The sequence below is a fragment of the Erpetoichthys calabaricus genome, chromosome 16, assembly GCF_900747795.2.
Source record: "Erpetoichthys calabaricus chromosome 16, fErpCal1.3, whole genome shotgun sequence".
NCBI lineage: Eukaryota > Metazoa > Chordata > Cladistia > Polypteriformes > Polypteridae > Erpetoichthys > Erpetoichthys calabaricus.
The window spans coordinates 51,419,385-51,491,473 of record NC_041409.2 but is presented as its reverse complement, the minus strand read 5'-3'; the positions used below and the strand labels follow the sequence as shown (position 1 = coordinate 51,491,473).

General features: G+C 40.9%; 2 protein-coding genes across 2 annotated transcripts; one reads left to right on the top strand and one right to left on the bottom strand.

Annotated features, from left to right (window-relative positions):
* The first annotated feature begins 23,047 nt into the window (after positions 1–23,047).
* Positions 23,048–51,764, top strand: arg2 (arginase 2). Its single transcript, XM_028821230.2, has 8 exons — positions 23,048–23,287; positions 27,405–27,477; positions 40,052–40,226; positions 41,765–41,924; positions 42,907–43,001; positions 43,305–43,409; positions 46,201–46,337; positions 51,088–51,764. The coding sequence occupies exons 1-8, from the start codon at positions 23,171–23,173 to the stop codon at positions 51,291–51,293; spliced, it is 1,068 nt and encodes a 355-aa protein (XP_028677063.1). The 5' UTR covers positions 23,048–23,170; the 3' UTR covers positions 51,294–51,764.
* vti1b (vesicle transport through interaction with t-SNAREs 1B) lies at positions 51,748–69,808 on the bottom strand. The gene is made up of 6 exons (XM_028821231.2): positions 69,413–69,808; positions 65,265–65,323; positions 58,846–59,031; positions 54,780–54,953; positions 53,890–53,951; positions 51,748–52,249 (listed from the first exon to the last, which is right to left on the bottom strand). Exons 1-6 carry the CDS (start codon positions 69,507–69,509, stop codon positions 52,150–52,152), a joined length of 678 nt encoding a protein of 225 aa, XP_028677064.1. The 5' UTR covers positions 69,510–69,808; the 3' UTR covers positions 51,748–52,149.
* Between the last annotated feature and the right edge of the window lie 2,281 nt (positions 69,809–72,089).

Here is a 72,089-nt window from a genome sequence, read left to right as displayed (position 1 = left end):
GGTAATCAGAAGGTTGTCGGTTCAATCCTGTAAAAGCCAAAAGTGACTCTGCTTCGTTGGGTCGCTAAGCAAGGCCCTTAACCTGCAATTGCCCTGGGTATGACGTTAATCTGCATCCAGCCCTGCATGTAGGCCCTCCAACCTGTAGGGAAAAACCTGGGGGTTGGTGGCAGAATTGGCACTCCGGCCACCATAAAAAACAAGTGTGGCGCTGAGGTGTCACCCGTCACATGACTGCACTCAGCTCCTAATATGGGATCCTGAGTTGGTTTGTCATGTGGTCTCCTGTATCTGCGTGTGCTCCTAACCTCTGTCATGACAGGGTTTGGCCAGTAGATGGCAGCACTTCTTAGACAGTCTCACTTTTTCCTTTTAACAGGCTGAAAAATAAAAACTTCAGAACCCTCTGCTAAGCAAGTCATATCCAAAAAGGATGCTGCCAATAAAAATGTTAATTTGTTTTCTAAGCTGACTCCCCAACCTCATGCCGCACACTAATTTGATTATTTCTTGGTTACAGAAAACACTATACTGTATCTTCTTAACCAGGTAAATTTTCATTTTTTGAGGTTGTTTGCTAAATAATTGCATATCCTGGTATGAAGCAACCCACCCTGGAGGTGTCTAGGGCTGGATTAACCAAATGGACAATTGGAAATCTACCCAAGGGCACCAGTACCAAAAAGCAAAACACAAAATGCCAAACATGCACATCACATGGATAGCTGTATCTACTCTTCTGCATTCGCCGGTGGGAAAAAAAAGTAAATGTTAGGCCCACACAAGGGTGCTGGCTTGCTAGGTGCTTGCTTTCTCTGCAACATCTGGTGAAGCCAATTAAGAAATGAAATCGGCAGGCGACAACTTAATGCTTGGATACTCAAACTCCCAAAATAATACCTGGGGTCTCATTTCTAAAACGTGCGTGAAAATACAGTATGCATACACCAAAAAAAAAAAAAAAACTGGTGTACACACATTTCTACAAAATTTACCGTTTATGAATCACAATCACCTTATAAATGTGCATTACGTGAATGCACCTCAAACCCCCACCAGCTGCCACCCTGAAACAATCATATATGGTGTCAATAAGTGGATGCTTGAGGGCGCTGTTGCCCAATGAAACTCAACAGAGAGATGCAAACACAGGATTAAAAGCACCCAGAAGTATTTAAATTTTCTTCTTTAAAGTGCCCCAAAGCACCTCCACCACCATAAACAAGTAATGACTATAATAATTACACAATATTAACCCGTTAACCGCCAACTCCCTAAATATTCCCCATGCCAGGCGAAATCTGAACAATTTTCGTTTTTTTACTTTTTTACATTTTTTTTACATTTATTCAAGCAGTATTGACCACTAACTGTTGTGCAAGTTCTAGAAATGGGCAAACACATAATAAAACACAAAATGTACCTTTTCTCAGGCTTCCACAACAATAAACTTTCATCAACTGTAACTGACGGTCCTGGCATGTAGGGCAACTGAAATGCTTCAAATAAATGGTCAATCAAAGGACGTAGCTTGAACAAGCGGTCGCGGTTTGGATCTTTCTTATCTGGCTCGTTTCTGTTGTCATTCAAATGAAAGAATTTCAGCAGCAAAGAGAATCGGTTACGTGTCATGATAGCTGCAAAAATATGTGTTGCATACATAGGATCTGTAGACCAGTACATCTCAATATCTGGTTTTCTGATTATTCCCATCAACATCAAAATCCCAATGAATTTTTTCATTTCGTTTTCATCAGTGTCTACACAAGCACGAACACGGGAATGTGGAGGTAAATTGGGATTTTTCTCAATAAACTGTGCTGCATACAGATTTGTCTGATGAGCAAAATGTCTGATCAAATCAGGTGACTCAAACAGCTCATAAAACTGCTCAGCAGTGTAATTGTTTACATCAACAGTAAAGCCACACGTTGCCTCAAACGGATGCAGAAAAGGTAGTTCACCTCGGGCAGCAGTCCAGTTGAGATGCTGGGGATACACCCACTCATCGCCGTCATCCGATCCGCCGTCATTCACAGTATCATGCAGTGCACGTTGCTGATCATCATTGTCGCTAAAATCTTCTTCAGAACTGCTACAATCATGATCAGAATTATTGTCCAAAATCGCCTGCAAAACCTCACTTGAAGTCAGTTTACGTTTTGCCATATTCACAGCTTTCACTTTCGAATCACATCACGTGATCGGCCAATACAAGCGCAGAGTTGTCGAAATACAACGTAGTAATAATACCCACGCCAAACTGTCAGGTGTACTACGCGCCAGGCATTCACATAACCACAGGCAAATGTGCCGGATAATTCCGGCAGTAAAGCGTGAGCATTAAAGCTACAATGCCGGATATATCCGGCAGAGGGCGGTTAAGGGGTTAAACACAATAATTCTCCTCCTCTCCTCCCAGCAGCTCCGTCACACTCCCTCCCAACTCTGGCATGCTTGCTGGGTCTCTACCAGTCCTTTATATAGTCCTTGACCCGGAAGTGCTTATCCTCTTCTGTTCATGTGACTTGTCAGCACTTCCGGGTCAGATGGAGGATCACATTTTTTTTCAGCCTGGAAGTACTTCTGTCCTTCCACCCCCATGACTTGGGAGTACTTCAGGGCTATATTGGAAACCGAAATCCCTTTGTCTTTTGACAGCTTCTCCTCGTGACACCCATGGCACCCAGCAGGGCTGTGTATCCGAACTCCATGTCCCATCATGCCCTGCAGGAATCTGGGGTACCACTGCACTCCATGGAAGCTGCCATCTAGCGTTTTGGGGGAAGCAGTGTCAGCAAGTCGCTGCCTTCCCTCATCCTTTTATTCCAGGGGCATCCCAGCTGGGTTGAGCTGCCGGCCGTCCATCACAATGGACTATGCTAAATAGCCTCATACATATGCAATCAAGATCTTCACTGGCTGGTATAGCTGCCTCCCACCTGACACATCAGGACCCCACCATCTGCATTTGAGGAGTTCTATTCTATGGTTCACAGCTGAGCACACAATAGCGTGGGTTGCATTATAATGTCACTCTGTGTTCTGGAGGTCAGGGGGAGAGGCGTAAGGTGCTGACTACTATTACCTGACCCATGTAGTGACGTGACTGCTGCTACAATGAATAGCATTGGACATATGACACACTGAGGGTTCAGCCAGTGACTTAACCAGCAAGCCAGCCACCACGTACAGCACCATCATGTCTGCCAAAACTACTTTGCCTCAAAATAAATGAATAACGGGTTGACGCAGGCCTCAGAGACATGCGACGTTTGTCAGTCTCATCTTAGCATCACAGATGACTTGCGCAATACTGGAATGCTGCTGCCTATGATTAACAAAAGCCGCTTCATTTTTGTTAGTTGCCCTTATTGCAATATTAGTGCAGAAAAGTTATCTGATTGCATTAAAAGAACCGAACACGGCTGCAAATTGCATTTTTATTTGAGCAAAAACCCTGTTATGTTTATACACCCATACCATACAAAAACATAATGTAGCACCTTCCTGGTCGGTTAATGGCTTCCAGCACAACGGACATGTTGGAGTGAAGCTCGGCTGAGATATTCTTGACCTAACGGCCAGTTCCCTCAGAAGTAACAACAGGTAGCCGATATAAAATGACAAAAAACAAAAAGTTCTTAGTGCAGATACGCAGCATTGGCCCTCTTAAAAGTGAACTACAATACAGTCTGTATGTCACATTTGTCACTTTTGAAGTTTGATATATTTGTCACATCAATGCACATTATAAAAATGGCACAGTGATGCAAATTATGATGCAAATTATGATGCATGTGAGTCGTAACTTATCTGGTTTGCCTGCATTTCTCTACTTGATCAAGTTTGTCGTCTTTTCCCAGTTTCTCCAGAATGTTGCATATGGATGGGTCAGAGTTGCTGTAATTATATGCACATTTCCCCCCGTCAAGTTTTCTCTTAAAAAATCCCAACATTTGCATGGAAATAGGCCCAAAAGGTATGCATATAACTTGTATTAATTTGATACGTGGTTGTTAGTGATATGCAATCCTAAATCATTTGCATTGGTAACTTCTCCACGCGTTTATGTTGAGCAGATGTTTAAGAACGTGTAATATGTAAAGGCTTGTAGTCTTCTCGTAGCTTGTGTCTGTCAAACCATTTTAGCAGAACATTTTAGTGTGCCTCATGAGTGCTTCATGTTTGACCTTCTGCTCTGTTTTTCTCTGGATTACTGTATTAAGACTGGGGGGCTTTGGGAGTTGCCTCTTGCTGGCATTGTATGCCATTTCTGCTGTCCAGAGCTTCACAGTGTAACAAAACCTTTTTATTTTCCTTTATATGTTATGAAGATCCTGTGTTCGACCCCATCTAGTTGGGAATTTTTTTGGAACTCTTTAGTGTTTCAGTTATTGACGCTCATGATTTGGTTGCCTGATCTTTTGTCAGCTTTACTTGTGACCCCCACCTCACTGTCTTACTGTGATTCTTGTCTCACGTAAATCGTCTTCTTTTCCTTTCTCTCAATAACTAGGGGGCTCTGCCCCCTGCTCGCTTCGCTCGCCAACCCCTGGTGTTGGGAATGACAAAGAGCGTGATGTATGAATGAGATATAGAATAGTGTGACGGTGTAGATGATGCAAATAGAAAGCAAACAATAAAGTGTGTGGCACAGTGTAAAGGTTTATTGGAAAATTTCTTTGTACACGCAGTTTAAGTGTAAAAGGTAATTCCAGGTCAGAACCTGTAAGGTCAATGAAGATGGTTATTGTTGTGATCAGAGTCAACTTTGTCAGAGCTTAGAAAGAGTTGTGTCTCTCCAGGAAGTAATGGAATGACTTGGGTATTAATGTTTTCCATATTAATATTTTTTGGACATAATATAGTGCGTTGTGTTAAAAGGGGCATTTGGTCTAATGAGATTGCTGTTCGAAATGTCTCTGTAACTAAGTTGTCGCAGATAAAGGCTTGAGGAATTGTAATAATATGTGCCTGAAGTCCAGCTGTATTGGTGAGTGTACCATCTCTCAGTTGTAATAAGTTATGATAATAATTGTTATGATCTGGTTCTGGACATCGTATCTTTTTTACTAACTGTATCTTTTGAAAGCAATGCCAATTGTCTGCGTATTTTAAGGTGCACTGAACAATAGCTGAGTGCATGGCATCTGGAAGAATAGCTAATCACTGTCTAAAATCTCCTCCTCATAAAAGTACCTTTCCTTCAAATTGAATATTATTATTCATAAACGTTTGTAGAAGTTTATGAATGGTGTTGAGTAAGTGACTTCATGCCATTGAACATTCATCAATAAACAACATTTTTTCAAGACGGATGTCACGTGCAGTGCCACCGTTAATGTTCATAGTGGATACCGATTTGTAGGATCTAATGTAGTTGATAAAGATTTCACTTTCAGGTACATCGTCAGTTATAAGCCTCTGTAGATATTCAGTATATGAATGTAAAGAAGGCAGTCTAATTTGACCCTTTTGACAACAACGTGTAAATGTATAACTTGTATTTCCAGTTGTTTCTTCAGGGAAGTGAACTGAATGACAATGATTGCAAATGACATTCATTAATCCGAATGAATTTTACTGGTGTATGTTTTTCTTGTGCCGTTTGAGAGGCGCGTTGTTGCATGTGTAGTATTTGGGACGTGTTGTTTTGGAGCTGTAATCGATTTGCCTGTGCTGTGTGAGAAGCCCGTTGTAGCCTTCGCTGGCATTAACGTATGTCTGAGACGGGAGGTGTTTCGTTTTGAATCCGTGCCTGTTGCGATGCAGCACTTTGATTGATAGTTTGCGTCATGTGGATCTAGGATGTAGATTTGTGCATATTTGCGTTGTTGATTTGTTTCAGGGTGCACTGTTCCAATGCGATGCAGTATTTGTGCACATATGCGAAAGTAGTATGGGCCATTGCCTTTTGGTGGCCTGATATTTACTCCGGTATATGCAAAAGCAAATGAACCATTGTAGGATCTAATGCAGTTCATAAAGTTTTTACTTTTAGGTACATCGTTAGTTAGAAGCTTTAGTTGAGCTTTGCGTTTTTGGAGTCGAGACATTTTTTCTTTTAGAAATATGGATAAGTAATAAGGAGAATTGCACTCACTGTTAATATGGAGCCTTTTCTGCGGTTGAACGGTTAATAGTGCCTTATTGTAATGAGATCCACCTATGCTGCATAGCCGTCTATTTTGTTGTTTCTTTCGTTTTCGTGTGTTTGTTCCTGTTATCCTTTCCTTTTCGTTTTGTACCCGTGACCGTGTATTCATGACTTGTTTCTTTCTCAGCATGCGAAATATGGATAAGTAATAAGAAGGATCGCAGTCACTGTTAATATGTTTCTTTTTCTGCAGTTGAACGGTTAATAGTACTTTATTGTAAGGAGATCCACCAATGCTGACACCTATGCTGTCTAGTGTGAAGGTGTTGACGTTCACTTTAGAATATGTGGCTTTGGGTGTCACTTCTTATGGATGTGTGTGTGTGTGGGGGGGGGGGGGTTGAGGATTGTTGTCGCGCGAGCGTCTTCTTTCTTTTTGTGTTCCTGTGTCTTGTTGAATCCCCCTCTTTGTGTGTGTCCCGTCCCTTGCTTGTAGGGTCTGTGGGGTGGTTTTGTGTTCTTTTTTTTGTGTTCCATGGGCTTGTTGAATCCCCCTCTTGGTGTGTGTCCCGTCCGGTGCCTGTAGGGGGGGGGGTGCCTTGCTGTTGTGCGCGAGCCTCTTTTTTTTTTTTTTTTTTGGGTCTAGTTTCGTGTGCAATGTGTTTCGTGCTTTGCTTGCGTTTGAATACTTTTTTATGTGCCGTTTCCTTTTTTCGGTGCTCTTTGCGCCTCATTTGTCAATTTTTCCTGTGCTCACTCCTTTTTTCTGTGGTCTTGTCCGCCTCTCGCGGCCCCTCATCCGCCTCTCTCGCCCTCTTCTATCCGCCTTTCTCGGCTCCTCAGCCGACCCTCGCGGACTCTTTTTGCGCCTGCGCAGTACGTCTTTTTGCAGCTACGGCCCATTGCCGGATGTGCCTGCGTCCATCATCCGGTTTAGCATTCTCGGTTAGTAATATGGATCCTTGCCCTCAGTGTCTGTTATAACACTGACTGTGCTGAAGATGGTGGCACACTGTCAACAACGTTCAAGCTTTTGGATTTGCGATGTAAGACGTCAAGAGCACTTAGTGTTTCGTAATAATTAGAACTTTGCATGCGTTTGCCTGTGGACTTTTGGCACATAGTTTGGGCTTTCGCAATTTTGTGTTGACTTCCTCCATTTTAACCACTGCTCATTTACTTGTCTGTTTTTACTCTTTATCTCCCTTCTGCTTCATTGCCCTTGTGACCTGCTTTTTCTAATGTATAGTATTGGCATCATTTCAAATAAAGTAATGATTTTCTTTAGAGCTACCTAGGGAACAGCAACTAAACAAGTCAGAGCAAACACCTTTTGGCTGTGTTTGTTTGACCCGGTTTGGGTAGTGCCTCCGGTTTACGTCACCTTCTCTCAATATTTTGTCTCATTTGTTGATCATGATTTAGCGAGTTCCTCATTTTGTAGTTATTCCTCACTTCACGCTTCTTTGTGTCCACCTTCAGGCAAGCTTCTTGAGAGCAAAAGAATGTGAAAGCAGCACGCACTCTTCCTCATTAGTACGCCTATTTCTTTTTCTCTTGTCAATGATGGCATTTTTTCCCACCCTGGAGGAATTCCATTTGTTGTTTCCATAATGCCTGCTAGAAGATTATATACTAAAATGACTTTAGTACATTAACTACATGTACAATTTGGGAACAGCCTCAAGCACATAACATTGTAAAGTTGTTATGATTAAGCTGAGGCTCCTCTGTCTTTTTTTTTGTCCATTCGGTTTGATTATTTCTGTTATTAATGTTATTTATTATTATTGTTTGTCTGTGTATTTTATGTTAGTTATTTTTATTTTATGGCTCTATACGTATGTAATTATGAGGCAGGGCCACCATTAAATCACTGCTAAAATACAAAAGGCAGGCCAGAAAAGCGAGCTCCGAGTGTTATGATCAAGCCCCTGGCTCTTGTGTGCGTTTTTTGTCATCTTTGTTCATATTTCATTTTTGTTCCTTGTTTTTTTTTATCTTTTCTGATAATATTGTTCTGTGCATTTATTATTTGTATAATTATGTATTATCTTTTATTTTATTCTCTTTAGTTGCTATGTAGTACCTATGTTTGCCTGATGCTCAGAGGATTTTGCGACTTCCTAGTATTTATCTCCCCTTCTTTTGTCTCCAATTTTCACACACCTCCTCCAAAGCCTGTACCTTGGCACTTGCCACTGCCTTCTTGTTTGCCCACCAATGCATGTCTCTGTCTCTTTTCATCTCTGATTGGTGCCATTTCTTTTTTTGCCTCCTTCTCATTCTTTATCACATCATGACCCCTTGTCTGTTCCACCACCACATTTCTTTCTTCCCAAGTGGTCTCTTGCCTGGGTCATCCTTCCTAACTCCTCTTCACCTACTTTTCTATTCTTTTCCCACCATTCCTCCACACTCTAAAATGACTGCACTTCATTTCAGACTTAAATCTGTTCCTTTCACTTTTAATCTCCACCACTTTATCCTTGGCGCTGCCTCCTCTGGTTTTATTTTCCTGCTGAACTCCCAGTCCATCACCACCTGTTTATGCTGCACTGTCACACATTCCCCGTTTATGACCTTACAATTCTTTATCTCTTTGAGCTGAGATCTTCTATACATTAGAAAGTTTGTTTGGCTCTCCCTTCCTCCATTACGGTAACTCACAAGTTGATATACTTTTGTTTCCAAAAATGTATTAAACATTGTGATGAACAGCCGGCAGTTTAGTCCGGCCGGGAAGTCCCTGAAAGAAAAGAGTGGAGGAAAGCAGCCTTTTCAGGGCACTGCATCCCCAGGGACGCTAGGTGGCAGCTCCCCTGGACGGCAATGGTTCCCTGGATTCCCTCAAAGCATCCTGGGACGTGGAGTCCGTTTCCTCAGCCCTGTTGGGTGCCATGGGTGCCGCAAGGGGGAGCTCATAAAGAACCTGGGGACTATTACTCTTAACGACAACCTGGAAGTACTTTGGAGTCATGAGGATGGAAGCCCGCAGTACTTCCGGGCTACTTGAAAAGATGATGTGGCATTTGACCCGGAGAAGGAACACTTCTGGGTCATGGACTATTTAAAGGACTTTGGGAATCCCAGCAAAGAGAGCCGGAGTTGGGTGGTAGAGTGACGGAGTTGCTGGGAGGAGTGGAGGATTGTGATTATTGATTATTGTATTGATTATTATTGAGTATTGTGAATTGTGGAGTGTGCGGTGCTTTGTGCACTTTATTGAAGAAGATAATATTAAAAATCTTCTTGGTGCTTTTACAAGTGTGTCTTGGACGTCTATCTGGTGGGTTTAGCAGGGCAACAGCGCCTCTAGCGTCCACAACATCAAAAAACAAATTAAATGCCTTGGCAAAATCTACCATCTTCTTTCCTTCCCCATTTCTCTCCCCTACTATCCACCCTCCAAGTCCCCTCTCCAACAACACTCTGCTCTTTCCAACATGCCCATTTACATCACCACCAACAATCACCTTTTCTTCCTCTCGCACTACTCTAAGCTTTTCGTCCATTTGTGTCCCACAAAAAAAGTCCTCCTCTTCTTCCTCACTTGAGGAGCACATGCACAGACAACATTAACTACGGGCTCCCCGAGGCCCAGCTTGACACACATCACCATATCGCTCCTCCTGTTCACACTATCTTTTTGTTCTTTGGGTACAACAAACCCTACACCATTTCTCCCTGCTTATTTGCTCCACTCTACAAGAACTTAAAGCCTTCTCCCAGTTCTCCTGCCTTATTCCCCTTATTCAAATTTCCTGCACACTCCTCCTTTCTTCCTGTCCATCAAATCTGTCATCTCTCATTACTTTCCCAGTCACTGTCCCACTGTCCTTTTACCTTCAACCTCCCCTTTCCTTTGCTTCTTCTGGATTCAATGCATTAGCTGGGCCCACCGTTGGCTCAGACCTTGGTCATTTTCTTACTGGGGTCAGGTGAGGCCACTGCACGTCACCCACGGGGGACACCCTAGCACTTTCCAGAGCTGATTAGATTGTTTCCATCATTAACATTCTGACTAATGTTTTACAGCCGGATGCTCCTTCTGACTCTAGCTCTCTCTTTTTATCTGGGCTTGGGAACGAGGCCAAGATGGGCTGGTTTTGCCCCTTTGATGGATGGCTTGATTAGAAAACAAGCGAGAATCCGATCCAAAAAAATCATAATGAACCAGCAACCGAAATGAAAATGTTAAATCAAAATTCAGAGGTCAAAAACATTGAGAAGTGTAATAAAGATTTTCCCTTAACTATAATAAGTGCACACACTGTTCTTTAAATCTCTCTATTATAATAAAAAAATCCTGCAACAAGACTTTTTGTAAGACGAGATGAGACATTTTGGAAGATTTTTTCATGTCTTGCGAGACAAGACTTTGGCCATGAGATTTCACGCCCTCCTCTCAACCATATTCAGCCATGCACACTGTCCTATCACTTCTCATTTGGGTAAATACTTTTGACAGACACAGTTCTTACTCTTTCAGCTCTTATAAATTTTTACATTTTCCTTACTTTAAATTGAAGAAGATGTATTATGTCCAAATCCCATCGAAGAATTTCATCACGAAGGGTTATCAACAGAAGAAATGAGTACACAGGCAATCCTAGCACAGAGAAACGATGAAGTCAAACGAATTAACGCCATAAATGTTGATCGGTTACACGGGAATATTGGTTATATGTGTATCAATAGACTATGATGAAACAGTTGGTGGTGATTGTGCGGGAGATGAAAACATCAACTTACAATATCCTGAAGAATAACTACAACCGGTCTTAGAAAGAAGGATGTATCCAAGAAAGGTAATGTAGTACATCTCCCGCGGATAACATTAGACAACAAAGGAGACCTTGATATGCCATTCGTATTAAAACGTTAACAGTTTCCCATTAGAATATCTTTTGCAAAGACAATTAACAAATCTCAGAACCAAACATTCGAAAAAGTCGTTTTATTTAATAAAGAGAAAGAAACGAAATTCAATCACGGGCTGTTATACGTTGCATTGTCACAATGAAAGTCCAAACACAGAATCAAAATTAAATGAGATATTGACGAAAATTTAATTCAAAAAATTGTTTTTACTGAAGTTTTACAGTAAAAGTGTAAATTTAAAAAGTATTTGCATGTTAATTTCAAATCCAAATCGTATAATGCAACGAATAACTCTAATGCAACATGAAACAATTTACTTTCAAATTATTACGTTTGACTCTTTTTTAATATGGCTAATTACTCGCTGTAATGTAAAATAGTTCTATTATTCATATGCAACAATTCCCATTAAAATAAAAATCTGTTTAAATTGTACATCCGCATCCCCATATGCGAGCGACAGAACCGCAAAGAGGCTAGCACATAGCGCAGGCATGAGGTTGGCGAGCGAGCTGAGGAATTAATTTGAGGGCCACAGCTTCACTCATCCTTTCATATACACTCATGTGTTCAACTACTGAGTGTCGTTACTAAAAACATCATAGCCACAAGAAACAACTCAAAATGACAGCAACTGTGAAAATATCACCAGACAGCATGGCAGAGTCGTGACATCAAATAAGCAACAATACATACAATAAACACTATAATAACTAAGCATGTGTGAAAATTACTGTGGCATGATATTCTTTAAAGTCAGACTATTTGCGACAGTATCCACTTTGTATTTGTTTATTTCGATGCTGTAACCTTAACTAAGGACACCACAAAATGGATCAATGCAGTTACAAATTCCATACAGATTCTTTTTTTTGTTCAATTATGGATTTACTAAATGCATAGTCACTAGCCTGACTCATGCACGTTCTCTGTTAACCATGTGATATCCACGCATAACGCCGTCACTTTTCCAGCTTTCAGCCATCTTGGAATCATATTTTAACACCTGTGAATAAACCAAAAAGAACAAGATGAAGTGTTGGGGTTCCACAGGATATCTCTGTTTAATGTTTTAGTTGTATTTGGTTTTAAGGATGAAAGCAGGGCAGTAAATACACTGCTGTCAGCACCACGAAAAACACTTTCAGATTATCGTTTCTCTACAATCCACATGTGATGATGGTGAGGTCAGGAATGATGAGGTTTTGGAGTAGTCGGCAGCTTTTTGTAGTGAAGCGGAAGCATCAGGTGAGGTCAGCCCATGACTCCAGGCAGAAGTGACATCAGTGGTCCTCCAGATTGTCCTCCTCCTGTCTAGGGATAACACAATTCGGGTTAGTGGGTACCCATAAATTTCAAACCACCTGTCCCAGTTACACAGGACCATACATCATGTATTTGACATACTCTACAATGAAAATTACTCTTAAACTAGAATGCAGTAAAAATATTAAGAGAGACAACTGGAAGATCTGTGCAGAACAAAGTATCTGACTTTCAGATTGGGAATTTGCTCTGTGGCAGTCACTGTTAGCATCCATGGTTTACGGCCTCCCTTTACTTAGCAGGTGTGGAGCAATATTCTGTGGTCCGTCCCACACATGGAATTGCTCTTTGACTAAGTTGCTGTACAATTCTTCTTCGATCCGGGTGGCCGGAATGTTCCTTTACTTAGCTGTCTTAATTATTCTCTTGCCGTCTGTCCCGTAACGTGGATTCACCTTTTCACTTTTCTGCCTCACTCTACGCTGTCTGAGCAACGCGGCCGCAGAGAGCTTAAAGAACTCGGCACATCTACATAAAAACAACAAGGGTGAGCTTTCTGGAAGGCTTTTACTGGACGTACCTCATTGTAAACTGAAATATATACAAAGGAAACATACAGGTATTTACAGGTGTAGAACATAGCAGACAGTATACATTGAACAATAAAGCTTTAAAAGACACTTAAAAGACAAGTGATTTCCACGGTCAGATGAAGACAAAGAGAAGCACATAGACAGAGGTCCAAATTGCTGTATACCACAACTAACCAGACCCAGGGGTTTATATACCTTAAAGATGAGTTTTGGACGTGACTGAAACAAGAGATTAAGGGGGGCCTACGTGAGACACATGGGGTGTATTGTATTTAAATGTTTATTATGGGACCTACATGCTTTATGTGAGTTTCATAGACTTTTATAGCACCACTGTGAGTGTGGGGACGTGATTGACTGGTGTGTTAATAAATGACAAGACAAAGGGGGAGCACAGTTTGACAAATAACAGTAACAGCTAACAGCATGTGGGGCAGAACACTCCCCGTCTGATATAATAACATTATATCACAATACAGCACTTATAAACAAACATTATGTTAACTTATCCATTTTCTAGTAGAAAGACTTCTGTGACAGGCCAGTTTCGGGTGATGCCTTGAGAGGCAGTCTTAGCTTCAATTTTTTGTTCAGTACCATCACTGCTAGAGAATACTGAGGTGACTAATTCCATAGGCCTTAATTGCGTGGTAGCGAACTCTCCTTCAATAACTCAATGTTCCCTATTTGTAAATTTCTGGATCGGTAAGCCCATTTGCACCAGCTCAGCTAAGTGGAAAGGTATTCCCATCCCCAGCATGTCCAGAATTCATTTGCCAAGGCATGCACTTCTCTCAGCTGGCTTTTAACAAAATCATTCTCTGTGAAGCCACCTGGAGGTGCAGACAGTCTGTTCTGTGGCAACATTGAGTCAAAAAATACCCTTATTTGACCAGGCTTCTGTGGATGATATGTTCTGAAAAGTGGCAGGTACCAACAATCTTCCCCTTCTTTCAGTGGATGGGCTGGTTCTGCATGTACATTCTGAAACATGTTCTCCATAAAGCTGGAAAACTGCTCTTTCATCTTGGATCTTCTGTATAAAAAGTGCTGTAGAGAGACAAGGTGAGAAAGAGTCTGTTTATGATTCTTGGGGGGGATCTGAAAGGTAGCAGAGCAACCCAGCTAGTTGATTCATCTCTGCCAAGTTCCTTTTCCATAATTTTTAAAAAGACTTGGTCTTCAAATGAGAGGGCACACTTATTGTCTTCTTTAGTTTTCTCAAACACATCATTATGTGAGGACTTGATCCAAGAGGCGCATGGTGTTGGGTTTCAGCCATAAGTCACCCCCTCTCTCAAAGCTGTAGCAAAGCATGAAAAGTGAACGTCGCCCATTTTCCAGCACACTTGCCTTGAAAGTACAAACTATTGGTTTGTGTTCATTACCAAGACAAACTTCGCCTACAAGAACCCAACCTAGGCCAAGTCTTTGAGCAAAGGGTGCATTGTGAGGGCCATGAATTTGCTGCCTGACTTTGTGCATTCTGATGATGTATCTTCCAATTCAGGGATATGGGCTGCCACAGACTTTAAGTGAGGGTGGTGAAGAGCTGCCTCTGGTGTTGGTGTTTCTGAGTGATTGTTCAAAATCTTGTTGCATTCAGTAAGTGCAGGCAGGGCTATACTTACTCCTCCATTCACAAATTCTATTTGGAAACCAACTGCTTTCCTGCCAGTTGTCTCCATAACTCCTGCACAGGTTTGTAGAGAGTATGTGAATGGGCTGCTCTTTAGAGGAGGGGTCCTGATGTGAAGATCAGGCAGTCCTGCTTGGCAGGGGAGTCTTGGGTAAATGGTGTGTGCTGACTGTGATGACACTCTTTAGAAACCTTCACTTTCTCCTGTCTGCACCGTTGTAGAAAATGGATGGTCACCTAAGATGTGCCGAGCATGATGTCCTGTTGTGCTGCAGGTGATTTTTCCATTTCTGTGTGTGTAGGCGAGTTAGGCTGAGAGGTGACAAAAAAGTAACAAAAATGGGGGCGTGAATGTTGCCATATGTGGCATAATTTTGCTATTTGCAGGAAAATTTTATACTTGTAGTGGTGTATCGGCAGCAAAAAATATAGGAATACATTTTATTAGGATTTCAAAAAAACATTAAGGGGGCACGATTAAAACTGTTATGAAAACTTGGGTCGCAAATACTTAAAGGTTGAGAAACGCTGAATTATATCATCCATGGAAGTATCAACACCTTCAATGTGCTCATATGTCATATGTATAGTTTAATGGTATACCTCTGGTGCAGAAGCAAACTCAAAAGGAAGCCTCAAAAACCGGTATCTGGTAAAATTACACAGATTTGCACTGGTATCATCCAATGTTAGCAGCCAAAATCCTGAAGATGCATCCAGTTTACTAACATACCTGGCATTTGCAAATTGAGACATTATTTATTCACATGTAGGGAGTTTTAAATGCTCTCTCTTAATTGCTCTATTCAGATCTCTTGGATCCAGACAAATTCTTAAATTTCCATTTTTCTTGTCTACGATTACTAAAGAATTAACCCATTCAGTTGGAGTATCTACTTTCTCAATTACTCCTATGTGTTCCATTCTGTCAAGCTCAGCTTTTAAAGGTTCTCTCAAAGAAAATGGAACTTTTCTGCATGGATAGATGACGGGAGGTGTATTTCTGTCAATTTTTATAGTGTGCTCCTGGGAGACATCCTAGTCCTTTAAACAAATCACTGTATTCTTTTATCAGCTGATCATAATCAGGGTTTTCACTTTCAAAGACTTAAACTCTCTTTTCTAGATTTAGATTCTCATAAGCAGTTAAACCCAATATTGCTTGTACATCCTTTGCCACTATAATAAAAGTTAACATGTGCACTGTGCCCTTATATGTCACCTTTGCAACACATTTTCCTTTTACAGGAATATCAAAGTCTGCATAATCTATTACTTTCACATGTTCATTATGCAATTTTGGTCTTGGCCTCAAAACATCAAATACAATTTCTGAAATAACATTTACTTGTGCTCCAGTGTCCAGCTTAAACAAAACTGTTACACCATTCATCTGCAAAGGAATAGCCGATCTTTTCATAATATTTAACATTATACAAAGTTATTGTCTGTTTTTCACCTGCATTATTATCTTTCTTTAATTTAATATTATTTATTGTATCAGTATGCTGCTGCTGGAGAATATGAATTTCCCATTGGGATTAATAAAGTATCTATCTATCTATCTATCTATCTATCTATCTATCTATCTATCTATCTATCTATCTATCTATCTATCTATCTATCTTTTCCCTTTTGTCCTTTCTCAGACAAGACATTTAAAAAGAATTCTTCTATATCACTTTCTGTAACATTATTCCCTTTACTTTGCTGTTCTTGTTTTCTACAGCATCGTGCAAACTGGTTATTCTTGCCACAGTTATTGCAGGTCTTACCATAGGCTGGGCACTTCTTTGGTGTATGCAGCGTTCCACATCGATTACACTATGAGCGATACTTTCTGTCTGCCTGGTTTCTGGAACTTTCTGTTCGTGTCGCTTTCATCTCTACGGATGCCTTTGGTTTATCACGCTTTTGTAGAACATCTACAGTGCAGTTTTCACTTATCAGTTCTCTGGCTTGTGAGTCACAAGTTGTGACTTCACTGTTTCAGCAGCCCTGCGTAGCACTAAAGCTTTGTCTAAATCTAGGTCTTGTTTTCTAAGCAGCATCTCTCTCAGCGCGTTATCAGGTATTCCACATACAATTCTATCTTTGATCAAGGGGTCTGTAAGCTCACCAAATTCGCACATTTTGCTGCGGTTTCTTAACTCAGTCACAATTGATCAATTGTTTCCCCGGCTTTCTGTGTGCACGTAAAAATCGATGTCTTTCGTAGGTAACATTTCTTTTAGGTATACAGTATGCCTCAAACTTGTCCATATTGGTTTCAGTTTTAATTCATCCCCATCTTCAAAGACAAAATTATTATAAATTTCAAGCGCTTCATCCCCGACAACATGTAAAAATAACGAGGCTTTCACTTTTCCGCTTTACGATCTGCGCCAATAGCAGATAAGTAGAGTTCAAAGCGCTGTATGAATCTCCTCAAGTTTTCAGCTACATTACCGGTCAACTGAAGCTTTGGAGGTGGCTGCAGTCCTTCCATTTCTTTATTTTATTCATTCTTTTTTAAGTGTCTTTTTTTTCAGTTCCTTGACTCAAACTGTGTTTTCCAAACCCACACTTCTCACACCATGTATTGTTTTTATTGTGGGTTCCAATACCTCAGCTACACCTTGTTTGGAAAAGAGTAACTCTTTACTTAAACAGTCCTAGACATGTACAACAACTTCTGCAAAAACACCACTTCCTGTATGTAAATTAAGACATTACTATTAGCGGTCGAGTTCACGGTTCAACATCAACTATCACTGCGGCAGTCAGGCGGAACAAAAAATAAAAATAAAAGGACCGCTGCAGTGCACTTGAGCGCCACGGTACTGTCTGCTTCATCTTGAGCCTTTTCACTGCGGTTTTATGTCTGATCAGCAAGACTAAATATGTCACACACATTCATTAAAGATAACAGCCAGACTGTGGAAAGTCAGGGTGTATAATAAACGTGTCTGAAAACATACAGAGAGATAGCAACAGGCACGCGCCAAACGCCTGCATCAACCCGGCGTGTGAGGGAGACCGCAGTCTGAGGCTCGGCCGCACCTCGCGTTTCTTCCCTGTATTTGAACAGAAAAGGCGCCGATTCAGCGATTTTGACTATAAAAATGATCGATACAGGAGGGAGTTGGGTGAAATGACATCTTTTATTGGCTAACTAAATTGATTACAAATTCAAGCTTTCGAGAACAAATTTATGGAAAAGATTAGTGGACAGATTTATGTTATTATTATTAGACGTCCCTGTCTTTACTTATCAGGTGTGGAGCAATATTCTGCAGTCCGTCCCTCGCCGTGGAATTACTCTTCTACTAAGTTGCCGTAGGATCATTCTTCGATCCGCGTGGCCAGATCGTACCTTTACTTAGCTGTCTTAACGATTCTCTTGCCGTCTGTAGCGCGACGTGGAATTGCCTTTTTACTTTTCTGCAACACGGCCGCAGAGAGCTTAAACAACTCGGCACATCCACATAGAAACGACGGGGGGCGAGCCTTCTTGAAGGCTTTTACTGGACGTACCTCGTTGTAAACTGAAATATATACAAAAGAAACATACAGGTATTTACAGGTGTAGAACTAAAGACAATAAATGATGATTTACAAAGCAATACAGTGCAGACAGTATACAATAAAGCTTTAAAAGGCACCTAAAATAAAATTAATTAATTAAAAATAATATTATTTATTGTATCAATATGCTGCTGCTGAAGAATGTGAATTTCCCATTGGGATTAATAAAGTATCTATCTATCTATCTATCTATCTATCTATCTATCTATCTATCTATCTATCTATCTATCTATCTATCTATCTATCTATCTATCTATCTATCTAAAAGGCGAGTGATTTCCACAGTCGGATGAAGACAAAGAGAACCGCGTAAATGAGGCTCAAATTGCTGCATACCACAACTAACCAGACCCAGGGGTTTACACACCTTAAAGATACGTTAGGGACGTGAGCAAAATGAGACACATGGGGTGTACTGTATTTACATGTTTATTGTGAGACGTACACGCTTTACATGAGTATCATAGACATTTATAACACCACTGTGAGTGTGGGACGTGACTGACTGGTGTGTTAATAAATGACAAGACAAAGGGGGAGCACAGTTTGACAAATAACAGCATGTGGGGCAGAACACATGGTATCCTTTTAGAGATCCCTGACTCCATCTCACATGCTATGTCCCAATGTCTACTGTCTAGATCTTCAAAAAGATCAGCAATTACCTCCACGGGTGGCAGTATTACTTTGTATGGACACAAGAATGAAACTGGTTACAGAAGGTTTGTTGCAAAGCCTCACAACCCCTTCTGTATCAGACATCCACATCAGAGTACAGCCATTTGAACCATCACAGAGGGTGTGGAAAGGGCCTCTAGAGAGTGTGGATCAGGAGGAGAAAGCCTTAGATGGGAAATTCTACTTCTACTACATCTCCAGCTGGATTGCCTGGATGAAGACCTGAAACACCCAATGACTGCAGGTTAGCATTACTGATTCTGTGTGCAAGTGCATCCAAAGATGTTTAGTACATGGAATAGGTTTACATAAATTTTGCAATGTTTTGGATTTTGCTTTTCTTTTAAACTCAACCTGGCATTTCATATTAATAACCTAAATGTTTTGTTCATTTTTTTTTCTGATTCAGAGTTGTATCATTTCCCAAAATATATTAAGTATTGTACTTGCTGTACATTTTATAGAATTTGTCGTTGTGAATTTCTAAAACCTGTTCCCTCATAGAGGTAAGTGTTTTGAGAATCCCTGCCTTTAAGAGTACATGAATACCCTGACATTTCCTACAATGTTTTGTGAACAAAGAAGAGTTAGACATGTTAAAGTGTTTAATAAGTGTACTGCCAGACCTGAAAAATGAGGCAAATGTTAGAAAAAGGACAACTCTGAATGATCAATAGCCAGAAAACTAATCATGCAAGCACACACAAGAAGGTACTGTTTGTTTATTTGCCATCTTGGACAAGCAGGGAGAGCACAATGCTGATTTTTATATTGTCATGACGGTGATGTCAAGTGTTGCATTTTCTTAGTCGTTTCTACTTGATGACGCAATAGCAGTGTAAACACTCAGATCACAATTATGGTGGCACCCAAAAATAGACTTGATGCTGCTGAACAATGTCAGAAACTTAACTGATATGAAAAAGATGGAAAGTAAAACACACCGTAAAGCCAAGGAAACAATTAAACAAAGTGTAGTGAGAACCTAAATTAATGGCTGTAAAGCACGTGACTGCATTTTTTTTCAGTTTATGTTGTTGTTTTGTTCCATTTGACCTGAGTATGCACAAAATGACATTATCATTGAGCGCCAGTGGTGCAGTCTGGCACTCTGAGAAAGGAATAATATACTGTATTGGTGATGCTGTGCCAGAAAGTATGAAATGTATAAACAGAAGCCAAAGTCCGAAACCTGGGAAATCAAAAAGGAAATCTAGCGACAAAACTGATGAATCAAAACTCAAACTTGAAAAAAATCAGAATTGGGTCTGAATATGCTTAAGCTTAAAAAAACAAAAAAAAAACAAGACATATAAAAGAACTTGGTACATCTTTAAGGAACCTGTAAAACCAGATGAGGAAATGACCTTTATACCATATGGCCTCTAAAATCACTTGATCTGTGACTTCTGACTTTGCTGCTACTAACTGCATAGCAACCATCACACAAAGTGTCATGCAAAGAAAACAAAATGGTGACAAGGGAGAATGCAGATAAAGAAATTATAATATCTTAATTAAAATCACTAAAATATAATTTCATTTTTGAGGGCCATTTTATCATCCAAGATTATAGTTTTCAAAGTCATGGCAAAAATTACTTAACAACATGACAGGTGATTGTCCTTTTGCTGTTCCCTGATGTGGTCAGAGTGACTCCCACAAAGCACTCATCATGCCCTCATGTGTGACAGTTTGAAGGAGAAAATGTGGTTTATTTCAGCACTTAATCAAAACTCACAGGTTTCTGTGTTTCACAAACATAATTTAGTTGTTGTATGCTCGAAAGTGATTAAAGTTAGGGATGAGTCAAGTTTAGGTGATTACACTTCTAGTTCTCGACACCTTCAAGTGTGTCAGCATATAGGCAGGGGGTCTTAACAGGGCACAAGGAGAAATTTGTACAAGCATACAACATGATTTAAAAAATATAGAATAAATGAAGTGAACACAAAATTTGATACTGTACATTACCATAATCAATTCACATACTGTACCTGCAATTCCAAAGGATAAGAATATGGAACAGAGTGAGTCCCCTTCGACAGCCACTTGTGTGTGTGTGTGTTTATATATATATATATATATATATATATATATATATATATATATATATATAGATAGATAGATAGATAGATAGATAGATAGATAGATAGATAGATAGATAGATAGATAGATAGATAGATAGATAGCTAATAAAGTTATAAATGTAAATCTTCAAAGTCTTGAGTATCTAAACCAAGAGTCTGATGACAACACACCAAAATGTTTGAATTCCTAAGACTTGTTGTCAGAAGAAGAGAATTAGTTCTGAAAAGGGACTTAACATCTTTGGTGTCATTAATCCAAGTGAAAAAGGAAAAATGTTGGCACATGTTCAGAAAAACTGTTAAACATGTTACTTTGTCGAGAGGATGAGCACACTGCCTATTTTCCTTTTATGTGGCTGGTGTTTTAAGGAGCCTAAAGAAATGTAGACAGAGTCTAAACATGTTTCACTGGTAAAGTGTTCTCTTTGGTAGAACAGCCACTGAAATGTTTTGAAATCAGCACAAAAACTAGAGCTTAGTTAAGATGGAGAGATGCTTAGTTCTTAAAGGTTCTCTAATAGCACTTTATCCCTCATTAAACCATTGCTTGATGGAGAACCTTTTCATTTTGCGAATGGTTCTTTGCATATGAATTTAGTTCTTTGGTCTTTGAAAAGGTTCCTAATATGTATAATGTACTGTATAGCAGACAACCTTGTTGAGTAAAAGCAGATCTAGAAAATCTGAACTGACCCTGTGTTATTGTATAGAGCGACAGTCCTTTAAATATAAGGAACCTACTTGAACTTCACCAGTCTGTTTTCATTTATTTATGGTCATTTATGGAGCCTTGGAACTAAAAAATTAATGGTTCTTTCTGGAAACATCATGTGGATGGATCCTTTAGGAACCAATAATGGTTTTCTTGTAGCAGCGCTTTAAAAAAATCACACTGGCAACTTTATTTATAAGAGTGTAACGTGATATTCTTTCTTGTATGTCTAATTAACATGCTAGGTGTCACAACCAAGAAGGATTTTATTTTGTCAAACGTGGACCTTACTGTGAGACAGATGGACCTCAGATGTTGATGCAAGAAAGTCATGTCAGGCACCCTTATTAAGAATGTCACTGTATTGTGTGCAGTTGAAAATAAATTTGAACCTGAACATTAAATGATGAAAAAATGGTTACTTCTACAGGCCATGTGTCACAGTGCTGTAACATCAAACTCTAGACTGCTAGACACACTTTTAGGATTCACTTTAATTTATTCTTTTGAAAAAGTCACTACCGATCACAGTTATATTTTGTCAAGTGTGGACCTTACTGAGAGACAGATGGACCTCCAATATTGATGCATTAAAGTAAGGTCCCTCCCAACCTGTATGTCCATTTAATCATACTCAGGATTCATTACTGTATAGTTCAAATAAAATACAAAATGACATACAAAAGGCACAATGCTCAACACAAAAACACCATGCACCTCATCTGTGAGTATATATATAATATATTTACTTTGATATGTGTAATAATTTTTTTATTGAGCTTTTTATCAATTCTCAAATATAAGAAGGAGTCTCTAACAACTAACAGCATGCAAACTGCTATCGACAAACACAAGAGTGTTGATATTCATTTTTTTACTGCAGTTATATGACGTGTCATTTAGGTACTGTATCGTGTGTTTCGTTTTATACTTTTACTCTACATTTTAACTATTGTTGTTTTACTCCCTTTTTGTTAATAAAAGTCATTTTTAGTTACTGTGATAACACGTGCATAGAGTGTTACGTTAAAAGTTGAATTCGCGGTTGCGCTATTATACCTCTGATGGTGCAAGTTTAACGGGACCAATGTCCTCCCCTTCCCTCCGCTGCCTGTCTCCTTAAGGGGAGTACTTGATGGCGCACTCACACCAGCACAAACTGCATTCCAGTGTTGAACTCTAAATACTAATTCTGCATATGTTGACATTCAGATGGTGTAAAGAAATTAATGCGATGTAGCTATTGCCGCTTATTCGTAGTTCGCTTGTGTGAAATTCTCCCTTTTGAATGCAAATATCGGACCTGCGCGTCTGTAACATTCCACTACAGATCAGGAAATCCGCAGCGAGGGAACTGATGTGTCGCTTGAGACCAACTTTACCGCTAAATCCATTGCAGCCCCGCCTCCCTTTGCCACGGTCGGGCCCGGCCCTCGAGGCCAAACATTCTCATTGGTTCGAGCGAGGGTGTCGTCTGGCGGGCTTGTCCACGCGTCATGCTGACGTCAACGGCGCACGAGTCATTCAACGCGCTTCTATAAAGATGCAGGATGCCTTAAGCCGTTGAAGCGGAGTGCCGGGTTCATTACGGTGCTGTGTGCGGAAGAAGGGGAACACAAAATTAAATCCATAAAAATTGATATGGCTTTGAGGGGGTCTCTTCTCCGTTTCCTGAAAAGGCAGATGGACTCGGTCCAGCAGTGCAGAAAGCTGGGACAGTCGGTTGCCGTCGTTGGAGCTCCTTTCTCTAGGGGACAGGTGAGCATCCAAGCCTTACAGGTGTAACGGTCTCCTCTCTAACGTTTTAGCGAAAAAAGGCAATAAACGAAAGAGAAACAAGCGAGCCAACTCATTGACAGCAATACTGCTCTCTTATTAATATTATCGATAAAGTCGCTGTTACTTAAAGTGACAGCCACAAATCGTCGCCTTCTGATCTTCTGCGTTGTTTACACTAAATGCGATATTTCACGTTTAAGGAATCTTTGATAATTTTGAAGTTCAGTAAATAATTAAGGGGGAATTATACATGATGCAATATTGCGCGCGCCACGAGACCAAAGCGGTTCCCGGCGGATAGCGCCTGCCTACCTGCCTGTCTGTAGGGGCGAATGAGACCCGGGATGCTGAAATCGAATCTGAGCCGCAACGGTCCAAAAGCCAGAGATGGGTGGGACACCTGGGCAGCTACATGAATATGAAAAGCTCTAGTGGCCTGGGGACTGTAGTCTAGTAGTCTGTTAGATACGCGGGCACCACTGGCTGAACGTAGTAAAATCTAGAATGTACCAGACAGTACAAGATGGTCCGTGAAACCACAGCCTTAAACTGCAAAACGCCACCCGATGTAGTTATTAATTGTAATATCCATGATGATTTCGATTTAAACCATCAGTGTATCCTACGCCGCTCTTTTCTCAAGCTATTGTGTGACTTTCTTTTTTGCTATTGTTTGCATTCAAGGAGGGAATACTGAGTGAATTAGTAACCAAAATGCCACACGCCTACCAAAGGTGCCAGGAGCTGTCAAACACATTAAGTCCTTATTAAAACGTCTAAGTCAATTATTTTTATGTTACGTAATAAAAGTTTGGTTGCGAAAGTGCCCTGCAATTCTCTGCCGTCTCGTCGGGAGATCTTCGCTTGATTGACGCAGATAAGCCTGTGACACAGGACTGTAACGAAAAAGTTTAGGGCAATGGACAAGTCCTGCTTTTGACTTATTTATAACATTTAGGTAGCGAAAAGTAAAATAAGAAAATGAACATAAGATAAAGCAGTGGTTCTCAAGTTCAGTCGTGGGAGGCCCCTAATTGCAGCAGGTTTTTGTTCCACCCAGTTTCACAGTGACTCATGAATTGATCTCATTTTTTATTTAACGTTCTCATTTCCCGTCTTTTATTTTCCATTCAAAAATTATAGTATTGTGAAATGTAGATTTATAAGAAATATTGTATGTGCGTAAATATACAGTATGTGTATATATATGTGTGTGTGTAAATATATGTGTATATATATGTATATGTATGTGTATATATGTAAATATTTTTTGCCATATCTTTCAGTGCTTTCACATTTCCTTTTTTGTTTACTAGTTCTTTAGAGTTTGCTGTCAAAATTACACTTTATTACTAACGATTATTGACTGACACCAGTACAAACAACACCGAAGTGTGCTATCACCCACTTGTGTTATTATTAGCAAATAATACCTGGAATAATGAGAACATTAAAACAAATAATTCTTACATATCTAACATATATATATATATATATATATATATATATATATATATATATATATATATATATATATATATATATATATCCGTTACAATAACGGGCGCTAGAACAGTAGTGCATAAACATTGGTAGTAACAGTTTATATTAAATGGCAAGGGACTTTGACCTCATTCTTTTTGTTGGTCGTTTTTTTCTTTCTTTCAGCCTTTCTTTTGTTGATGTTTACTTGCTGAGTTGAGCTGGAAGGTGACTCGTGGGCTGCCGCCGTGTATTGTGTGTCTTTAATTTTCTGTGACAGTAATACTGTCTTGTACGTCTCTGTTCAATAAGAGCGTGCACAAAAGGGCGACCTCAATTGAGCGTGGCGAATAAAGGCATTCGTAGATAATTTAGTTCAAATGGCTCTGGAATATGTGAAGAGCAACAAAGGTGTAGATCTTTATTTACGCGCACCTTTATTCGCTGCGCCCAATTGAGGTTGCCCTTTTGAGGCTCGCCTTTTTGTGCGGGCCCTTATTGAACGATGCCTGTGCGCGCCTTTATTGAAGGATTCCGTCTTGTACGTCCGCTGGCTTGTACGTCGGTAATACAGGTGTGCACGTCGTTAATATGCCTTTAATCTCCTCTGACAGTAATACTGGTTTGTATGTGGCTGTAATATGTGTCACTGTATTGTGTACCTTTAATTTCCTCTCGCAGTAATACTGGTTTGTATTTCCGTAAAACGCCTCTAACTTTCTCTTACAGTAATATCGCGCGTCGCACCTTGCCCCGCGCATGCGCACTTCACCAGAAGACACCCACACACGGACACCTGGACGCACATAGGGATTTTATATATATATATATATATATATATATATATATATATATATATATGTATATATATATATATATCCATCCATCCATTTTCCAACCCGCTGAATCCGAACACAGGGTCACGGGGGTCTGCTGGAGCCAATCCCAGCCAACACAGGGCACAAGGCAGGGAACCAATCCTGGGTAGGGTGCCAACCCACCGCAGGACACACACAAACACACCCACACACCAAGCACACACTAGGGCCAATTTTAGAATCGCCAATCCACCTAACCTGCATGTCTTTGGACTGTGGGAGGAAACCGGAGCGCCCGGAGGAAACCCACGCAGACACGGGGAGAACATGCAAACTCCACGCAGGGAGGACCCGGGAATCGAACCCAGGTGTCCCAACTGCGAGGCAGCAGCGCTACCCACCGCGCCACCGTGCCGCCCTATATATATATATATATATATTATTTTATTGTATTTTTTTTGCGTAATTCTTTAAATACTGGTCAATTCAAACAAACAAACAAACTGGGGTTGGAGTCTAATTAAAGAAGGAGGGTGAGATAAAAATTTGAAGCCACAGTGGGCCCACAGGAACAAGCTTGAGAACCACTAACATAAAGGAAACCAAAAGAAGGGGAGTAGAAATGTGTATAGTAAATAGAGTCTTACATTTTTGTACAGTGCAGAATCACCAACATTCTAGCAAACACTTGGAATGGTAATTTAAAGTACTGCCGGTCCTCTATTTGCATCTATAGCAAGGGTTACAAGATTCTGTACAGAGGAAAGTGAAATTATTGCTTGCGTTTGCTAATTAACACACAATATGTACTTTGGGACTGTATTACATAATTTGCTGTGTTTAGTGCATTTATAATCCCTATTTGTCCATTCTTTCACCCTCTCCTAGTGGTATCAAGCACACATATAATAATTAAAAGCAATTAGTAAGGTACATTTGTCTTTGACAGGCTCAGGGCATAAAACACATTTTCATTTATCAGTAAAGTGAAAATAAAAACCAAACCAACACACACACACATATATAATCCTTATGAGCAGACAAATAAAACAAATGTTTTGTAGTCTTTCTGCTTGTACAATATTGTAATGGCAGTTGTGTTGATTATTCTAAGATAAATTACAGTAACTTAAATAGAGCTAAACCTAAATGGTAGTGCAAGAGAGAATAAAAGTGAAGATGAAAGAAAACTCTCTGGACATCCATGGTTTATTGGCTAGAGCCTGACATTGGCCAGAGGTCCTATGTTAAAACCAAAATCCTAATAGTCTATTTTCAGTTATATGTACATAACTTGAGAATGTCCTTAGGAAGCTCACATTACTACAAGTATCAAGTCTACCTGTCCAAGTGTGTAATCGCAGCCAGCAGATTATTTTAATGCAGCATAGTGAATTGAAATGATACTGGAAATCAGATGAGGCAGCATGTTTCCATAATTAAAACACATCTACTACTCCCAAGTTCCAGACAAACCTGTTATGACTTTGTACTTCAAAAACGGAAAGGCAAGTGTCGATAGGAGGAAGGTAGAGCATCAAGAGCCTGCATTGTTTTCCTGTATTATGATTATAACCTAAAATGTACATTAAATTCTGTTCAAACATGCTGTGCTGTGTATAGCATATTGATGTGAATGCACCTCTCTTCCTCTTGTATTAGATACACTTTGTGGTTCTTCTGATGCCAGTGCAGAGTCACTGGAAGCACACAGGAAGAGACCCTGTATAAGCTGTTGGTCCATCACAAGGCACAATAGCATTTTTTGAGGTATTTTGTGATTTGCTTTTTTTTAGAAAAGAAGAGGAGTTGAGCATGGACCTCGTGTGATCAGAGCGGCGGGACTGGAAGAACGGCTTTCCAACATGGGTAAGGTACCTACCCCGTGTGTCACATGTGATAGAACTCCTGTGTGTATGCCTCCCCTGGGATGTCAAATATGCATGTTTAATTCGGCAGGTGAAATGAAAGGAAATCTAATGCCAAGGCATATATTTATTCTAAAGACTTGCTATTTCTATTGTGTTTACCTCTGTCAGTGAACTCGTATTGGAATTGAGCTTGACAAATTGTGTGTTAGTTAGTTTAGTTAATTTTTTACTTATAAATTGTATTTCACTGAGGTAGGTGAAAGAGATTTTGACAGCTAATAAGTCTGGCACACACGTCGAGCCACTCCCTGTTATAGCATAGGTCCATTTTATAATGTGATGTGCAGCATGTGATGGTGCCAGTTCGCAGCTATTACACTGTGCTTTCTGCAAAGTTTGCACCGTTACTTATACCCGTTTGAGGTTTCTCAGAGAAAAATGCAGGTTATTCCCACAGCCATAAGTCATGCCATTAGATTGGCTGATAACACAGAATCGTATCCATTTTACAGTGGCTTGCAGTTTATTGCAGTCCACTCAAAGGAGATTTCCTGATTTGAACCACAATAATAAAATAACTTCTATCAAAAGGCAAGACTGAATTATGAGTGCATGGGGGAAAAGCTCAACCAGGTGCTACATAGGAATAACAGGTGATTAAAACTCCAAATATGAATGTTCATGAGAATGCAGGCTAGCACCATACTGTTAAAAGCTAGACCTATTAAATCTGTGACCATGGGAGCAGCCTCTTTTTAAACTGACTGAATATTAGTGCCATAGTGAATATTAATGCAGTGGGAGTCTGGTTATTTAGTGTGAGATGCTACAGAAAAGCTGCTGATGGGGAAAATGAACCTGAAACACATAAGTAGATTAGAAGGGTCTTGACTCTCACCAACACAAGACATGGATGTTTGATGACATGAAAGGTGGAAGTATAGCGTGGAGGAACAAATAGCATAGTGTCTTTAACAACAAGCTAATGTGTGTTTTGTTTAGCATGCATTGGTTGGTCTGCACCTGATCAAAATGAAAGCTATGCATACAACTAAGTAAAATAAAATTTGATTTCAGTTGCTTCACTCTCCATTTTTTCTTTCATGTAGCGTACATTTCCTGCCTGTCACCATGACTTGGACATGAATTTTGTACGACTCGTGTTGCCTCAGCCAAGTGGGCATACAATCAGACATGTCTGGCTTACATAGCAGACTGCTGAGTCAATTATTCATGCTATTCTAAACGCCAGCCTGAGCTTTTCATTATTTTTCCGGCTGGTGCAGAACTGAGAAGGGTAACCAAGAGCTGATGTAATAACCAGTAATTTTGCTTCTCAGTTTAAATGGGTTGATGGTACTTTAAGTTGTCTTTACAGTCTCATTTTCATGCTCTTTAAAGTTTTCTTTAAAACTTTTGGCTGCTTGATCCTTTTTTAGTTTCATTGTCAGTTGGCACCTGGTTAAAGTTAAAACAGTAATTTTTGCAGTTAAAAATTAAAACAAGCCATGAAGGGTTGGGAATCCTAACCTGTAAGCTAACTAAAATGGAGCACTAAAATGTTGAATAAGCAGCAATAGTTGGCTTCTAATTTAGGAAATTGGGTTGGAATCAAAACTTGTAGCTATCCAAGACAGAACTTTGGCAACCCCACAATAAAGCCAACATGGATGTGTTCAGGATGTGAAGGGTAAAGGAATTTTCAAATTAAAGTTGACACAGGCACATGGACAAATGTGCAAACCATTCAGACAGTAGTTATTAAGGAATCAAACCCAGGACTGCCCAGGTCTGGGGCAGCAGCACAAAGTACTGTACACCCAGCTTATTAAATATTTAGTAAATTAACAAACTATAAAAAATTCAATTTGGAATATTGACTGGCTAAATAATTTTAAATAGCCGAGTTACAGTACACACAATGAAAAGTGGTATATGGCCTATTTATGTATTGCTTCTTCCAGTGTCTTGTGAGAATACAGAAATGGCTTTAGTCTTCATGAGATCTGTGCTGTCAAAACATGCTTGTAATTTCAGTGAAAGGTACTATATAGAATTAATGTTGGTATTTGTGTAAAGTGTGCTGTGATGACACAGTGGTTAGCCCCACTCCTGTATTAGTTCAGGAATCTGGGTTCTGTTTCTAGTCCGCTCACTATATGCATGTGTGGTTTGCAAATCCTTCTTGTGCGTATTTGAGAATTTTAATTTCTTTCTACTTCCCAAAGATGGACATTCTAGTTGTCCCTGAATTGGCTAGTTCTGAGCGTATATCTAGTGATGGACTGGTATCCTTTGGAATGGTTTCAGAAATGCTCCTGCAACCTTCAAACTAAACAATGTTTTGATGGATGTATACCTTGAAGTTGTGTTTAACAGTACCGATTATAATAGGTGTCTTGTGAAATAAATATGGATTGGTAATCAGGCACTGGATAAATATTTGCTGAATTTTAAAGAGGTTTCATCATTCTCTCACCAGCTCACAGGGTTGACATGCATCACCTGTAGTACACTTTTTGCATTAAATTTTACTTTAAATTGTCCTGTAGAATGCAGAGAATAACTTGGATGGAGGTCATTTCAGCCTGTTGAATCTGACATCTGTGTGGTCCCACTTGCATGTCCTGATCTGGCAGTGGTATACATAAAGAGACCCTTACAGAGTTCAGCAGAGACATTAGTGTTACCCGATATCGAGATTGTGGTAAGGAAATGTGCAAGTCATCTTGTCCTGCATATGAAATGTGTTTATGCCAGTGGAGCTGTCTGGCATCCAGCCACCTGCCTCAAAATAGAAAGAAGGAGACTAAACTGCTCTGTTGGCACAGATGTCACCTCTCAGGAAGTTGAGCTGCTTTCCGTTTTCAGACACTGTATTTTCTAGACAAGTGAGCGACAGTATGAGAGGAGATGTTTCTATGCCTTTGCCAACTGTTACTGTTTTTCTGCTCGTTACTCTCGGTTGCCTCATTATGGCAGTCAGCAGGTGGGTTTACTCTGAGGCAAGCAAGTTTAGCTCATTCAGCTCAGCAGAAAAAAGCATCTTCAGCTCTTTACACTTAATTAACATAGCTAATGAACTTGCTTTACCTTTCTGTGCTGGGCAGCTGTCCCATCTAAAATAGCTGTCCGGCAAGATTTGTATGTTCCTGCCCGACTACTTTAAATCATCACTGCCTTTAACTTAATTAATCCAGGTTTGAATATCAGGAAACCTTCAGTGTAGGGAAATGTACCGTGGAAAGGTTGTTCCACTTGCAGTAACACCACAATAATAGCAAAATGACTACAACAGATGTCAACAGTAACAAATTTACAATATTAGAGAATCGTTCATCATGCAATCCACGTTTGCCTGTGTTGGGAGGCCCCATTGAGTGTGTAGCTATAGTAGTTAGGATGCTTGTTCTGTTTTCTGTCTCTTTCTGTGCTAGCTGAGGTGCTCTGGTGAATGATGTCTGTCAAAGTAAGCAGGAGTGTAATCCTGGAAGTTTGTCACAATTATAAAATCCTAGTATTGAGCAGGGCAGCAATTGTTGTATTCCTGTGTGCTTAGGTTTACGCGGTTGTGGGTTTTGTTCTAAAGTGCCTTGGGGTATGGTAGCACTTTTTATAATATTAAGATAACGTTGCTTTGGTACAATAAATTAATCAGTGTTAAGCTATGAGCTTGGATTCATTTTTTACTAGAAATCTCTGGTAAAAAAAAGACCTTTCCCAGAATTTCTATTGACAGAACGCAGGCAGAAAGGTAGATCAGTATTTGAATTTAGCATTATTAAATTCTTTTGTGTTTTTTTAGTAAAGCATCCAATAATGTGATTAATCTTTAAACGTGTAGTATCCGTCATGAGGAGATTCTGCACAGGTAGTATACATTTTCTACATATTTCTTTGTTGTGAGTGAGCACTGACTGGTTAAAAGAATTACATGGGGTCACCTCAATTCAGGGGTGGACAATAAACATGCAAGTGCATACTTTACAGCTTAAAGCCTTTACCACTAGGCCACACTTGCCAGTAGACGTGAGGTTTGTCAGGCGAGCCACACAGCACCGCTTACCCCTAGAATTATAATCTCCATGCTGCTATAGTAATATCATAAACATCGTGATTATTCTTAAATCTACATAATCCAATTCATGGTCATGGGGACTGAGGCAACAGTCCATCACTGCTCACACAGGATCAATTTAGAATCATTAGTTAACCAAACTGGTGCATCTCTGGGGTGTGAGAGGAAAACTGAACTGGGGTTGTAAGACTCCACACAGACAATAACAGGGCATGGAATTCTAACCAAGAATGTCACATTTTGTTATATGTAAATATCAAATGGAGCAAAACTCTGGTTTAATCCAGCATTCCATGTTATGTTCAATGACAACACCTTGTTTCCCTTCAACCCTGACTTTACATGTCTATCTCTCCACCTAACATTGAAAGATGTAAAATCGTTTTGCAAATATGTAGCATTAACCTGAGTCCTGCTTAAACAAACAAAGCAATATGCTGCTGTTGATCATGACCGTGGAGGCAGCAGTTTTCAAATGGAAAAGCTGATTCAATTTTAACCCAGCTGTCCTGAAACACTACACCCCAGCTGCCGGCCAAAGCCGTTAGCCCTTACATAACAACTATCCTATCTGAGTACCTTCAGAGGTAGGTGTGCAGTTTTGTGTGCTGCAATGTTTGCATGAGCGGGGAATAGAGCTTCACGCATTTAAAATAGAAAGGCAGCAAAGGTCTAGATGAGCAAACTGTGACGAGTGTTGTTAATTTAAGTGTGTCTTTAATTTCTTGTTTACTTCACACAGTATAGGCCATTTTAAAGAATCCTAATTTTGATCAAACAGATCAAGGGCTCAGGGGAGTAGCCCACCTGTTACAGAGGTCTTGCAGAAGGAGATTTCACGTCTTGAGCCTATATTAAGTTAAAGTGTTTTTTTGTTTTAATGGCGTTTTTTGGTACATACAATCAGAAGTTGATTTTTAAGTTTAGTATTTGTACAATGCATAGTGAGATTTGTCATGCAATGGCTGAAGATTAACACATTCAGAGTACACCTCTATTATCATTATATAACACATTAATCCAGAAGATTCTGACTACATGTCCTTGCTCGCCTTTTCTCCCCCCCTTACTTGTGCCTTGCAATAACGCTCAGTCATGCCTCTAAATCATCCTGTTGCCTAGTGGAATGAGTCCTTGGAATGTTCTGTAGAATTTTCCATTCCCACCCTTCATTTCAAATTTGATATACATATATATAAATGGTGCTCTCACTTGCCTCAGAGGATACTGAGAATGCGAAGGATGATAAAACGGGTGGTTCTCAAGCTTGGTGGCTGTAGGTTTTTGTCCCCCCTAGTTTCACAATCGGTGAGTCATTGTACCTGTGACTGATCTCATCTAACATAGTGTTTTGTTTATCTTCTTGTGTCTTATTTTGCATTCAGGGAAACACAACAGTGTGATTTTACATTTATTAGACGTTTTTGAATACAGTAATCCCTCCTCCATCGCGGGGGTTGCGTTCCAGAGCCACCCGCGAAATAAGAAAATCCGCGAAGTAGAAACCATATGTTTATATGGTTATTTTTATATTGTCATGCTTGGGTCACAGATTTGCGCAGAAACACAGGAGGTTGTAGAGAGACAGGAACGTTATTCAAACACTGCAAACAAACATTTGTCTCTTTTTCAAAAGTTTAAACTGTGCTCCATGACAAGACAGATGACAGTTCCGTCTCACAATTAAAAGAATGCAAACATATCTTCCTCTTCAAAGGAGTGCGTGTCAGGAGCACAGAATGTCACATAGATAGAGAAAACAATCTCTAGCAAACAAATCAATAGGGCTGTTTGGCTTTTAAGTATGCGAAGCACCGCGGCACAAAGCTGTTGAAGGCGGCAGCTCACACCCCCTCCGTCAGGAGCAGGGAGAGAGAGAGAGAGAGACAGAGTTTGTTTTTCAATCAAAAATCAATACGTGCCCTTCGAGCTTTTAAGTATGCGAAGCTCCGTGCAGCATGTCGTTTCAGGAAGCAGCTGCACAAAAGATAGCAACGTGAAGATAATCTTTCAGCATTTTTAGACGAGCGTCCGTATCGTCTAGGTGTGCGAACAGCCCCCCTGCTCAATCCCCCTACATCAGGATCAGAGAAAGTCAGCGCAAGAGAGACAGAGAAAAGTAAGTTGGGTAGCTTCTCAGCCATCTGCCAATAGCGTCCCTTGTATGAAATCAACTGGGCAAACCAACTGAGGAAGCATGTACCAGAAATTAAAAGACCCATTGTCCGCAGAAATCCGCGAAGCAGCAAAAAATCTGCGATATATATTTAAATATGCTTACATATAAAATCCGCGATGGAGTGAAGCCACGAAAGGCGAAGCGCGATATAGCGAGGGATTACTGTATTTGCATTTTGCTCTAGCTTTAAATACTTACAGTACTGTAACTCTGTTTTGTTGTTTTCCTGTTAATCTTCTTAATTTGCCTTTTATTCTTTGTAGATTGTTTCCTTAATTTTGTCCAAATAATGACAGCATCAAGCACAGCAGACACACAGGAAAATGACACTGGATGTGTAAAGGCTACAGCTGCTTTAATGTCAGACCCACCGAGGTGCTCATTAGAATGTAACGGATTAAATGACCAGAACACCTAGAAAAGCAGAATCAAAATCATAATTAGGATGAAAGTTAAAGAAAACACTAGAAAGTTTCTGCGTAAATCCTTGGTACATTCTAAAAAAAATGTACAATTCTTAGTTTTTTTTAACATAGAAGGTGGGAAATAACATCTTGCATAAATAGTGTAGGAGTCCAATTGAAACAGAAGTTAGTTGAAACAAAAACCTGCAACCTCATTTGGTTTCCATGGCTAAGTTTGAGAACCACTGACTTACAAAGCACACCTCCACACTCATTTTCAAATGTAATTATATGGGTATCATGCTACATTTTATGTGCTCTGGTGTACACCCACATCCCAAAGTTGTGCTTGCTAATTTAACTGGTCTCACCAATGAATGCAGTTACAAATTCCATCTTGGTCTGTCCACTATCCCTGAGAATGTAGTAAAATAAGTAGATACAGAAAACAGATGCATTCCTCTCTGCAGTGTATTGCAAAACTTCTATCCCAGCAGCTTTTGCAGCATTCATTTCAGGACTCACCGATATTCACTCATCAATCTTTGAGTTCTGAACCTGCAAATCCAAGCATGAGATGCAAACAGGAGTCTGTCTTGAGATCCCTTGGAGTCTTGCAGACACCAGCCCAAGATGAGATGCCCGTTCATTACAACGCATGCTCCTTCATACTGGGCTAATATACAGTAAAAAGTACTAATTTACTGACAAGCATGCTTGATGAGTAGATGTTTTCTGTTAACCCCCTCTGTAAATCTGGGCTTCCATCTCTCCTTCAGGCTAATGTCAACTTGAAGACTCCCCAGCATATGTTGTTCAATTAACTGAGGGGCCAGCAGTCCTATCATAAGTAGATCTTCCTTCTTCAACCATGTTACCTTTGCTGGCTTAGGTTTCTTGTTTTTCAATATGTTTACCTGTTTTCAGAATAAAAGAGAAAAGTAAATCGCAGGTCTGTTTTCAGGTGGTGGTATCTACAATATTCTGTCTATATCAAAAATTACTTTTTGTTTCTATTCTGAAATTGGCACTTGAGTAGTGATAGGTGTAAAAGGAATTGATTAAAATGGCTAATAAGGAATCTACTGACATTGCTGTTATCTTAAAAACATTAGCTTTGTCAAAGTATGTGTTGATCATTTAACCAAGTTTAAATGTCAAATGTGGCTTATTCTGGAATTTTAAGAAAGATAAAAGGTGTTTTACAAAGCGTACAAGTAATCTCAGTATTACGCAACATCCGAGTGGAACACTTGTATGGGAAGCAGCCAGTATTAACCTCCTGTAAGTTGCTGTTTCTGTCATTCTTCTTGAAGATGTATTTTAGTTTCATTTTAATTACGTAAAGCTAACCTGCAGTGACTTGCTCCTAAATCTCTTTCAACTATTGTTGGCATTGCAAAATCTGACTTATTAGATCATAAATTCTTCGAAATGGTTCATAGATACAGTAAATATTTTACATCCCTAATTTGTTGCCTAGACTTTCAACTATTCATGGAGGAAGTATTCATCCTGATTATTCTGCCACAAAGTGACATATGGCAAAGGGATTATTTTTATTTTCCTTTTGTGTTGTTTGTTCTGGCAGAATTCAAACAGTGAAGGAAGGCATGCATTGCTATTAAAAGTAAACAGAAGCAGAGTTCAGTTTATCTAATACACCTATGTATCCATCCATTTTCTAAGGACAAAGGTCATTTTTTATTTAGGCTGTCTTAGGCCGGATTTATACTTCACGCGATGCAACACATGCTGCAGCAGATGCTCCTGCTACGCAAGCATTGAAGTGTTTATACTTGCACGCATACTTTACGTAAATCTGGAGGAATCTGCCAGGTGGCAGTGCGAGATATTATCACGGTGAGAACATGTTCGGCTTCTCTGTGTTGTGAATTGCCTAGAACACCCATTAAATTCCGATGACACCTTACCGCAATATCTCTGAAAAGGATGTTTATTGATTAAATCCAGGGATGTGTCCATTCCAGCAAGCATTGGGCACGAGTGAGAAATAATCCCTGGACGATGTCTCGGCCCATCGCAAGGTGAATATAAGCACAAACATACACTAGCGTCATTTTAGAGGCACCAAATCTGCATATCTTTGGAAGGAAACTGGAGCACACTGAGGAAACCCAGCAGGAAAACATGTAAACTCCAGGCAGGGAATATCAGCGACGTGACTCCCTGCAAGACAGCAGCGCTAACGCTCCGCCACTGTGTCACCCCATGTGTGTAATTATTAACAGTATTCAATATTTAAACGAAATTACCGATTTATCTGTAAAATGTAATATACATACTTTAATGCTTTTCATCATGAAAGTGATATCAAGTATAAATTTAAGGATTCTACATGTGCAGAGAGTTGGAATATCATACATTTAATGTGCTCAGTGTGGCGATCTATTGTTGGCGATTCACTGCTGTCAGGAGCAGAGGAAGCCCTAGAAAAAAAGATGGCACAGAAGACGGTATGTGAGAATTTAAAAATGTATCGTGTCATTACGATCAGGAATATGTGACGCTTGAATATAAAAGCACCATGAATACATCTGTATTTCGGCATTTTGCTTCACCACATCGAACCATTTATCAAATATAGAAGTGCGCACACCGATCTCGTAGGATCTGCAAAGTGGCTTTCTGTCACATGTAGATAGTAAACAGAGACTCTGACGTCACATTCCAACTTTTAGCACACTGCGCCCCCCGACTTTTTGCTGGTACTGCAACTCGCACACGCGTCGCATTAATTTCTGAGGACCTGCTCAGAACGCGTGACGGCCATGATGCGGGCGTGTACGCGTTCTGAGCGTGAAGTATAAATGAGCCCTTAGAAGAAAGCTGAAAATCACTTTCAGACAGTCATAAATATAAATATGAAGGGGACGGGAAAAGCCTCATCCCTGGAAGAGTCAAAATCACCGGAGAGCCAATGGGTTCAGGCCTGTTGGGGATCAGCGCTGGTGTGGTGCTGAGGCGTCACCCAAGGATCCTGAGCTGTTTTGTCATGAGGTGGGTGTGGCAATGCACTTTACCAGCGTGTGCTCCCCAGCCTCACCTGACCAATCCTGTAATTTTATGCTTTATAGTTTTTCTTAAATAAATCTCTGTGACTATTGCTGTTACTTGTAATTTTAAATAGCACTCTATATATATATAGTACTAATTATGTAAAGCGGTCTTTGAAATTACTCCAGGGTTGGACAATGACTGACTGACTGAACACAACATACACAATAAGAATTTTCATAATAACTATTTTGTTACTTGCTGCGTAGCAGTATAATGTTCTTATTGCATCATTTGATGCCTTTCATACTTATGTTGATTATTAGTAAGTTTTCAAGTTTTTAAGGATCCCTTCTTAGGCTGTTTGCTGATGCAAAATTCAAACCTTGGAAATTTACTACAAATAATATCATTATTGTATTTTCAAATCAAGTCTCTAAAACCTGTCATGATGACCGAGTGGGTGATGTTGGTTCCTCATAACAGAACACACATTTGTCTTGCAGTCTCTTGCGTTTGCCCGAGTAATTGAATCTCTTCCCACAGTCCAAGGACGTGATGTTTATGCAAGTCACACCTTTAAAATAACCCAATGGAAGTGAAGGCTTTGCTGAATGTGCACAGCATCACAGAAGGAGCTGATCTTACAGTCTTGTAACCAACTCTCCACTTCTTACATTGATTCACCATTTAATTAGCTGTATTAAGTACAAATGTAGACAATCCTCATCATTTCCTATGCTCTTTTAAACACTTAGAAATACTGGATATAAATCAAGACATCACTGGAGACTATTTTAAGTGACTACCCACCTCAGTGGCTATCACACTGCTTGGCGTCCTTTTGGTGCCCTATCACTGAAATGCCTGTGACATACTTTTTTCCACTCCACTATGACCACCCAGCACAAAGTGAGCTGTTTACTCTGCTTGCAGTCTGCTTTTTGCATGAGAGGGGGTCTCTCGCTTTTTATTGTGCAGAGTAGAGTGCCATTAACTTTAGGCACTTTCACAGAACACTTTATAGAGGAGTGAAGATTACAGTACAGCATCTGACAGACCTGGTGATGGTACCATAAAGTCTGAAACCTGAAACAAGTACAGACAAGACTGCAGTGTTGATAATAAGAGGACCTTGGACAGGACCTGGTGTTGAGAATAAAGAAAAGTAAACTACGGAAACTCAAATGTCATCTGAAAGAAGATAAGCTGTGACACAGTGAAGTGCAATATCCTTGAGTCAGTTTTGAGAGGTTAGAAAAAAAAAGTTCTAGAAGTCAAAAGTGAAGACGTACAGTACATATTTAGCAATGGTTTAAACACGGCATTTGACAGAGCCTCACAGGTAGACCCATGAGCACAATTCAGTAGAGAACATTATACAGGAGGTTACTAGCAGTAGTTACATTTAGCACAACTATCATTGTCATCCCGCTCTAGCTAAGAAATTTCTCGAAATAAAAACACAAGAGTTTTGGTTCAAACTACTGAATTAACATACTGCTTGACCTTCAGAGGCCAGTTTCCCTTGCTTTCCTGCCGTTAAACAAGTATTACTGTCAAGTAATTTCACATCATCCATTTGGTTAACCTGTTAATATAGAGCAAGTAATTGCCTACTTAAGTAATACATTTTGTATTATGAATATACAGAAGTGTTTATTCAAACTGAACCTCTCTCAGTGCCCTCTGTGTAATGTATTGTATTTCTGTCCAATTCTGCTTGGAGATGATTTTTGAAGTACTGTATTTCCAAGAAGATGGATGACATGACAGCACTTGTCAAGGTAAAGGGTCAAGATTAGGATAGTACTGCTTTTTGCTGAGAAACAAGGAACCATTAGGTAAGACTTGGGTCATTAGCTTAGAAGTGAATAATTAGCCTCATGTAAAAAGATAACCAAGAGCTGGATATTCATGTTATACTGTATAGAATATGTAACATTAGATTTTTCTTGCAACTACTGGGCTCCTGAACATTTTTGCACCTCTCCATGATGAGATGTTTAGCTGCAAACCTGGTTTTATTTAATTCATTTATAACATTCTGCTTGGCACTCTTGCTTGGTTATCTTTTTACACTAGGGGGCTCTGCCCCCTGCTCGCTTCGCTCGCCAGCCCCTGGTCTTGGGTAACCCGAAATAGATTTGAAAGAGATTATTTATCTCCGTCAGTTGTGGTCTTTCGTTTTGAACCCGTGCCTGCTTTGCTTCCGCAGTTTCAGACGCGCATTGTAGGCGCCTGCGTTCATTGATCTTATCCAGGTGGGCTCGTGTTTGTAGCGTTGAGCTGTATTGTGTTTGAATTTGGTGTAAAGTGTTCAGCGGTTTGTACAATCCCAAGCAGCACATTATTCCTAACTTCACTCTGCAGTAGTGCCACTCACAATATGGCGGTGACGCCTGCACCTTCACTCCGCAGTAGTGCCACTCACAATATGGCGGTGACGCCTGCGCCTTTCGTACTATCTTTCTGGACCTGTGGGGCCTCCGTAGCCTCTCATGTTTGACTCTGGGGTGCAGCGCAGAATCCTCTTTTTTGTGTGGTTGTGTCGTTAGTGGTAGCTATGGGCGCGTTGTTGCTTCATTTCTCATGTACGTTAGTTGAGCTCTTTCAATTCTTGGGCCGTGACTCCTTCGTTCGCGGTGGATACGACTTCGCTTGCGGTTTATGAGACGCGCGCCTGCGTAGTACGTCTCATGGTCCCATCGCCGTGTCCCTGCGTCCATATCCGGTTTATTCTCGGTTAGTAATATGGATATTTTGCCTCTCAAGAAGGGGGATGGAAAAACTGTTTGAGTATTTGAATTTTAGCAGCTGACCACAGACTACCTTTAAAGATTTAAAGGACTCTGTGAATTATAATTTCAACCTCTTTTTATTCTCATTTAAGGTTGCAACGTTTGTGACTATGGAGATCTGAGTTTTACTCATCTAAACATTGATGAGACCTACAAAGGTGTCCATTTCCCACGAACTGTTGGATTGGCAAACAAAGTGCTGGCAGATACAGTGAGCAGAGCAGTGGGCAGCGGCAACACCTGTGTGATGCTCGGTGGGGATCACAGGTAGGGGTTTATATATTTTTTATGATATCTTCACGTCAAAGCCACAGGTTCTTCACTTACAAGTCCAGAATTATTGAACCTTTTGGTTTGCTCATTTATGGCATTTAAAGCCTTGTACAGCAACTCACTGACATACAGTAGATTAAACAAAGCAGACTTCCAATGAAATAAAATAAACAGCTTTTATATACAGTGGCAGCAATGATAGGAAATCACAAAGCACAACCTGGAAATATGTAGATAATTGATCTGCCTGGCCATTTTTAAATGTCATTTTGTGTTTCCATGACAAATATGACATGCAGATATATAATATGTTTGAAAGAGCTGTAAAATGCCTGCATTATGACAGTCCAAACAAGACATGAAATATGTAAACATGGGCACCCTATGAGAGCTTCTTAGGTTATCATAATTTCCAAAACAAATACATAGTTTCCATTGGAGGTGTGCTTGGCATTGTTTTTAAGTAACTGATTTGTTTACACTGAATACAGGCAGCTGAATATCAGCTCTTCTTTTATGACCAACTTTAAAAATGAGCACAAGTAGAAGGAGAGGCAAGTGGATACACAACTGCCTGGCAGTAAGCAGAAAGGAGTCAGACTTCAAAGGATGCAGATTGCCGGCAGTGCGTGATTCACACATAGGCATGGGATGGGCAGGTTACCCTTCAGTGCCTAGTGGGAATAGTGAGGACTGAACAGCTTTCATCTTTCCAAAGACTTTTTCAGTCTTCGAGTATGCATAGCTGTAGCATGTTTCAGAAAACAATAGCTGCGGCCATTTTCAAATATATTTAACATTTGATTTCAACTGTGTTCATTAATTTACAAACAATTCATATTCTGTTGTAATTTCACCTAGGGAAGAGCAGTCGTACCAAATGAGAATGAAAGTGTTATTGATACAGTCTCGGAAAGATGTGTATTTGTAACACAGCTTTAATATTTTATTGTTGCCATTGTGCATTAGCGTAAGATTTCTGGCATAAGCATCAGATTTTGAAAATATTCTCTTTTTACAGCATCAGTAGCGATTAAGTTAGAAAAGCAAATTACCCCGACATAAGTGTGAACTGATGTGGTTTTCAGAAACCTTTAAAATGCAGTAGAGTTGGCAGTGATGGAAGTTTCTTTGCCTCGGGAAATCTTTTTTTGCAGCAGCTGAAAGACAGGTCACCTTTTTTTCTGTCAAAACTTTATCCTAGTCACTTGTAAAATAGTTAACTCCCTAAGAGTGGAAAAAGGTCATTAGCCTACCTGAATCAGTAGGTGGAGTGCAGTTGTTGATTCAGAGTTTACCTTAAGGCCTTCTGTTTAGCTCCCTCTTTCTCAATGGGGCAGAAGTCTGAGTGCAGTGACTGTTTAGAGGGTGTAGTATTCAGTTCTTACACGCTATCTAAAATAATTGTTTAGATTTTGATGTGGCTTTTATAAAAATTTCCATTGTCATGAGAATATTCAGTTAGTCTTAGACACCGTGTAAGTGACCAAAATTGCATTTAATAAGTTGGGTAATTTTTTTTTTTTTTTTAGCTTAGCCATTGGATCAGTTCAGGGTCACTCCCAGCATTGTCCAGATTTGTGCCTGATCTGGGTGGATGCGCATGCGGACATCAACACACCACTCACCTCTCCTTCTGGAAACCTTCATGGCCAGTCAGTCGCATTTCTGCTCAAAGATCTACAAAATAAGGTAATTTATGTGTTTAGGCTCACAAGTTAAAAAAAGAAGAAATGTTTCTTAGAGTTGCCTGGTGATTGGAAGCACAAAGATTTTCTTCAGCGAAGTTAGTTTTACTTACTAATAACTATAAAAGAGGGAGAATTGAAAATTATCACTAAGTGTGTATTACTAAAATACATAATTCAAAACTAGACATTATAAGTTGGACAGTGGGCTTGAAGAGACTTTGAGTGGTTTATTGATCACCTTAAAATGTACAGATAGGCTACTCTTATTCCTATTCATTGGCCTAACATATCAGAACACTGACACGATGGAAATGTGTTTAATTGGATTGTTGGGTAAGCACGCGGCAGCCTTTGTAGTCCTCATGTGCCTTGATGACCACTTAAAATAGTACTATTTGGTGGAAAGCAGATTAAGGTTACAAATAGCTAAGGCAACTGTAAACCTACTGTAACTAGGTATGGATTAGACAGCCAACAGAATGGAGTACAGTTAGGAAAAATAATTATATGTGCATTTTTAATGTAAACAGTTAAACAAAACACTTATGTAAATTGTGGATTAGAGAAAATGGATAGTAATGTAGATTATACTTCTAGTATATAAAGAATACTTCAGATGAGGTGTGAAATGTTTGCAGTCATATGGCAAAATCAGTTGGTTCCTTTCACTCCCATAATTAAAAACTAAAAAGACACAAAATGTTATTGAAGAAGTGTAAGAACCTGTGATTTTACATCATGTGGCATTTATTTTTAGCTTTACTCAAAGTACTTGTACTGCTGGAAGATTAGGGTCGACTTCAGCGAGGATCTCTTCTTTGATTATTTTATTGGCATTTGAGCAGTGAGCCTTGTTTGCTTTTTACAATTTCCTAACAATGTTAAGAGCAGCAGGAGATTTCAACCAGAAGAAAATGAGCCATTAATCACTTCTAACACCTTGGAAGTGCTGTTCTTATGTTGTTTGTGTTTTTCCTTTCCAGATTCCCGAACTTCCTGGTTTCTCCTGGGTTACTCCATGCCTTTCTGCTTCTGATATTGTATACATTGGACTTCGGGATGTTGACCCTGGGGAGCAGTAAGTGCATAGTTGTACCAACTTACTTAATTGATTCCCATCAACTAGCAGAGGAATTAAGCCTTGGTTTAGAAATTACCATTTTAATTTTGTAGTCTGTAAAAAATTGTTTAAAGGTGAGGAAAAGGTCCAAGAGAAAGTATGGTCTTGAGTGTCATTTTACAGACCTATGCTAGACCCATGATTTACAGCTTAATATTAGAGAAATTTGAAGAATACAATCTGCTAAAGCTTTGGACAATTCCTACTGTACCTATACTCTTTCACAACATTTTTATAAGATTGCCATTGCTTGCTTTTCAGTGGGATCCTTAAGAACTGTGGAATCAAGTTCTTCTCCATGAGAGACATTGATCACTTTGGAATCCAGAGGGTAATGGAGCTCACTTTTGACCACTTACTTGACAGGTGCGTTGAACATTTTATTCCTCCTTAAAGACATACAAGCCCACATTGATTTCAGTTGACTCGAGAGACATGCCATATTGTGTTCCACCACTAAAGGTAAAACTTTCCTGCAGTCTGATGCCAATAGTTTACAGGTCAGATGGTCTGTGGGTGTAGGAGTAAAGCCAGCGTCATGTAAATTATGGGAACCTATAAGGTACTAGTACCCAAATAAATAAAATTACTAGTTTCTAAATTAATTTCAAGTTATTCTTTATACTTGTTCTTCAAGGTCAAGTGTATTGTCATGTGTATATACTATGATGAAATTCTTAGTAGCAGTAGCGCCACTATGCGATAGGCTCACATGTCTGGGAAATGTTCCTCCCTTGCCCCCAGTTCTTCCTTGAATAGGTTCCAGCTTTCCCATGACCCTGTTCAGGACTAAGTGGGTTAAGAAGATGCATGGATGTAAAACGAGTGACAGTAGTACACTAAAAACAACAACAAAAAAACCATATAGAATGAAACATGCATATAGAATACATACAAAAACATGTGTTTGTTATTATGAGTGGCCTTTAATTAAACGTACGCCCTGTGGTTAAAAACTGTCTCAGAGTCTAATGCTCAACTTTTACCAGAATGAGAAAGAGAGAGAGAAAAGTAATGTCTGAGATTTTTATGATCCTGTGTGTGTTATACAGTATATGTAAATCTGACAATTTAAGTTAGGAAGTCCTTCCTGGAAGAGGGCGTGGAGGGTGGCATGAAGCCCAGAGTGTAATTTAAATAAAATAAAAATGGTAGGTTTAAAAAAACACACACACATCACTTAAATATTTATAAATAGAAGCAGAGTTAAGTGTTAAATACACCATCACAGTATCTGGGTCTCCTTCACGCTTTGTTTCTTCCTTTTGCCTGCTGCTGTTAGGATAAGCAAAGTGTAGGTACAGGAAATGAGCAAACAGAGGGCTGTGCTATCACAAGAACGGCCCTTTTAAGGGGGTCTGACAGCAATACTGCAAAACCGTTTGTAATTTATATAAGCTGAACAGCTAAGTTTCTTTTTTTTTTTGTAACCTTCTAGTTCTGAAGGAATTAAAGTCAGAACTTTTAATGCACCTGTTAGGTCAAGTAGGTCAAGCCTCTGTTTGACTGAATCATGAAAATTAATTTTCTGGAAGACATATTAATAAGAACCAGTTGTTCTTTAGCTGTGTGAATTTGCATAATATTACTGTCATTGTTAAGGAGGAAGGAAAAGCAACACTTATGTCTTACACAAATGTGCCTGGCCACAGGAAATTGTCTCAGTCCAGCACAGACAAGACTGTGTTCCTTCCTTGCTCGGAAAAATCTTGAACATCTGCCAAGGCCAGGAATCACTTTTGAGTCACTTTTCTTTTTTTTTAACGTAAACGTTGTTTAACATCATCAGTGACTCAGAACTGAGCCATTATCAAGGGGAAATGACCACAAGGAAATGAAGGGGGTGGGTTTTTATGGGGTTTCTTGTAGAAGGAGCCAACAGGTGTGGAAGTAACTGAAAACAGGAGAGTAAATTCTCTTACTTGGCGTAGTTACTTAAAATATGTAAGCTTTACATTACCAAAGTCTGTTGGCCTTATTCAGGGCCTGACTCCCCACACCTCTACCAGAGATGTCAACATGGAGAATGTTAAAAAAAAACACAACTTTGCAAGGGTACCAGAAGCTGTTTACTAAGCTAAGCACACTGTGTTAAGCTTTAAGACTCATTCTAGGTGTTTCTTTTTATGCATTGACGTCTTGTATTCTGGCTCCTGTCTTAGTTAAACAATGTCCACTTACCTTCGTGCTTGTGGATTTTCACCCAAATCTGTATAGAGGAGAGTTTTAAAAAATGCATCTTGGCTTTTCTCTGAATTTCTTTAACTGATCTGCTGTAACTGGATCCATGCTGAACACCATGGCTGTCGACCATTAATTTGTTAACATCCAGATAATGTTTTTACATGTGACGTTTTGCCTTATGCACCATGGATCTTTTTGTGTTACTATAAGCCTGCCTCACCTGTCTGTTTCAAAGCTGGTATTTATTATTTAACCATTTGTATACCAACATATACTTAACCTTCATTACACTTTTCTCAGAAAATTCTGCAGTCAATCTGTACATTTTCTCAAAACGTAACACTTAAATGCTTTTAATCTTTCTATACCTCAAAAAGCCATTTGTGTCAGCTTTCATACATCTATTATTTGCTAGTGATCTTTTCCACAAGTTCAGGGACTACTTTCTGTTCGTTACCATCATTAAGATGTGTCAGTATGCTTTTTTTATTTTTTATTCCCATTTTATCAGCCCAGAACGGCACAGTTGCAGTGGTAGAGCTGCTGCCTTGCAGTAAGAAGACCAGGGTTCACATTCTGGGTCCTCCTCTGGGTAGAGTTTGCATGTTCTCTCCGTATCTGCGTGAGTTTCCTCCCATGTCCAAAGACATGCTGGCAACACTAAATTAGTCCCAGTGTGTGTTGTGTGTGTGTGTGTATTTGCCATGTGATGACTTTGTGCTCTATTCTGGCTGAGATGGACTCCAGCACCACCCTGCAATTTTGGTCTGGATCAAGCAGAATAGAAAATAACATGACATCATAAGCACAGACTAATATCTGAAGGATTCTGATATCCTGAACCTTTCTGGTCTTGTAGTACTGAGCATTTTAGTTTTTATTGCATCTGTAAAGGTATACATGGCACAGAACAGTTAACATGAGCTGTAGCGGCAAGTTTGATTGAAAGGTATGTTACATTCCTCTCTCCTAGAAAACAGAGACCAATCCACCTAAGCTTTGACATTGATGCTTTTGACCCCTCGCTGGCTCCTGCTACTGGTACTCCAGTAATTGGAGGGCTGACGTACAGGGAGGGAATCTACATCACAGAAGAAATTCACAACACAGGTAAGCAAAGACTGATTGCAAGGGAGAGAGAGTTTTAAATCTGATCATTGTGCCAGTCTCATTGGGTTTGTTTTGAAGGATTGTGTGGTCTAACTTGGGATCAACTCGTTGAATTAGAAGGTAAGATTATAGCAAAACAAACTCCAGCAAAAATGTGTTATTTTTCTTTAAGAAAATCCACTACAGATTAGAAGGCTGTTAGCACTCAGTCTTCTAACACGATGTAATTGAATGTCTTTTCAGTACCAAACGGTAAATCGTTTAATGTAAATCTTCAGGGCATTGAATGTATTTACATTGCAAAATAACTTGCCTGCAGATTCATGCTCTTTAAACTAAATCATGTCATACATCAGACTGACATGTGGCCTATATAGTATTTTATAATGTTTTACATGGTTTATTCAATGTTTCTGTTGTTTTTATCTAAAATACTGTGCCAAACTAAATCCTGGTGCTCTAAGTAAAAGGCAGAATGTTCAAGTGACATAAAAAACAAGACGTGTATGCAGTATTTTTTTGTTTGTAGTAAGGATAGTAGAAGTCTTAAACAGAGGTGTGTTCACAGCAATCGATGGGGGCAAAAACATTTATGCAACAACAGTAAATAAAGTTTAGGCCTTACTAACACCATCAAAACCAAGGCGCTGTGCATCATGTAATGTTAAGTTATAAATTAAGTAGGCATCCATCACATAAAATAGCTTCAGCTTCTAAACATGGAGAGCATACTAGTGTATTGATTAGTGTGTCTGCCTCATCTCCAGTGATGAATGTTTGATTATTTCCTCAGCCAGTGCATGTGTAGAATCTGCACAATATTCCCATGTCTGTATGCTTTTTCTCTGTCTAGTTAAGATAGATAGATAGATAGATAGATAGATAGATAGATAGATAGATAGATAGATACAGTGGTGTGAAAAACTATTTGCCCCCTTCCTGATTTCTTATTCTTTTGCATGTTTGTCACACAAAATGTTTCTGATCATCAAACACATTTAACCATTAGTCAAATATAACACAAGTAAACACAAAATGCAGTTTTTAGATGATGGTTTTTATTATTTAGGGAGAAAAAAAATCCAAACCTACATGGCCCTGTGTGAAAAAGTAATTGCCCCCTTGTTAAAAAAATAACCTAACTGTGGTGTATCACACCTGAGTTCAATTTCCGTAGCCACCCCCAGGCCTGATTACTGCCACACCTGTTTCAATCAAGAAATCACTTAAATAGGAGCTGCCTGACACAGAGAAGTAGACCAAAAGCACCTCAAAAGCTAGACATCATGCCAAGATCCAAAGAAATTCAGGAACAAATGAGAACAGAAGTAATTGAGATCTATCAATCTGGTAAAGGTTATAAAGCCATTTCTAAAGCTTTGGGACTCCAGCGAACCACAGTGAGAGCCATTATCCACAAATGGCAAAAACATGGAACAGTGGTGAACCTTCCCAGGAGTGGCCGGCCGACCAAAATTACCCCAAGAGCGCAGAGACGACTCATCCGAGAGGTCACAAAAGACCCCAGGACAAAGTCTAAAGAACTGCAGGCCTCACTTGCCTCAATTAAGGTCAGTGTTCACGACTCCACCATAAGAAAGAGACTGGACAAAAACGGCCTGCATGGCAGATTTCCAAGATGCAAACCACTGTTAAGCAAAAAGAACATTAGGGCTCGTCTCAATTTTGCTAAGAAACATCTCAATGATTGCCAAGACTTTTGGGAAAATACCTTGTGGACTGATGAGTCAAAAGTTGAACTTTTTGGAAGGCAAATGTCCCGTTACATCTGGCGTAAAAGGAACACAGCGTTTCAGAAAAAGAACATCATACCAACAGTAAAATATGGTGGTGGTAGTGTGATGGTCTGGGGTTGTTTTGCTGCTTCAGGACCTGGAAGGCTTGCTGTGATAGATGGAACCATGAATTCTACTGTCTACCAAAAAATCCGGAAGGAGAATGTCCGGCCATCTGTTCGTCAACTCAAGCTGAAGCGATCTTGGGTGCTGCAACAGGACAATGACCCAAAACACACCAGCAAATCCACCTCTGAATGGCTGAAGAAAAACAAAATGAAGACTTTGGAGTGGCCTAGTCAAAGTCCTGACCTGAATCCAATTGAGATGCTATGGCATGACCTTAAAAAGGCGGTTCATGCTAGAAAACCCTCAAATAAAGCCGAATTACAACAATTTTGCAAAGATGAGTGGGCCAAAATTCCTCCAGAGCGCTGTAAAAGACTCATTGCAAGTTATTGCAAACGCTTGATTGCAGTTATTGCTGCTAAGGGTGGCCCAACCAGTTATTAGGTTCAGGGGGCAATTACTTTTTCACACAGGGCCATGTAGGTTTGGATTTTTTTTTCTCCCTAAATAATAAAAACCACCATTTACAAACTGCATTTTGTGTTTACTTGTGTTATATTTGACTAATGGTTAAATGTGTTTGATGATCAGAAACATTTTGTGTGACAAACATGCAAAAGAATAAGAAATCAGGAAGGGGGCAAATAGTTTTTCACACCACTGTAGATAGATAGATAGATAGATAGATAGATAGATAGATAGATAGATAGATAGATAGATACTTTATTAATCCCCAAGGGGAAATTCACATACTCCAGCAGCAGCAGTATACTGATAAAAACAATAATAATTAAAGAAAATTGCAGTGCAAGTTAAAAAGTTCAAGGTGGAGAGTGTGAGGCAAGTATAACAGTCAATAACATTGTATAATGTCACCATTTACCCCCCAGTGGAATTGAAGAGTCGCATAGTTTGGGGGAGGAACGATCTTCTCAGTCTGTCAGTGGAGCAGGACATTGACAGCAGTCTGTCGCTGAAGCTGCTCCTCTGTCTGGAGATGACACTGTTTAGTGGATGCAGTGGATTTTCCATAATTGATAGGAGCCTGCTCAGCGCCCGTCACTCTGCCACAGATGTCAAACTGTCCAAGTCCATGCCTACAATAGAGCCTGCCTTCCTCAGCAGTTTGTCCAGGCGTGAGGCGTCCCTCTTCTTTATGCTGCCTCCCCAGCACACCACTGCGTAGAAGAGGGCGCTCGCCACAACCGTCTGATAAAACATCTGCAGCATCTTATTGCAGATGTTGAAAGATGCCAGCCTTCTAAGCTGCTCTTCTCTCACATGCCAGAGGTTGTATATATTTTAGGTTACATTTAGTTTACTCTAAATTAGTGTTAGTTCTAAAATGTGAGGGGTTATTGTGTTCACTGTGTTTTTTTTTAAATCCCTTGTAACCCTTATGAAAATTATCGTGGGTAATGTGGAACTACTTAGCATTGCCTGTGTGGCTCACTTGTCAAAAATCTGAGGAAAGGTGAAATTTGTGTGACAGATAAACTAGCTAGATTGAAAAAGTGGTACTATGATGAGGAGGGTGTACAGTGTGTTGTCTGGGGCCATTAGCCTTCAACTAAAATGTAATACCAGCAAAGCCAGGGTTCAGTTGTACATTTTCTGGTCTTGCTTGAAAGGACTACTCCACTCAAAAAACATTTCTTCAATGTTACATACCCTGAGAATATTTGGAAAGGTCGTGTTTTTATGGAGAAGAGAGAGAGTGAGGTGTTGACAGAATAGAGGACTATGGTGACCAACACTGGAAAACAGCAACCAAACAGGCCCATGAAAAAAATCTTGTGTTACTAGTGTTGCATAATCCATGTCTGGTCATCCAGCTGTATGCAGGCAAGGTTACCATTGAAATGTTATTAAATAAACCACTTCAAGAACAGGCTCAAACATGAACGCACATTTTAGCTGAAGACTCGCCTCCCCTCTCTCATTCATGGGTCATGAGTCCAGCCCAGTTTATTTATCGGCTAATATCACTAACGAGATGAGTACAACTACAGATTACAAGTTAAAGAAAAGCGAGTGAAAACCTCATCAGGAGAGAATCTGCCTCATACTGGAGCACATCCGAGATCACCCACTGCACCTTCACAGTCTGCTACTAAATAATCCTGAGGTGCTACAGTTGTGGATGTGAATATATATAATATATACGTAACAATGGGAGGTGGGTTTACAGTTCAAGTCGTGTTTGAGCAAGTTTAGTAAAAATGTGTGAATGTCAGATTTTCGCCATGGACATTACTGGTACTGTGTGCCTCTGCTCCAGGGCTGGTCTCTATAGACGCCTGCTATATCAGAAACTTTATTTCTGTTCTGCACAAAACCGTCACAATTTTTCTCAGCCATCACTACAAACTACACAGGTTAAGTAAGATAAAAAAGATTTGGATGAAGTTTATCAACTTTGTTCTCCTGAGGGGATACAACTGTCTTTTTCCCTTCTCTTATCTAACACATGGTAATGTAGCTCTTTAGGGATAATGAAGACTGAGGTTTTGAGGTTAGACAGTTCTACTCACAGGTCATGTTACCAGAGAGCGGTGACATGCTGCATGTTGATTTGCACAGGCAAGTAATAAATCCACTGGCCACGGTACACGTGACAGCAAGGGCCCTATAGACCTACTTATTACACGTCATGGACTGCTACAACAAGCAAAGTAACTGTTATAGACTGGTCATCAAAAAATCACATAAATATCATTAGGTATAAAAACAGCTTAAAGAAAAAAAGAACACAACCGAGTACAGAAAAATAATACAGACGAAAATCACTTTCTTAGGATGAAATGAAGTAGGTAAAAAGGAAAAGCACTGACTGTTTGAGCCATATCTGCATATTCAGCACTGGGTCTTGTGATTCTTTGCAGGTTTGCTTTCCGCTATGGACCTAGTAGAAGTAAATCCCATGCTGGGCGTTTCTCAGGAGGCTGTAGGGTCCACAGCAAGCCTGGCTGTCGACGTCATTGCATCCTCGCTGGGTCAGACCAGAGAAGGCGCACACGTTTCCTTTGACAAACTTCCACCATCCAACACAACTTACGAGGCGGAGGATGAGCAGAAAGTTTGTCTCTAACAAACATCTTCTTGGCTGTACATGTCTGCGCATTCCTCAGCTTTTCAAAAGCACTTTCTTTGACTGTACATGAAAACTGCATGGCCAGTTTCTGAATTATTTTAAGAACTTTGTAAGTTCATCGTACATTTTCAATGAGAAGTTTTCAGTCTATTTTATAATGCTATAATGTTATCAAACTTGTGGAATATTTTGTGTGTCAAGAGGTACAAGGAAAATGGGCCGTTTTGAAAAAATCCAAAATCTGATTTTTTTTTCCTTTGGGTGGGCAGTGTGGTGGTTTTGTCCAGAGTGCTTACTCCCCGACATAAACGGCCAGTACGATAATCCTTAGAAAAGTGCAAAGAGCAGTATTATTCTGTACCTGTACGGCACCTACTGATGGTTACTGAGTTTGAATGAATTTTCTTTCTGCAATCCAATATTTTATTTATGTAGAAATAAATCATGGAACTACTTATGTCATTTTAATCAATGTTTGTACTTTTTGTTGGATTCCATTTTTTATGGCCTCAATTACACAAAGTCTATCAAATAAAAAAATAACAGTGTGTTACTTGCACAGGATTTAAGAAAGAGTTCAAAGGTACACCCAAGGTAAGAGACTTGACAAAGTCAGAAGTGCAGGTCATTCATTACTTATTACTGCTAGTCCCTCGATCAAGCCCCCCGTTGATTCTGAGGCATACCATAAGATGCAAGGGCTTGTGGCTCCTAAGATCCTTCAACTCTATATTGTCAACTAGAAGCCAAATGCTTCTCACTGGAATGGCCTTCATCCGGAGTTCTGATCAATCAGACCCTGGGTTTCAGTTCACGGAAAGGAGTAACAGATCTAACTTCAAAACCGTTTCTCCTACTTGTGATTCCGGAAGAACTTGAGGTAAACAACTGCTCCAAGGATGCCCAGCTCCATGATGATGATGAAAGACAACAACAACTTGTTTGTCATAATCCTGAAAGTGACAGAATTAAGAAGATACGTTACCGACCGACAGGTAAATTTGTACTGTGCTCATTTTTTTTTTTTTTTTTTAAATATCGAACCCGAAACAAATCTACAATTCAATTAATGTTACAGTTACCATTCTGGTGTGGCCTGGTTTAAAAGGTAATCTCGTGACACTAGCTAGCCCATTGGTCTCATGTTTATATTGAAGTGCAGAAGCGTCATCTAATTGACATTAATTCAACAGAGTGGAACTGCAGCCTGGCAATCCTATGACGTCACTTACGACATGCCCATTAAAGTCCATGATTCTTGGCATGACAGTTCCAAACATCTTGCATTTTAAATTCCAACAGACAGCTTACACAACCAACATGCTTAACTTAATGAAAAAACATTTAAATAGAATTAAAATTATAGGAAAAATTTAAAAAAAACTACAGTGGAAGTAAGTACTGATCAAACTGAAGCCTACTGACAGTCATACCGAATGGAGCAGCTAATGGTCTGACCATGGGGGTCTCAAATTCGGGTATACGGCTATTAATGGAATTTGCTCCTTAGTTTCAGGATTGATTCCTGCTTCAATTTTTCTGCTTAACAGAGGACAGAATAGCAGAATGTTTAATGGACTTGAATTGGATTAGTACTCCAATCATTCACTTTAGGTTCTATTTCTTTTTAAATTTTCCTTTTTTAAGTTATTTTAGTTTGCCTCTTGCTTCAGCAAGAGGTACAGGATTCCAAACAGCAGTGCTAACATTTGTGGTGTACCATCTGTTGGAATTTAAAATTTGAATGCTGAACATGCAAAATGTAAAATTTCAAATGGAGAGAACCCATCTTATATACAGTAGGTCTTAAAGGACAAGAGATGTTAAAAATGGTAACATTCTCTGTATGTTTTCCCGTACTTGCAATAAAGATTTGTCTCAAGTCATCAAGACCCTACAGGCTTTGTAGCTTACAAAATACCGTAGGGTGGTGTGATAGTTTTTTTGGTGTTTTTTTAAATATTTATTTAGTGTAAAACTTGGATTACATATTTCAGCCCTACACCCACCTATTGTTAAAGGTTGAGTAGAACTTGCTAATCTTGTCATTTTAAGTCTTAAAACTCCTGCTTGAGATTTCTTTTTTCTTCTTCTACAATCAGACTCTTAGCCCATCCATTTTTAGAATCCACCACTTTAAGTGCAGGATGCAAACCCGCCCTTGAGGGGCTTACCAGTCTTTCACAGAGTGTGTTTTCTTAACCCCCAACTAAGTTGCAGACGTGTAGTACAGAATTATTTCAATATGTGGATGGAAAATTAAAACAAAGGAGAGAAGATACGAGCCACAGTGTGATGGTGTCGGGGCGGTGGTTTGAATTAACCCTCCAGTAGCTGTGAGCCACAGGGCCATGGCCTTACTATTTAGTAACGATTTACATGTGAACACAACTCTTGGTTAGCTCATCAAAATGAGGGGTGAAAAAAAATAAATGTAAAACAGCACGGAAGAGGATGTATTTTTGGAAAGCAAAGTGCGTATTTAAGCTCAGGTTATACTGAAATGTTGTGTGTAAAGGAAGAGTTCGCCAAAAGGAAAAGAAAACCTCATCTGAGTGACATTCACAAAGAAAACCACTTGAAAGTGTATTACCTTCTGGACATCGATCGGAGAATCTTACGACTTCTGCTGAGATTTTCACCAGTGTTGACCAGCTGAAAGAAAGGGGGAAAAAAATTAAACACTCTGTTCGGTAGACAGAATCAGGTAGAATTCAAATTTGACAATTTACTCAACCATTTTTTGTTCTTTCATATTTAGAATTCTGCAATGTAGTTTGCTTTTGTGTAATTGTCAAATAGGTCCTGTGCAGTTTAACGATCTGTAATAAATTCCTTTGTCAGGTAGCACTTCAGATCATTCAGTTTAACGATCTGTAATCCATTCCTTTGTCAGGTAGCACTTCAGATCATTCAGTCTGACACTTAAAATACTAAGCTGCCCCCCAAGGGGGTGCGTGGCTGCTGCTGTTCTAAGTGATTATGTGCAGAACCCACCACATGCATGCTCTCCTCTTCATCATTATTAGTAAACCCCTTCATTCTGGTTGCCTCATAACCATTCTTCTCTTTTTGAACGAGTCCCCATCAGCTGCCACCCCTCTTATTGTGTTGAAGGGGGACGTTGCTGCAAGAGGGAGTCCCCTTAGGCATCTCTGCCACTCCCTATGATCCTGAATTGCCTTTTTTTGTCTTGGCTTCTTTTTTATTCCCACACTCTTTAACTTAAGCTGCCCACACCTACCCTCACTGTTTAAAACAGACAAGACAAAAATGACACCACGTCTGCCTCCGAAACCTTGACAAGGACACCCCACTCTTGCACAGAACATGCAGTGAGGAGATGGACAAGTATGTCCTTCACACAGAAAGTTGTTCTAGATAATAGGCGTACATCAAAAAATGCCGCGGTATGTCAGTGTTTAGACGTCTTCACTTTAATGTGTTTATCAGTAAAGACTTTTATATGCAAGTGACACTCACCCGGTCTTTCGTACGGTACAGCTGTTCTTTCTGTTCTCCCAGCTCCTCAATGATGTCCGTTCCGACCTGGTCAGTTTCGGCTGCTATTCTGTGTGAGCGTTCAATACTCTCTGTGGCCCTGTTTAGGGAGTCTGTGCCTTGGAGGAGTAAGGCTCTCTGCGACTGTAACTCTGTCTGAAAAAAGAACAAGAAAACAAAAAGCCGTAGCAGAAATCCACAATCTCAACAGCCGGGGGAGGCCCAGGGATGTGCGTCTGGCATTTCAGCTTGCAGCCCCCTCTAGTGGTGATGAGTGAATATTAAGTGCAGGGGTCCTCAATCACGGTCCTGGAGGGCCGCAGTGGCTACGGGTTTTCATTCCAGCCAGTGTCTTGATTAGAACTCAGTCCTTACTGATAATGAATCTTTGTACTTAACTCAATGCCTTGTTAGTGCTTTCATTCATCAAATACAAAGTTTAGTTACTTTGTAGATCAGAGGTCCTCAGTTACACTCCTGGAGGTCGGCTATGGCTGCAGGTTTTCACTTTAACCACTTGCTTAGTTAGAACCCTTTTATTTACTACTAAAGCAATACGTTTTTTGGGCTTAGTTTTAGTTCTCGTGCCTGTTACCATTCAGAACCCTAAATTGCCTGTTTTAGATTTTAGTAGCTGCATTTAAGTTTTAATTGTTGCCTGTTTTCTTAATCAGACATTAGTTAATAATGAGATGCAGATAGCCAATAAACCAGCAGCTCTCCAGATTACGTAGTATGTGTGATAAAAAATGTTTAGAAATGAACGAGAGGGGAATTGAAAGGATCATTAAGTTTAAATCTGTACTGGTCCACAAAACACGTGGATAATGTTCTCACAGAAGGAAACAATTCACATTGCTGTTGGATGAATGCAGGCACCAACAAGCCAAACAGTTCAGTACCAAGTTTCATTATCAGCATGGACTGTCTTCTAATTAGGAAACTAGTTGGAATAAAAAGCTGCAGCCACTGCGGCCCTCCAGGACTGTGATTGAGGACCCCCGCCTTAGTGAGTTGGGCTTCTGTAAAATGGAGTGAATTACTCAAGTTCTGTACATCTGCAAAAAGAAAAAAAAAATAGGATTCCTGCAGAAGAAGGGTGTGTGGCTGGCTATGTAGCGGTCAGCACGTCGGCTCAAACTTTGCGTCACAAACTTTTTTTTTTTTTTCATTGTGGAAATATCCTTTACCTATTTTTTTGTTTTCTGTAAAATTGTATGTAATTGTTGGTGAGAGGAGATCTTTCACAGTTTACTTACAACAACAGGATACCTGGGACAGCTTTAGTCCATTAACAGTGATTTTCTAAAGCTACTTTTACAATGAAAAGGATAGCCATTCAGTGCATCACACGACGGGTCTTCCCAAAAGGTCAGCCTTATGTTCCAACGCTCTCAATCGCTTCTCAAGGCCACGCTGGGCCTGCTCATGGTGGCGGAGCAGCTTTCTGTTTAGTTCCTCAGATTTTGTTTTCTTGTCTTCCTCAGCATCGACCTAATGAACTTAGTTGTGTCCGTTTTCAGCCGGCCTGTGTACCGATTACTAAGATGACTTCACCATTTCCTTTTTCTCGGTTGGAAGCTGCCATGGCAAACAAAAAAAAAACTCTGGAAAAAAGAATTTGAAAATGTTGCAGAAAGGAAATGGAGGAGAAATTAATGTTAGAGAAGGAAAGGCTGATGAGGTAAAGGAAATAACAAGGGGGCAGCTCATCTGTGCTGGCAATGAGGGAGGGACGTTATGTGACAGCCAGAGGGGCACTGCTGGAGGAAGACTCTGGGCGGTGAGTTCATCCAGCATGGCATCAAAGCAGTGCTAAAAATGGACAGCTGTCGAGCAGTGCCTTGCTTGTAATACTTACTCTGGTGAATTTAATGGTGGCCAAAAAACATAAGCCACAGTAGTGAAAACAGTAAATAATGCAGTTGGAACGCCTACAAGTGAAATGTCAAAAAATAATAAAACTTAAAGATAGCAGACTCCAAATAAGCAGTTTAACACAACCAAACTGTGGCTTTAGAAATCTAGCAGGTTGACGGACCAGACGGAAGGAGGCCACAGTACGAATAAGTGTAGCCTGTCCTCAGAAACATTAGAAATAGTACTGTCAAGATCAGGGGCTTCTTACCCACTTTGTGTCCCACTCTGATAAGTCCAGTCCTGGGGTGGTTTACTGAATCCATTTACTTGGTGATTTTGATGTGTTTTGGTGCACTTCTCCAGTGGCTTAGCTGCCCCAGACAAGGAGACTACATGCGAGTGCCTTTGATCACCCGTGTGCAGTTAGTTACAGGGGCAGTGGGGAGGCGTATTGAACTACAGTCCGCAGGGGGTGGCCACAATATAAGAGAGGGGGAGGAAACGAGAACAGAAGAGCAATCGCTCATGTCAGAAGACAGAGCATTGGGGGAGCAGGACCAATGGCTGGGGTAGAGGGTTCGGAGTGTGGCTAGGTTTAAATCTACTGATTTTAGGAAGGAGATCTACCACAGAAGGGGGATTCACAGTGCAGAAGCACTTGTGTGGTGGGCTGCAGGGTACCAAGTGAGGTGGCAGTTCAGGAGCTGCAGTTACCAGTGGTGAGGGCAGTTTGGATCTGCAGGTTACACACAGAGGTGGTGGACCAGGATGCAGGATCTGGAGTGATGTTCTCAAGAGAGAAAAGTAATGGAATATCTCAATAAGATTATTTGAATTTTAAAAGTATTTATTTATGTCTTTGTTTGTGAACCCTAAGTAAGATGGTGGTTCTTATGGACACATCTTGTTTTAATTATTATTGAAGTGCTAATGTACTTTATCACTTTGCTTGAATTAATTCTGCTATACGTCAGCAAAGCAAGTCTTGTCTGTTGCCTCACTTGCCCTGGTCCATTTCAGACATTACAATCGGACATCCCAAATGAGGAGGAGTTTGTGTTGCTCCTTTATCCCCTTAAAAAGCCGATTCATCTTTGCTTGTGTCAATGTACAGCTACACTTCTTACGCCACCTCACAGAACAGAGCAGAACTCCATCTGAGCCAGCGGTTTGTGCTTGACACAATCAGTTAAGGCGGCCATCTTTACCACTTTTGAGGCTACTATTGAATAGATGTTACAGGTGAATGTAAATATGAAATCCTGAATTACCGGATATACTCATGTTTAAGTTCTCCCGTGGATAAGTCGGGGCTTGATTTTACTGTATAATTTCCGGTATTTGATAATGTCGGTCGTATAAGTCAAATGCGGAAAACACACGCCATTGGTCCAAGAGATTATGATATGCTAACGCCCAGCTGAGAGAGTAACCACGGAGCTCACTGCCTTTTTTGTTCTATGTATTGTGCCTATGTGACCACACGGTAACGCCCAAACTATTCTGAAGTGACATTTGCACTGATTTATGTTCTTCGTATCTCACATCCTCATACACCTTTATCGTAAGAGCATCCCTTATCTACGTTAGAGCGTTCGATCAGAAGAAAATATGAAGCTGGTTTTAAATTAAAAGTCGTTGGAGTGGCAAAAGAAATTGGTAACTGCGCTGCTGCAACAAAATTCGATGTGTGTGAGAAACTGGTGTGAGATTGGAGGAGGCAAGAAGATGTAAAAAATAAAAAATAAAAATTTAAGTGTCACATTATTGAATAGGCGTGTAAGTCAGGGTCTGATTTTTTGGGTTTCAAGACCCGATTTATACGCGAGTATATATGGTAAGTTTGGACAAATGGGTGCATATTATGCTTTGACATGCATGGCTGCTGGAAGATTTAGTCATGGAGTATTACTGCCACCTAGTGGATTCAAATTATAGATTTCAGTCTAAAGTTTATGGGGTCCTTATTGTTGTGTGTACAAACTACAGTGAAATTCCTTCTTGCATGTGCATGGCGCGAGTGTCAAATCGGGCTGAGCGTGTCTGCGACGTGTCAGACTGTGGCCTGCAGATTCTCTTACCCTCAGTACTGCTGGGACAGCCTCCGGACTTTGACCTGGCTTGATGAATGAATGAAGGAGTGCTTTATCACTACCATGGTGGGTTTTTGTCAGTGTGGTTCACTTACTCTCTGCTCGTTCTCCACAGTGTAAACGCCATGCTTGATCTCGCCTCGTGCTCCAGTGCTGACCTCCACGCTCCTGATGTCCCGCTGCAGTTTGCCCACGTCTCTCCGGTACATGCGCATTTTAGACATCATGGGGTTGCGAAAGGAAGAAGGGGCCGTCCGTAGCTCCTGCTCCATGCCGTCAATCTGAGACAAACAAAACCAGGGTCATTCAAGGCAGACACCATTTGTTATCCTCTCTTTAGGATTTGCTAGTTCATACCTTCAATTATGAATTCATCACTTATCTACTGCTGTGCATCTCATTATTCTTTGCAGGACTGTGAGCCAAGCTACAGCGACGAGGGCCCGAATTTTAACAGAAAGTGAAGTTTACAAGATGGTGTCTGAGGTAAGTGCAGCATTACATGGATGAGCAAATCAAAAACTCAGCACCTGTAGTTTGCAAATTCAGTCCTGGAGGACATCATTTTGTTACAACCAGTTTCAGAAACGTCGTGTCGTTCTTCATTTTAATTGATCTCGTGGTTTTGTTATCTGGCCTGCAAACAGTTGTAAGAAATTCATAAATATTGCTGTTCTTTGCATAATATTAAATGCTTACTGTAAGGACGCTAGGGGTGACTGTCGCCCCTTCAAACCCAACAAACACACACAGGTTAAAAGCACTCAGAAGTATTTCAATGTTTCTTTTTTTAAGCAGTGCCACCAAAGCACACAATAAACAGGCAATTGAATACACAATAATACTATCAAATATTCTCTCCTCCACACCTCCCAGCAAGTTCTGTCCTACAACTCCCCGCTCTGGCTCCCTTGCTGGATCTCCAGCAGTCCTTTAAATAGTCTTTGACCCGGAAGTGCTTCTGTCCTTCTGCCCACATGACTTGCTAGTACTTCCGGGTCAGATGGAGAATTGGCTTTTTCCTTCAGCCCAGAAGTACTTCGGGGCTCCCGTCCTCATGACTTGGGAGTACATCCGAGCTGTAGATGAGGCCTGACTCCTGCGGTCCTCTCACAGCTCCTCCTGGTGGCCCCCATGGTACCCAACAGGGCTGAGATACCTAACTCCAAGTCCCAGGATGCCCTGCGGGAATCCAGGGCACCGTTACACTCCAGGGGAGCTGCCATTTAGCGTTTAGGGGAAGGCAGTGTCCTGGAAAAGCTGCCTTCCCCCATCCTTTCATCTCACGGGTGTCCCGGCTGGGATGAGCTGCCAGCCGTCCTCACCATTACACTTGATTGTTCATTAAGAACCAATTCTTACAAACGAGCAGACAAGTGAATGTGGCACTGAAGTCATCGCTGCCCATCAACATTCAGTTTTGTCACAGAAGGGAGCAAGAATTAAAAAAAAAAAAAAAAAAAAAACGGCGAAGGAAACTGAAGTATTTAAAACGCTGGCAAAAATGGCCAAAGGTTTGTGGACAAATGACCATCACAGCTCTACGAGCTTGTTGGACATCCTATTCTAAAACCAAGGACATCAATTTGGATTTGGCCCCCACCCTTCACTTTCTACAAGATTTTGGAGTGTCTGTGGAAATTTGGGCCCATTCAGCCAAAAGAGTGTTTGTGTGGTCAGATTCTGATGTTGGCTCAGAACTGGTGATCCATTTCATCCCAAAGATGTCAGGTAGGGTTGAGGTTAAGGCTCGGTGCAGGCCACTGAAGTTCCTCCATGTCTTTATGGATATGGCTTTGTGCACAGAGGGCACACTCGTAATGGAACACAAAAGGTCCTTCACAGGCTGAGGTGCACAAATGTCAGCTTCACTAAAACCAAGGGTCCTAGCCCAACCCCTGCCATAACCCATCCTTCACCAACTTTAGAGATGGCTCCAGACCCTCTACCCCATCCATCAGACTTCCAGATAGCAAAAGTGTGACCCTTCACTCCAGAGAACTCATTTCACTGCTCCAGAGTCCACCGGAGGGTACAATGCTTTACACCACTCCAGCTGGCACGTAATAGATAGATAGATAGATAGTAATGACCTTCGGCTTGGCCATGGAAACCCATTTCATGCACAGTTTATGAACTGATGTTGCTTCCATAAGCACTTCAGAACTGTTCAGAGTGATGCGACCTAAACATGGCCTATCCTCTGTGATTCAGCATCTGGCGGTTTGTGGGGTCTACCACTTCATAGCTAAGCTGTTGCAAACAGACGGTGACCAACAGAGTGGCTGGAGGACACCACCAAGTTGCAGGCTCAATCACAACGGGGGTGTCACCTCCTTGCATGTGTGACCCCTACTGGGTAAACTTCTTTTAAGCATTATGATGAAAGCCATAAATTGGCACCCAGTTCAAATATGTCAAGCTTGTGTCCCTACTTTGGCCATTTACGATGATGTGCTGCGGCTCTCAGAGAGCTTCATGTCTTTTGCTTTTTCCTCAGCTTTGTTCTTTTTGTGACTCTGAGATGGCATTACATCTTATGGTTTTATATGTACGTTCATGTTGCCTGTAAATATTTAAATATTACTAGGGGGCCCCCTGCTTACTTCGCTTGCCGACCCCTGGGCCTGCACTACCCGCTAGCCTCTTTGCGGCTCTGCCACTCGCATATGGGGATGTGGATGTACAATTTAAACAGATTGTATGTAACAATTCCCATGAAAATAACAGTATGCATAATAGACTTAACTATTTTACATTACAGTGAGTAATTAACCATATTAAAAAATAGTAAAACGTAATAAATTGAAAGTAAATTATGTTTCATGTTGCGTTAGAGGTATTAGTTTCGTTATACAATTTAATTCTGTTTGGATTTGAAATTAACGTGCAAATACTTTTTAAACTTACATTTTTACTGTAAAACTTCAGTAAAAACTAATTTTTTAATTAAATTTTCATCAATATTTCATTTAATTTTGATTCTGTGTTTGGACTTTCATCGTGACAACACAACGTATAACTGCCGGTGACTGAATTTCATTTCTTTCTCTCCATTAGAAGGGAGAGGGACTGCTGCAGGGACATCGAACTGTTGGCCGTAAGTTTGAGTCCCTATTACTTGCCCAGAGAGTTTGGAAACGTCATTGTTGTTACTGTTTACATCCCTCCTCTGGCTTTTAAATTAAAAAATTTATATGCACAGAGTTGCGGTAGGGTGCGCACGCATAACCAATATGTTTCATACGCAAGACTGACATAGTGCACACGTACAACCAATAGAGTTCAATCGCAAAATCGACAGGTTACCCACATGAAACCGGTATAAGACGTGCTTGAAACCAATATAGTGCATACGCAAATCCATTGTTAGACCGACACAGAACGCAAGCCAATATAGTTCATATGCAAACCGATAACATGCAAGCGTAAACCAATGCAATTCACTCACAAACCAATAACAAATCGTACCAGAACCAGTGATATACACACGCAAATCAATATAGTTCATATGCAAACCAGTGGTATGCACGTACAAACGGATATAGTTCACGCACAAACCGATAATATACGGACACGAACCAATATAGTTCATATGAATGAAACCAGTATTGTACGCACGCAAACCAATTAAGTATGCACGCAAACCAATAGTAAATATTCATAAACCAATAGTGTTCACACGTAAACCAATAGATTACACACAGAAATATATGATTTATGGCCTGTTTGGCCCCTCATACAAGTGACATCAAGGGCCTTTTGAACCAGAAGAAAAGGGCTTTTAAAGGCGGTGAGCTCAAGCGCGTGCAGAACGAACTCCGACTCCAGCTCAGGGCAGTACAGGAGAAAGCTGCAGCAGACGTTGCAGAACCACAGCATGAAGGAAGTGTGGGATGGGATGAAGATCATCACTGGCTGCAGCTTGAAGCGGGATGCCACCATCGAGAGAGATGTGGAGAGAGCAAACCAGATGAACAACTTCTTTAACAGGTTTGACCACCCTAACCCACTCTCACCTCAGAGTACTGCACCCTCCAACCATCCTTCTGCTGATACCAGCATAGGAGAGTTTCCCCCAACCCACAATTACAGCAACGCAGGTGAGCAGAGAGCTGAGGAGACTTTGTTCCCAGCAAAGCAGTGGATCCAGATGGAGTATCACCACGACTGCTGAAGGCCTGTGCTTTGGAGCTGAGGAGTCCTCTACAGCGCATCTTCAACCTGAGCCTGGAACAGGGGAGAGTCCCGAGGCTTTGGAAAACATCTTGCATCACCCCCGTCCCAAAGATATCGCTTTCCTAGTGAGCTGAACGACTTCCGGCCTGTCACTCTGACGTCACATGTGATGAAGACCATGGAGCGGCTGCTGCTTCACCACCTAAGGCCACAGGTCCGCCACAAACTCGACCCTCTGCAGTTCGCATATCAGGTGAAGGTGGGAGTGGAGGATGCCATCATCTATGTGCTACACCGATCCCTCTCCCACTTTGACAGAGGCAGTGGTGCTGTAAGAATTATGTTTCTAGACTTCTCTAGCGCCTTCAACACCATCCAACCTATGCTCCTTAGGGACAAGCTGACAGAGATGGGAGTAGATTCATACCTGGTGGCATGGATCGTGAACTATCTTACAGACAGACCTCAGTATGTGCGTCTTGGGAACAGCAGGTCTGACATTGTGGTCAGCAACACAGGAGCGCCGCAGGGGACTTTACTTTCTCCGGTCCTGTTCAGCCTATATACATCGGACTTCCAATACAACTCGGAGTCCTGTCACGTGCAAAAGTTCGCTGATGACACTGCTATCGTGGGCTGCATCAGGAGTGGGCAGGACAAGGAGTATAGGGACCTAATCAAGGACATTGTTAAATGGTGTGACTCAAACCACCTACAACTGAACACCAGCAAAACCAAGGAGCTGATGGTGGATTTTAGGAGGACCAGGCCCCTCATGGACCCTGTGATCATCAGAGGTGACTGTGTGCAGATGGTGCAGACCTATAAATACCTGGGAGTGCAGCTGGATGATAAATTGGACTGGACTGCCAATACTGATGCTCTGTGTAAGAAAGGACAGAGCCGACTATACTTCCTTAGAAGGCTGGCATCCTTCAACATCTGCAATAAGATGCTGCAGATGTTCTATCAAAAGGTTGTGGCAAGCGCCCTCTTCTACACAGTGGTGTGCTGGGGAAGCAGCATAAAGAAGAGGGACGCCTCACGCCTGGACAAACTGGTGAGGAAGGCAAGCTCTATTGTAGGCACGGAGCTGGACAGTTTGACATCTGTGGCAGAGTGACGGGCGCTGAGCAGGCTCCTGTCAATCATGGAGAATCCACTTCATCCACTAAACAGTGTCATCTCCAGACAGAGGAGCAGCTTCAGCGACAGACTGCTGTCAATGTCCTGCTCCACTGACAGACTGAGGAGATCGTTCCTCCCCCACACTATGCGACTCTTCAATTCCACCCGGGGGTGTAAACGTTAAAATTACACAAAGTTATTGTCTGTCTGTATACCTGCATTGTTATCACGCTTTAATTTAATATTGTTCTTTACCAGTATGCTGCTGCTGGAGTATGTGAATTTCCCCTTGGGATTAATAAAGTATCTATCTATCTATCTATCATTAAATAAAACGACTTTTTCAAATGTTTGTCTCTGTGATTTGTTAATTGTCTTTGCAAAAGCTATTCTAATGGGAAACTGTAAACGTTTTAATATGAATGGCATATCAAGATCTCCTTTGGTATCTAATGTTATCCCCTGAAGATGTACTACATTACCTTTCTTGGATACATCCTTCTTCCTACAGTAATTTGTGCAGTGGAAGACTGGACGCTATTAATGGTTGTAGATATTCTTCAGGATATTGTAAGTTGATGTTTTTATCTTCAGCACCATCACCACCAACTGCTTCAGCATAGTCCAGCGATACGCATTTAACCAATGTTCTGTGTAACCGATCATTAATTTGTTTGACTTAATCGTTTCTTGGTGCTAGGATTGCCTGTGTACTCATTTTTTCTGTTGATAACCCTTTGTGATGAAATTCTTCAATAAGATTTGGACATAATATATCTTCTTTAATTGAGAACTTAAAGTGAGGAAAACATGAAAATTTATAAGATCTGAGAGAGCAGGAACTGTATCTGACAAAATCATTCACACCAATGAGAGGTGAGAGGATCGTGTGCGTGGTTGAATATGGTTGAGAGGAGGGCCTGATTTGAAGAAATCTCATTGCCAAAGTCTTATCTCTGGATTTTTTTTATATAATAGAGAGACATATTGGTCTTGTGAGCTGGGCTGCTTGAGGACTACGACTAGACCAGGACACACTTAACTTTGGGCAGCATTCAGCCATGTTTAATAAAGTCTCAGTGGACACTTTGGTTGTCAACCTTACATATACAATTTAAAGTTTGTTTTGTATTTTGCTAAAAGTTTGCGTGTTGAGTGTAGAAACAACCAGACAAGTGCACTCAAATCACAGTCAGTTGCCACTTACCATCTCCACCGCTTCATCTGCTTTCTCATCAAACTCCCGGATCAGCCTCTTCCTTTCCTCTGTGAGAAATTAAATCAGCACAGAATTTAGTGATTGGCACACTTGACACACAAATCCACACCCAAATATGTCCATCCACTGTTTCCACTGTAGGATCTGCTGCTTGATTTCATAATGAAAGTTGTGTATATCGTCTATGCTTAGTTGGCATTGCTTTTGTCTGCCGTGTCTCTCGGATGAGTACTGAAGGAGCACTGAATGATGGGATCAAACAGTCGTGACCATGACAGGACTGTTCAGGCTGTAACTTCATACTGCTGCCTTTTGTCTCAGAATTGGACCAGAGCAGCGGCTAAACGATCTGCTTAGCTTCTCCATTTCGCATACATGGTGTCAGCCTTCGTTCTTGTTTTAAATTAACTGTAAATGTTTTGTATCTCTAACAGAGCCATGACATGTTCTGTAAATACAACTTGAATAAAACAGGCTGCTGTTCTCAACTGTGGATTTGTGAATCACCTCCACACTACGAGTGAGTGCACTATCGGCCCGGATGGGCTGCCTGTGTAATGCAGGGTCACCCACTCTTCAGGCCAAATTCACCTCTCTGACTGCACAATGAATGCCTGCATATCGCTTCAGAGCTCTTTGTGCTGCACTCAGGGCAAAAATGACAAGTAGAGTTTTCCGGTTTGTCAGATCAGGTTGTTTTGGAGATGCACACCTCTGGGGCTCCATCTGAACAGCCAACTGGATGGCACTTTATCATCACCTGGTGTACTGGATGGTCGCTGTTATTCGAGTCAGGTAGTGCTGCAGATGTTCTATCAGTCGGTGGTTGCCAGTACTCTCTTCTATGCTCTAGTGTGCCGGGGGTTAGCTTGAAGAAGAAGGATGCCGATTGTATTGATATGCTGATCAGGCGAGCAGGATCTGTGGTTGGAATGGAGATGGACTCTCTAATGACAGTGGCAGAGAGGAGGACACTGTGCAGGCTGCTATCCATGATAGACAAGGAACATCACCAACTATACACCCCCACAATTATGCAGTTTGTTTAGAAGTTGGCTGCTATCACAGAACTGCAATGTAGACAGATACAAGAGATCTTTTGTCCCCAGAGCCGTTAGACTGTACAACAGGGGCGGGAGGTGGTGGAGCTCCAAACCTGATACTCCTCTGCTCATAAGCTATAGGAGATGTATTAGCTATACACTACATACAGTGCATCGAGAAAGTATTCACAGCGCATCACTTTTTCCACATTTTGTTATGTTACAGCCTTATTCCAAAATGGATTAAATTCATTTTTTTCCTCAGAATTCTGCACACAATACCCCATAATGACAACGTGAAAAAGGTTTACTTGAGGTTTCTGCAAATTTATTAAAAATAAAAAAACTGAGAAATCCCATGTACATAAGTATTCACAGCCTTTGCTCAATACTTTGTCGATGCACCTTTGGCAGCAATTACAGCCTCAAGTCTTGTTGAATATGATGCCACAAGCTTGGCACACCTATCCTTGGCCAGTTTCGCCCATTCCTCTTTGCAGCACCTCTCAAGCTCCATCAGGTTGGATGGGAAGCGTCAGTGCACAGCCATTTTAAGATCTCTCCAGAGATTTTCAATTGGATTCAAGTCTGGGCTCTGGCTGGGCCACTCAAGGACATTCACAGAGTTGTCCTCAAGCCACTCCTTTGATATCTTGGCTGTGTGCTTAGGGTCGTTGTCCTGCTGAAAGATGAACCGTCACCCCAGTCTGAGGTCAACAGCGCTCTGGAGCAGGTTTTCATCCAGGATGTCTCTGTACATTGCTGCAGTCATCTTTCCCTTTATCCTGACTAATCTCCCAGTTCCTGCCGCTGAAAAACATCCCCACAGCATGATGCTGCCACCACCATTATTCACTGTAGGGATGGTGCCAGGTTTCCTCCAAACGTGACGCCTGGCATTCACACCAAAGAGTTCAATCTTTGTCTCATCAGACCAGAGAATTTTCTTTCTCATGGTCCGAGAGTCCTTCAGGTGCCTTTTGGCAAACTCCAGGCGGGCTGCCATGTGCCTTTTACTAAGGAGTGGCTTCCGTCTGGCCACTCTACCATACAGGCCTGATTGGTGGATTGCTGCAGAGATGGTTGTCCTTCTGGAAGGTTCTCCATTCTCCACAGAGGACCTCTGGAGCTCTGACAGAGTGACCATCGGGTTCTTGGTCACCTCCCTGACTAAGGCCCTTCTCCCCCGATCGCTCAGTTTAGATGGCCGGTCAGCTCTAGGAAGAGTCCTGGTGGTGTCGAACTTCTTCCACTTACGGATGATGGAGGCCACTGTGCTCATTGGGACCTTCAAAGCAGCAGAAATTTTTCTGTAACCTTCCCCAGATATGTGCCTCGAGACAATCCTGTCTCAGAGGTCTACAGACAATTCCTTTGACTTTATGCTTGGTTTGTGCTCTGACATGAACTGTCAACTGTGGGACCTTATATAGACAGGTGTGTGCCTTTCCAAATCATGTCCAATCAACTGAATTTACCACAGGTGGACTCCAATTAAGCTACAGAAACATCTCAAGGATAATCAGGGGAAACAGGATGCACCTGAGCTCAAATTCGAGCTTCACGGCAAAGGCTGTGAATACTTATGTACATGTGCTTTCTTAATTTTTTTATTTTTAATAAAATTTGCAAAAATCTCAAGTAAACTTTTTTCACGTTGTCATTATGGGGTGCTGTGTGTAGAATTCTGAGGAAAAAAATGAATTTAATCCATTTTGGAATAAGGCTGTAACATAACAAAATGTGGAAAAAGTGATGCACTGTGAATACTTTCCGGATGCACTGTACATCTGAGATCTCACTGCTTGGCCATTACTGGATAACCTTTTTTTTTTTTGTTCATTACTACCCTATCAGCATAAGCCAAGTCACTTTATTTTATTTTACTTTGACATTGTCACGTTAGTAGTAATATATTATTTGCACAATTCTCACAGCACTGGCATTATTGCATGTACCATATAGTGTAATGTGATTTTATTATTTGTACAGTATTTGTTACTTGTGTAGCAAGTGTACTTAAACGTTTGTATTTAACTTGGTATTATTAAATCTTGGCTACTGGTACTTCAAAGTATTTATCCATCTTCCCAAAACTCTAACCTTAACCATAGTGGAACAGGGCGTACCGCATAGCATCACTGACGTATCATTGAAAGCGACAACCGCACCAACGGAGCGGACCTCTACGGGTCAACAGCTCGAATCTATAGCTTGGGACTCGCTGTGCTGCCAGGTCCCGGAAATATTTCCAGCCCAATAACAGCTGAATATTCGCCTAACGGTGCTGCTGATGACCAGGGGACTGTTTATTCGAAATCCAAGTCGCTAACATATCCTCCCTGGAGTTTTATCCTCTATCGAAGTATTTAGTGTCCCCATGCTTTATAAATAAAAAACACCGTCGAATCAAACATTTTGCCCCCACAACGCTTTCCAAAAAAAAAGTCCAATTTGGTGTGAAAGGGAAGCCGCACGTCTAGCGACCCCGGCTGGGTGGAGTTGGTTAAGTCAGACCCCACCCCCTTGTTTTTTTGTTTTTTTTGGTTCTAAGGCTGGGGCATCCTTCTGTTCCGTTGAAGGAAATTACTTACTTGTGCTACAGCTGTTTAATTCCGGACCGTACACTTCTGACGATCGTTTAAAAACTTCGTTTAGATCTCTACCGTAAAATTAAAGAGGAACGGAGAGTGCGGCCAGAATGTGTGTCAACCCGAACTGTTTTTAGCTTTGGACACCAGTGTTACACAAATATCTGTTCTCGTATATATTGGGATTAAGTAAAGGGCGAATTTAATCTGTCTAAAAAAGAAAGAAAGTTGCCAATTAAGAAGATTTTACTTCTATGGCAATTTTAACATCAAAACAAATGCGGGTCGAACATTTCTTTAAACTAATAAACAGCGAATACACCCCGATGCTTTCATTGCACTTCCTAAAACCGCAGGTGCTAATCCTTTTACAATATGTTTTTGGAGATGACTTGGGCAGATTAGATCAGCGGCGCACACGCCAAATCCACCGGTGAATCCTGAGCCGCACGTACGGGCATCGGTGACACCGGAGCCGCGGTTTGGGGCGATTAACACTCACCTCCGTGACAGCGCGACGTGCGCTCCGGCAGTGATTTGAGCTCCTCGTACAAGCATGTGTACATTTCGTGCATCCTCTCAAACTCTTCCGATGACATCTTTATGGAAACGCCGATACTCCAACCCCGGTTTGAATTTTCCGGCTTGGATTACCTCCGGTTAGTTTATGAACGTTGAGCCGTTTATTGCGCCAGTCCTTACATCCGAGTGAATCAAGGCAATGTCCTTTTATTCCGTCTTTAATTTCAGTAAAGACAGATTTGGTGGATTGATCAGGTTGCACTCCGAATCGAAATTCAAGTAGAAGTAGTTCGCTATTGCACAGGCATTATATTAAGTGTGAGGCAGAGCGAGGACAGGCTGGGTTTGCACCGTGGTGCACGATGGGAACTGAAGTCTCAGCGACGCATTACGCCGCATACAAGTGAAAGACGGGCCAAGCCACCGCGGAGGCGACAGCACAGCCGATTGTGACTTGCGGGAGACACAGTGACGCAGTAGTTGGTGCTACTTTTGTACAACTACCACTTCAAACCTGGATTCTTACGATTTGCATGTACTTTCTGTGCTCAAGTATTTGGAATATGAAATTAAATGTATTCCAAACTGAGAACTACCTTGAATGCAACACATTTTCAAATGGGCTATTTAATAATTACTACGGTTTTATTGCACCTTATAGGCACAGCCGTCAGCAGTGTGCCTGTCTGCCAAAAAGAGAGAGGTTTACTTGCCTCGGCAGTGACATTCATGTCTCTCGTGACTCTTCCTACTAAGTCAGTAAAGTCAGATTGGGAGAGCATGGGGAGTCATGAGGTCGCTTGAAAGTGTGGTGTGGCGCTCCTGATATCTTCTGTAAAAGGACGAAGGTTCATGTCTTTAGAGTCCTTGTGCTTCCTGTCTTGCTATATGGTTGCGGACATGGACACTATCCAGTGACCTGAGACAAAGACTGGACTCCTTCATTACTGTGTCTCTTTGGAGAATCCTTGAGTGCTGCTGGTTTGACTTTGTGTTGTTCATGGAGTCCTGAATGAGGCACATTACCTGCATTGTGAGGAAACGTCAGTACGGCCATTTGGCGCTATTCCCCAAGGGTGATCCGGCTTGCAGGGCCCTCATTGTTGAGGATCCGAGTAGCAGAACCAGGCCAAGGGGTCGCCCATGTAACACCTGGCTGCAGCAGGTAGACAGTCATTTCCGAATGGTGGGACTGGACTGTGTGCCTGCTGGGTGGGGTTGCCAACCAGGCCCCTGAGGTGTTTTGTCATGTGATGGGTGCGACAATGTGCTGTACCAGTGCATGCTCCCCAACCTGACCTAACCTGACCCAATAATTAAAACCAAATGAGCGATTGCTTTTCACTACAGCATGCAACCTTCATATCAGTTTAGAATTAAATACAAAAGCGCGTTGACTTTTAATTCCTGTCCATAGGTTGCATGTCATAGCTAAAAGAAGAGCAGATGTATTGCATTACGCTTAGCATCTCATGTGGGGGTGTATAGAAATGAAAGAGCTGATGTAATTGCAAAAGAAGCACTTAAAATATTAAAGATGGGTATAGCAGTTGACTTGAGTAAAGGAGAGATCAAATTCATAATTAAGAACGTAGGAACTAGAAAATGACAGGAGATGCACACTTGGAGGTGGCATTATATGCTGTGTAAGTCTATTCAGGTTAGACACTTTACAGGAAGATCCAGAAAGCAAGAAGTGTGGATGGCACGACTCAGGTTTGGCCACACTGGCCATAGTTCTACTATGAAAATCATTGGGAAACATGTGGATGGTGTGAGCGACCAGTGTAAATAAAAATAAAAATAAAAATAAACCAGGAAGACCAGGATCCAGGAGATGTTAATATTAGAGATATTCCAGAAGCGGAAAATGGAAATCCTGTATAGCAATAGTTCCTTTTATAATTAGCACGGGCTTTGGTGGAAGAATCAAGATGTTTCCACCTGCAGAGCCACACCACCATCCATTACTGTCTATGCCAGTAGTTCTAGGTCAGCGGTTTCAGTTACCCCTAATCTTAACCATCCATCCATCCATTTTCCAACCCGCTGAATCCGAACACAGGGTCACGGGGGTCTGCTGGAGCCAATCCCAGCCAACACAGGGCACAAGGCAGGAAACAATCCTGGGCAGGGTGCCAACCCACCGCAGGACACACACAAACACACCCACACACCAAGCACACACTAGGGCCAATTTAGAATCGCCAATCCACCTAACCTGCATGTCTTTGGACTGTGGGAGGAAACCGGAGCGCCCGGAGGAAACCCACGCAGACACGGGGAGAACATGCAAACTCCACGCAGGGAGGACCCGGGAAGCGAACCCTGGTCCCCAGGTCTCCCAACTGCGAGGCAGCAGCGCTACCCACTGCGCCACCGTGCCGCCCCCTAATCTTATACTTAATACAAATCACACTAACCCCAATGTTTACCGTCCATTCTAAAACTGCTTGTCTAGAATTGCTGGCCAAGATCTGTTGCTCTGCGGTTGCGTATTATTGGAAGAATCTGATACTGTCTGGTCAGCTTCAAAGTCCTATGCAGTAGGGGAAATTTGCCATTAAATTGAAGAATTACAATCTATGATTTGGTGGAGGGCGGCGCAGTTGCGCTGCTGCCTCGCAGTCAGTAGACCCGGGTTCGCTTCCTGGGTC

Coding starts and splice junctions, on each gene's coding strand:
- arg2 (XM_028821230.2), top strand. CDS start 23,171: ATGGCTTTGAGGGGGTCTCTTCTCCGTTTCCTGAAAAGGCAGATGGAC. Junction 40,227..41,764: donor ATGCTCGGTGGGGATCACAG/GTAGGGGTTTAT, acceptor TTTTTTTTTTAG/CTTAGCCATTGGATCAGTTC. Junction 41,925..42,906: donor TCAAAGATCTACAAAATAAG/GTAATTTATGTG, acceptor TTTCCTTTCCAG/ATTCCCGAACTTCCTGGTTT.
- vti1b (XM_028821231.2), bottom strand. CDS start 69,509: ATGTCATCGGAAGAGTTTGAGAGGATGCACGAAATGTACACATGCTTG. Junction 54,954..58,845: donor CTGTGGAGAACGAGCAGAGA/GTAAGTGAACCA, acceptor TTCTTTTTTCAG/ACAGAGTTACAGTCGCAGAG. Junction 53,952..54,779: donor TGTACCGTACGAAAGACCGG/GTGAGTGTCACT, acceptor CCTTTCTTTCAG/CTGGTCAACACTGGTGAAAA.